General features: G+C 45.6%; 1 protein-coding gene across 1 annotated transcript; it reads left to right on the top strand.

Moving 5' to 3' along the window:
* The first annotated feature begins 48,774 nt into the window (after positions 1-48,774).
* Positions 48,775-71,076, top strand: LOC147665148 (C-C motif chemokine 5-like). Its single transcript, XM_086949730.1, has 2 exons — positions 48,775-48,941; positions 70,713-71,076. Exons 1-2 carry the CDS (start codon positions 48,775-48,777, stop codon positions 70,798-70,800), a joined length of 255 nt encoding a protein of 84 aa, XP_086805856.1. The 3' UTR covers positions 70,801-71,076.
* The last annotated feature ends 1,013 nt before the right edge of the window (positions 71,077-72,089 follow it).

Genomic DNA, 72,089 nt, shown 5'->3' with positions numbered 1-72,089 from the left:
CTATCCAATGCGCATGCGCGGGCAGCCACGCATGCGCATTTCTCACAAGAAATGCGCATGCGCGGCCGCCTGCGCATGCGCAATGGTTAGCCAACGGCGCTGTGAACGAGCAGAGGGAGCCCTGGGACGCCGCGGACAAGGTAAGTGTATTTTATTTATTTATTTCTGCCCATTTAATTAAAGAGGACGGGGGATGTGTTCAGTCACCGGACTTAATGGGTTTAGATATTAACCCTTTCGATGCTCATGACGAGCTTAATGTTTAATCATAGAAGAGGACGGGGGATGTGTTCAGTCACCGGACTTAATGGGTTTAGATATTAACCCTTTCGATGCTCTTGACGAGCTCAGCTCGTCATGATTCATAGTTGAGTTGAGCTGTGCTGATGACGAGCTGAGCTCGTCATGAATCATGCACTCAATAATTTTCCAGCACAGGGGGGGAAAACGCCTAGCAGCCAAGGTGTTAAAGTCATGCCAGGGGATCACTGCACATTCCCAATTAAGGGGTGAGGTGAACGATCGCATAGTTGTACCTGATAAATCCCTTGGTGAATTTGGGATTGCAAAAAGGACAAGTACAATTATGTACCTGATGTTTAAGTACTACTGACCAGGTCACCACAAATAGGTCATCAGAAATTAGAAATGCAGAAGTAACTGAGCAATCATGAACCTAACGTTTGAGTACTGAAGACCAGGGGATCTGGTCGTTGAGACCGTTTAGATGCGTCCCCAGTCTGTTTATCCAGCGTTGCTCTTTTTCAAAAAGGACACTGGCGGTGTTTCTCTCAGAGGTGATTTGCTCTATGATGGTCCAGTGGAGATCATTAGGGGTGTGATTAAGCTGGAGGAAGTGTTCACTCATCCTAGTGGTTATTTTTCGGCATCTGGTGTTGCTGCGATGTTCGCAGATGCGTTGTTTTATTTTGCGGGTGATCATTCCAGCATATCTTTTAGGACAGGGACATGTGATAAGATAAACCACGTTCGGGGAATTACAATTTGTATGTGTCCTCTGCGTCCATATTCTGTCTGGTTCCAGGGAGAGTTGTTTTGTGTGTGTCGTCAAATGAAATACACTGCAATTTGAACATGGGTAATGTCCAACAATCGGGGGAACAGGTCAGAGCTGTGGGCAGAGGGATTCTGCAGAACAGGGGACAGCAGAGAGCTGCTTTCTGTTGGGCTGCTCTACAACAAGGGCGCGTTTGTGGGGAAAGTACGCCTGCAGTGCAGGGACCCTCAAAGTTATAAAATGAGGGAATATGTCGGGCAGGGTGGGGTCTGTGCGACAGAGAGCTCTTCTGCCACAGACTAGAGGCGTGGGGTGGGCGTTGTATGGGACAGTGGGGCTGTGGGTCAGGGTTTTTTGAAAGTCAAGGAGGCCACAGAACCCTTCTTGTTGAATCGATCGTGTGCTTTACTCATGAAGGTCGTTTCCTATAAGGAATTAATGAACGTCATAAAGAGAAGCTGGGTTTTATGTTGCACTAATACAGCTGTTCTACGTTTTCTAAGCTCTGTAAGTAACGCGGCGGGATGCCTGGCTTTCACCTTGTGGATACCCTGCTGGGGATATCTCACAGGGGAATACCAGGACGGGTTCCCTAAGCAAGCGCCGGGAAACCCACTGCGGGTAGCTGTGCGCTATATAAGCTCAAATACATACATACATTTATTTAATGCGATTTTATATAGCGCGAACCTTACCCGGAGGTGTCAGAGCGCTTTACATAAGAACCAGTTGCAAAACATAAGGACTAAGGATTACATGTTTACATAAAAGATACAAACAGAAAAAATTGCAAATGTACAAGATGTAGAGTCACACAAGGAATAGATACAAACAGAAGGAAGAGATACGAATGGAAATACTCTAAGAGTCACATAGGAATGGTGGGGACTACAAAGGTCTATTGCATATGCTAGTGATTAGAGTTATCTCTATATACATAGGGAAGGGATACGAGTGGATATACTCTAAGAGTCACATAGGAATGGTAGAGAGTACAGAGGTCTACTTCATATACTAGTGATTAGAGTTATCTCTACATACATAGGGAAGGGATACGAATGGATATACTGTAAGAGTAACCAAAGGTGGTGATGGACGGAGCGTTGACAATACAAACACTCACCCCCAGTCAACTGATCTAGGTTTAATCCATCACCGTTCTTTAGCTCACTCCGCCACCCCAGTTCAGACATCCGGCTGACCCTGTGCCTCATGGTAACAGTCCAGCCCGAACTGCCAAGCCATGTCTTCCCTGGACCGGAATCAAGCTTCCCAGGACCGGTTTATGGCATTACAGCCGTCTTCAGCCGGGCTTGCTTGACTCCAGTGGCAAAGTGAGCAAGGGACTCACGTCTGAGCATACCCTGCCAACTTAGGGCGAACAAAGAAAAACCAAAGGTGGTGATGGACGGAGCGTTGACGATACAAACACTCACCCCCAGTCAACTGATCTGGGTTTAATCCATCACCGTTCTTTAGCTCACTCCGCCACCCCAATTCAGACATGGCCATATGCAAATCAGTCTGACCCTGTGCCTCATGGGAACAGTCCAGCCCGAACTGCCAAGCCATGTCTTCCCTGGACCGGAATCAAGCTTCCCAGGACCAGTTTCTGGCATTACAGCCGTCTTCAGCCGGGCTTAGAGAGTACAAAGGTCTACTGCATATACTAGTGATTAGCGTTATCTCTATATACATAGGTAATGGATAAGAATGGATATACTCTAAGAGTCATATAGGAATGGTAGAGAGTACAAAGGTCTACTGCATATACTAGTGATTAGAGTTATCTCTATATACAGAAAAGCAGAGTTCCATTAAGTGGGGTCGGAGGGGGATGCAGTCACAGCACCAAGGGAGGGTGGGAGGGATACAAGGGTATGGAGAAAAGGCAGATCAGAAAAGGGAAGAAACATTTGAGGATCGTCAAGGGGAAAAGGGTTAAAGGACTAGGGAATGGACTAGATGGCGGGTCAGAGTCCAGAGAAAAGCGGCCGAGATCAGCAGCAAAATGGCTGCCAGGACAAAAGAAAAAGTTAAGAAGTCCAGGAGATTCCGTGGCGAAGTTTCATTCATTCGAATGTGGCTGCAGTTGGTCTTTTTGCGCACCCTGAATTTGGCTGTGATGGGATTTGTGGCACAGGATGTGCTATTCGCTCAGGATAAAACAATTTGGTGAAGTGGAGAAGCCGGGATTAGATTGGCAGCAGTGCCCGCGGGGCCACAGCAGAGGCACGCTTGCAGCGGGGGCAAGTTTGGCAGCAGTGCCCGCGGCGGGGGCAGATCAGGTAGTCGGCAGTGCCGGAGATGGTGTCCACGCTACTCCTATGCATCCTGCCGCCAGCCCCGCAGCCCGACTCACACCGCTGGGACCCGGGCAGCAGTGGAGGCAGCAGCAGGAGGGGCCACGGCAGAGACACGCCTGCAGCAGTGCCCATGGCAGGGGCAGATGAGGTAGTCGGCAGTGCCGGAGATGGTGTCCACGCTGCTCCTATGCATCCTGCCACCATCCCCGCAGCCCGACTCACACCGCTCTGACCCGTTGGCAGCAGTGCCGGTGGCGAGTGCAGATCAGGTAGTCGGCAGTGCCAGAGATGGTGTCCACGCTGCACCTATGCATCCTGCCGCCTGCCCCGCAGCCCGACTCACACCGCTGGGACCCGTTGGCAGAAGTGCCCGTGGCGGGGGCAGATCAGGTAGTCGGCAGTGCCGGAGATGGTGTCCAGGTAGACGCTTTCGCACCCACCGCAGCTAAATATAAGATTAATATTCGTAACGCTCCGCATTTTCTCGTGTAGTTTCTTAATATTCCATCTTAAAACGATTCTTCTTGCTGCATGTAGAGGCAGGAACTATATCCCCCTTTCTGACCCCCGTCTCTTTTGTCACCTTCTGTGCACTGGGATGTTTGCTTCCTTCTCTTGCCTATGAAGACTGCTCATCCCCGATTATGAATTTGCTACTCGAACGCCTTTCCTCTTTCCCAGAAGAGCTGCTCGCGCGCGCTGCTGAGGAGAGACGTGCTCTTGCGAGCCGCGCCAAGTAAATAGAACTCAATTTGCTGCCTTTAGGCGCATGGGAGGCTGAGTCATCTTTCTGGGATTTTAAATCATGACCTGTCCTGCATTTAACTCACTGAGAAACAGTAGCGTAGCAATGGGAGGAGTGGTGGTCCACCCCGGGTGGCGACCTCCCACCCCCTCGCTCTTACCTACGGTCATCGTGGGGCAGCTAACATTGGAATCGCCAGCACCCACTGTGGTGTTGGGCCTTAGGCCCACATTACAGAAATACTAGACACAGACACCAGCTAACGTAGTGCAGTAACTGGCCTGGAGCATGTGCACCCGGGCCCTTTTATTAGCGGGATCACGTCACTCGTGACACCCGTGATGGATGGGTGTGGGGGTGCAGTGTGTCCTGCCCTCAAGGGAGTGGCTGGCAATACAACTTCTTGCGGGACACTAGAACGTGTCTCGCAGGACATTACATTCCTCCCCAACTTTATTGAGGAACAAACAAAGTGTTAGTCCAACTTGTGGGGATAAAACAAACAGTTAACTAGTTACCACAGGACCCATCAGTCTCTAGAGTCAGGTGGCAGGACGACAGCAGACCTGGGCTGGTGACTTTGCTTGCAGCAGAACCTTCTTGGCGGGCACCCGTAATTTAACCTGAGGGGCTCAGGACACGACCGCTGGCTTGGAGACGTCCGCTTCATACCGTCAGTTCGCTGACGATGACATGTCTTGCTGCCTTGCCAAGATTCCACTTTGCTGACGTCGGTGATGGTCTGTGGTGGGTTCTAAAAGTTCCTTGTAGTGGGCTGCGTTGTGAACATGGATGGAGTCCCAAGTGAGAATTCACAGAGGTGTTGCTGGGCCGACTGTCTCTGTTGAACTGCTTGGATGTGACCTGTAACCTGTCAGTGGGGCAGAGTCTCTTCTAGCTCTCCCGCCTGGGGAGGCCCATTGTCGGGGTTGCTGCAGGACTGTAGGAGGGCTGCTTGTGTGCTGTCTGGGGGCAGCTGCAGGACCGCTGAGGAGCCGTTACTTAGTCGCACGCACAACTCTCAAGGGTGGATGAGTCTTGGCTGAGACTTGCGCTTGCAGCCGCGGTTCCGGTGTAGACCAGGTTTACAGGTGGTCTCTGGTTTCTTTTGTCGACTGGTGTGGCGACGATGCAGGACTCCAGTCCGACGATCTTCTGGGAGTGGTGTTGTTTGATGCAGGTGCTGATGGCTGTTTCCAGCCAGGTGGTGACTCGGGATGACAGGTGGTGGTGACTTGCTGGGAGTGTTGGATGTCCAGAGGGACTTGGCAGCCATGTGCTTCCGCCTTGCTGAGGTGGAGTGTCTGTGGTGGCTTGACACATAGAGTGTGGGGATCCTCTCTTGCCTGGCTTGGGGCCACTGCCGACTCCATCTTGAGGCGGTGTGAGGACGGCCACTCTGTGCTGATCTTCACCCGTGGCATCTGCGGACAGGAGCAGGGATGCGCTTGGCTTAGAACGCCGATGCTTGGGGACGGACGGTCGCCTGGGAAAGCGTTAGGATGAGACGCGTTTAGCGCTTGCTGCGGCTTATGCTTGGTTCACCCACGAAGCTGTATCCAGGGACGTCAGTCCACCTTGGTGGCTGTCTGGTGTGTCAGGGTGTGCTTGTGGCTGGCTGTGAGTCCTCATATTTACAACAAGGGGTGGTGAGGGACAGAGTCTCTGAATTAAGCAGAAAGCTCTCACCCAGTCAAGAGATCAGGGCTAGATCCAACACCGTTTTTTAGCTCACTGCACCATCCCAGTTTCAGAACCTGACTGTATGCAAATTAGTCTGTTCCTGTCCCAGTGCATGATGGGAACAGGGCAAACCAAACTACAAAAGCCAATTCTTACACTGGGAAGGAAACAAGCTCCCGGGGACCGGTTTCTGGCATTACAGCCGTCTTCGGCCCGGTTTGCTTGAATCCTGATGGTGCAATGAGCAAGGGTCTCACATCTGAGAATACCCTTCCACGCTTAGGGTGGACAAAAATATTTACAACAAGGGGTGGTGAGGGACAGAGTCTCTGAATTAAGCAGAAAGCTCTCACCCAGTCAAGAGATCAGGGCTAGATCCAACACCGTTTTTTAGCTCACTGCACCATCCCAGTTTCAGAACCTGACTGTATGCAAATTAGTCTGTTCCTGTCCCAGTGCATGATGGGAACAGGGCAAACCAAACTACAAAAGCCAATCCTTACACTGGGAAGGAAACAAGCTCCCGGGGACCGGTTTCTGGCATTACAGCCGTCTTCGGCCCGGTTTGCTTGAATCCTGATGGTGCAATGAGCAAGGGTCTCACATCTGAGAATACCCTTCCACGCTTAGGGTGGACAAAAATATTTACAACAAGGGGTGGTGAGGGACAGAGTCTCTGAATTAAGCAGAAAGCTCTCACCCAGTCAAGAGATCAGGGCTAGATCCAACACCGTTTTTTAGCTCACTGCACCATCCCAGTTTCAGAACCTGACTGTATGCAAATTAGTCTGTTCCTGTCCCAGTGCATGATGGGAACAGGTCAAACCAAACTACAAAAGCCAATTCTTACACTGGGAAGGAAACAAGCTCCCGGGGACCGGTTTCTGGCATTACAGCCGTCTTCGGCCCGGTTTGCTTGAATCCTGATGGTGCAATGAGCAAGGGTCTCACATCTGAGAATACCCTTCCACGCTTAGGGTGGACAAAAATATTTACAACAAGGGGTGGTGAGGGACAGAGTCTCTGAATTAAGCAGAAAGCTCTCACCCAGTCAAGAGATCAGGGCTAGATCCAACACCGTTTTTTAGCTCACTGCACCATCCCAGTTTCAGAACCTGACTGTATGCAAATTAGTCTGTTCCTGTCCCAGTGCATGATGGGAACGGGGCAAACCAAACTACTGTGGAATTTTGATTTGCGATCTGAACATCATCTGCGCCAGCTTGTCACCTATGTACTACATGCACGGCAGCTATTCTAGGTCACCTATGTATTTCGTGCACAGCAGCCATTTTAGGTAACATGGTCTCCCTGTCCACGATCGATCGCCAGCACGTCCCTCTGACCCAGCAAGCATCCTCCGCGCACCCTGGCTCCCCCTCCCTCCTCCTCCTTACGAGCAGGACCCTTCTGCATGACCCTGTCCTTGGGAGTCACGCTAGCGCCTGACCAACACCTCCTCTCCTCCCATGAATGCCCCTCTGTTGACAAACCTCCCTCCTGCGCTGGATTGTCCACGCGGCATGAATACCACTCCATTGATAGCCCCTCACCCCGTGTCCGACTGTCCACACAGGTCCGAGGCCATTGCCTAAGCCGGGAGATATCATTTACTGCCCTTTATTGTATGAGGTCGCTCTCCTTCAAAGGGCCCTCTATTGATCCAGGCCTCCCCACCCCCTGTGATATGATCAGGCGCACACATCCTAAGACTCGACGGAACACTCAGCTGCGTGATGGTCCCCTCCTCTTATCAGCAGGTTGAGAACCTCTATTGTGAAGGTATATGGGGGTGGGATTGACACTAGGATTACGGAGATGTCTTCTCTTGTCTCACAAAGATCTGGTTGTATTAAAAGAAGGTCACATGCCATAGACCAGTGTATAAGAGGCCAGGCCTCCGAGAGGCTGTTAGAGCACCTCGACATGATACCTTGTTGTCTGATCTGATGTGTTCTGCTCCGTCGGAATAAACTTCTGTTTCCTGCCTTCTGGTCTCCGGCGCCTGCCTCATTGCTTGGTAAACTCGAATGGTACAAGGGCGGTTAGCGCCAGGCAAATCTTGAGAAAGGTCCTAGCCCTACCTTTTTCTACAAATTGGCGTCCCAAAGCGTGGGGCCCATCAGCGACACGTGGATCCAGTGGGAGAGGTCCCGATGACAGAGTGAACGACTGCAACGATCGGGAAGAGCTCGTGTCCGATAGACCCTCGTCTGACAGCCGATCATCCGACCTTCACTAGTTCTGAAAAGACCTCTCTCGAGTGATCTACGGTCCTGACTGGGAACCATCAGGAGTGCCGCGAACAACACGAAGGAGAGAGGACGATCGGGCGCTGGATCCAGAGGACAGGAAACCGTCCATGCGGTCCGGGTAAGGTCGTGTAAACACGACGAATTGAGGAAATTGTTTTTGTTTGGATAATACTAGTATTACGCTTTGTTGAAACCCTCTGGAGATTCACTGTCTGCAAACGGGGAAAAACAAACAGGCTCTCTCTTTGCAAGCAGTGAAGGATAGGTAACGCAGACTTTTGTCCCCATTGTAATCCGTCGTACCTATCTTCCTCCCCCACTGTTTCCCGAACTATCGTTCGTGGATTATTGTCTGGAGATTCTTTGTCTGCAAACAGGGAAGAACAAGGCCTCTCTTTGCAGGTAGAGAAAGAGTGGGTAACGATAATTTTTCGTGCCCACTTATTCTCCCCACTGGATTGTTTGATTGGCCGATTATTCGGTATTGGTTCTTTTGAGGTATTCACGGCCTCCAAACAACGTAGAATAGAAATATTCTGTCTAGTCTTTGTCCGCCGTGATAAGATAGGTAGTGCAGACTTTTGTCCCCGTTGTAATCCGTCATGCCTGTCTTCTCCCCACTGGTTGGTAGCCTGTTTAGCCCGGACCGCTTATTAGAGATGAACCATCCAGCTCCACTGGAGGGCACCCCTAATAAGGACATGTTCACTAAGTATGGACTAGTCGCTATAGCTTACACTAAACTATGGCATAAATATACGAAAAGGAACCTTGAAAGTCAGTGGCCACTGATAGGTTCCTTTGACGAAAATAAAATAAAAACATTAGAAATAGCGCTCCAGAAGAATAAGACCACGCCCACTATGCTCGACAGTATCGGCATGTGGCGCAAAGAAACGGAACAACGAAAGAAAAGAGAAGAAGCAAAAATAGGGAAAGAATTACGAAAGGCAGCCCACCTAGCCGCAAAGCAACTAGAAGAAGAAATAAAAGAAAGAAAGGAAACTATGCAAAACCAAGAATCAGGGTCGACAGGCCAATGTCCTGTTAGGACCCCCTCTGCGCTCTACCCTGAATTGCCCTCCAAACAACGAGCGAACGACGAGCTACTACTAGGTCCCCCAACCATCTACATGCCCCCTCCATATGCCCCCTGCCGACAAAGCTTTCACGCTCCGAGTGTGAGCGAAAGCGATCTCAGCGCTAGTGCACCAGCCCTCACGGCCTTTGCACCAGCCACATTAACAACCTCATCAGACGACCCCGAGTCTAGCAAACAATCATCGGCCAGATTAAATAGATTAAGCAAAGATGAGCGGGACGGGATCGACAAAATAGCAAAGACCTTGGTAGAACGAAGGGAGAGCGAAGAGTACACAATGAACATATATAATTCACATGCCGAAAGCCACAGACGGCATTTTATTTTGCGATTCAGCTACCACACCCTGAACGCGTATGAAGATAGGTATCAGAGCAAGGGTCCCGCTAAATTAACAACGCTGTATAGGAAAATTGATGTTGGAGATGGGACTGAACGTGAGGCGACGGAGCTCTTCATGCAAATGCTTGAGGTCTTCCGCCACCTCACAGAACAGAAACCAGAAGCCAAGGTTACGGTCCCTGAAACAACCTCGGCAGAAGTAGCCAATACTATGATGCCTATTAGAGAAGCGGCTCCTTACTGGATCCCGCCACGGGGTCAGGGAACGAGCGATGATATTAATAATGAAAATGCAAAAGGAAGGGTTGTGTACAATTGGGTTTACCAACCATGGGACCGACAAGATATCCTAACCTTCAAACAAACCCTGCCCGACTTAAGAAAGAACCCGACAGCATTTTATACCGAATTGGGTACAGCCTCGGGTTCGACAATAATGACTATAGCAGATATTGACTTGTTCTTTGGGCTATGTCTGCCAGCTGACGTGTGGAAGCAAATCCGGAAGGCTGACCACACGGATCTGTTTGGACATACCTGGGACCAACTCGGTAAACTAGACAGACAGCGAGAGCCAGGGAGTAAACCAGTGAAGGACATACTGGAACTCCCAGATAAAATAGTTCAGAAATTAAAAACACTGGTCCCGGAAAGAAAAGTAGACTGGTCGATAGTCACGGCCTGTCGACAGAAACCCCAGGAAGATGTGTCAGAATACTTCTCCCGATTTGAGACAGTGTTCTCCGACTACAGTGGCCAGGACATGACCACCGCAACCGGACAGCACCTGTTTGTGCAAAATTATGTAAAAGGACTAACTCAAGAAGTCTCCCAAAAACTACAGACAAGTGAGAGTAGTTGGGGGGCCTCCAAACCCGCAGCAATCCTTCAGATGGCTCAGTATTACGAGCACCAAAAGAATGAGAATGATAGGGCGTCCGAGAAAAAGAAGAAAGATTTGAAGGAAAGGGTAATGATAGCCCAGATACAGGGTATAGCGCTAGGACGGGAACATCAAAGGGGGAACTACCAATCAAACGCCCCCAGAGATCTACCTCCTAAGGATCACACCCCGACATCTCACACTGGACGGAGAGATATTAGCAATGACCAATGCGCCTTCTGCAAAGGGTTCGGCCATTGGAAAACCCAGTGCCCGGTTTTGCTAGAGATGAATAGAAATAGGGATTCCAGGGATGTGGCAGGTGGTCCGAGGAATAGAGTACAGGGACGAGGGAACTCCAACGACACTAACAATGACAGATCAGGAAGACTGAATACATTTGACCGTCCCCGACAGAATCAATATCAGCTATCCGAAGGTGAAAATGCCCCCGATTTTGCATAGGACTGCCAGGGGCAAGGGAGGGATCCAGTCGAGCTCTGTGTTGACCAGCAAGGTCCTTATGTCACCGCTAAGGTCTTGGGTACAGAGTCTCCATTCTTGGTAGACACTGGGGCGACACGTAGTGTGTTATCAAAACGACTGATTCCAAGGGCACCCTTGTCTGGCTCACACATAACGTCGATAGGTTTCGATGGGACGCCCTCCACTAACCCCCTGTCCGTACCTATTACCTTTGACCTAGAAAGCAACACTGCTGATGCGACATTTCTACTCTCCTCCAACTCCCCTGACGCCATTATGGGCATTGACTTACTGAAACATTTTCGAGCTACCATTAGGTGTTCCCCAGATGGAATACGAGTCATTCTGTACGACAACCCAGACATGCCCAGATCCCGTCCCCCACGACACATGTGCTGCAGAACTAACGCTGACCTGTCCCTGCTTGACACCCTGCCTCCGTACTTGTGGGCCAAAAATGACTCTGATGTGGGGCGAATGATGATTGACCCTATTCACATAACTGTACGACAGGACGCTATGCTCCCGAAACTCCCGCAATATCGGATATCCCCAGAGGGTGAGAAGGCACTGGTAGCGATCATTCAGTCTCTGGTAGATGCAGGAGTGGTTGAAGAAGTGGTTAGCAACGTCTGCAACAGCCCAATCCTACCTATTGTTAAGAAACAAGGTGAAGGAGATGAGAAAGCGTACCGCTTCATCATCGACTTACGAGAGATTAACAAAGTGGTTGTACCCCAATATCCTGTGGTCTCTGATATCACCACCATTCTGACCCTCATCCCGTCCACTGCCACCACCTTCTCTGTTGTCGACCTTAAAAACGCATTTTTCTCTATCCCCATCCATCCAGACAGCCGTTATCTTTTCGGCTTCACTTTAAAATCTCGCTCGTACCGATGTTGTAGAGCTCCCCAGGGGTACACTGAAAGTCCCAGCATTTACAGCCAGGCTCTCAAAAGACAGCTGGATGCCTTCCAGCTACCAGAGGGAGTGGTGTTGATCCAATATGTCGATGATATCCTTTTGGCGGCCGACACCACCCCGCTTGCAACGACAGCCACCGTCCAACTCCTACACTTCCTTGCAGAAAATGGCCATAAAGTCTCCAAAAAGAAACTACAGTTCTGCCAGCCACAAGTAACTTACCTAGGCCATCTTCTGTCCAAAGAAGGGAGGAAACTTACCCCTGACCGAATCCAAACTATCCTAGACACCCCCATCCCAAAAACGCAAAAGCAGGTCCGCTCTTTGGTTGGCCTAACCTCTTTTTGCAGACAGTGGTTGCCTAATTACAGCCTCATTGTGAAACCATTACTTGCCCTGCTGACCAAAGATGTCCCCTCCCCGCTTCCTTGGACCACTGAGTGTCAAGCCTCCTTTAAGGAATTACGGGATGCACTCTGCTCAGCACCTGTCCTCGGAACGCCGGATTACTCCAAACCCTTCTCCCTCTTCACCCACGAAAGGGAGGGATGCGCATTGTCTGTCCTGACTCAATCAATTGGCCCTAAGCAGCGCCCTTGTGCCTACTTCTCCGCCACTCTTGATCCTGTAGCCAGAGCCTTACCTGCCTGCCTCCGAGCGGTAGCTGCCGCTGCTGTCTCCATCCGTCAGAGCGAGGGAATTGTACTTTCCAACTCCCTCACTGTATTAGTGCCCCATGCAGTAGACACCCTTTTGAACCAAACAAAGACCCAACACCTGACTAGCGCACGACTGACAGGGTACGAGTTGACTCTGCTTGCGCCCCACATCACACTTAAGAGATGCACGACTTTGAATCCTGCCACATTGTTACCCCTGCCTGAAAACGACCCCGACGTTCCTCCCATACACGACTGTGTGACCCTCACAGACGAACAGACTAGGAGTAGGGTTGACCTCCGAGACACTGCTTTTCCTGACCCCGATGGAGAGCTATGGGTAGACGGCTCATGCATCAAACTCCCAGATGGCACCACTTCCACTGCCTATGCAGTCACGACAGCCCGAACAATAGTTGAGACAGCTTGCATCACACAACGATCTGCCCAGGCAGCAGAGCTGATAGCCCTCACCCGAGCATGCATCATAGCCGCAGGGACCACCGCGAACGTATATACGGACAGCCAGTATGCCTTCGGAGTGGTCCACCATTTTGGGCTCCTGTGGAGGGAGAGGGGATTCCTGACGTCCCACGGTACCCCAATCCTCCACGGAGATTTAGTGTCCGCTCTGATTGAGGCAGTTCTCCTCCCCAAACATTAGCGGTGATCAAATGTCAGGCACACAAAAGAGTGACAGACTTAGTCGGACAAGGGAATGCATTAGCCGACATCACTGCACGAACCACAGCTGAAAATAGGACAGTGACACGCATATATGTGACTAGGTCGCAAGCAGAAAAATGGAGTGACACAAGGGAAATGATCAGAGACATACAGTCGGCCAGCACCCCTCACGAATTGACTAAATGGGAAAGGGTGGGTTTGAAGGACGAAGAGGGTTGCTGGCGAACAAAAGATGCAAACAAATGGTTGCTGCCCGACTCATATCTGATTCCCACACTGACAATGGCTCACTCCCCCGCACACATAGGATCTGCACCCATGATCGAACTCATTTCCAAAGTCTGGCATAACGACAAAATCCCCGACTCAGCCAGACGCCTAGTTCAGCAGTGCCTCATCTGTCTGCAACACAACCCCGGGAAAGGGACTGTAGTACCCCGGGGAGGGTTCGGGACCCCCAATCACCCCTTTGAGGTCCTTCAGATGGATTACATCCAACTAGAGAGATGCCAAAACCTGAAGTATGTACTAGTCATTGTGTGTGCCTTCAGCAAATGGGTGGAAGCCTATCCAACCCGTGACAACACTGCCATGACTACTGCCAAAGTACTACTGAAGGAATTCTTCCCTCGCTATGGCCTTTGTCGGATTTTATGGAGCGACAATGGCCCCCATTTCATAGCTGAGGTTATCCAATTAATCCTAAAAGGGTTGGGGGTGAAGCAACGATTTCATGCGGTCTTCCACCCCCAATCCGCTGGTCTAGTGGAACGCCACAATGCCACCCTGAAGCTGAAACTGGCAAAAATAGTGGCCACCACTGGACTTAACTGGCCGGATGCCCTCCCACTGGCCTTGTTATCGATGCGCTCCACTCCCACCAAGCACCATTTGACCCCCTACGAGGTCGTGTTTGGGCGTCCGATGAATCTCTGGACTGCTCCCAAACCGACCTCCATTCATGACGTCCCGGACGTCCTACTATCTGATTATTTGTGCAAGTTAACTAAAACGTTGTCTGTCATCCATCAACAGGTGCAGCAGGCTATCCCCGATGCTTCCAGGGGCCCCGGCCATGACATCCAACCGGGAGATTTCGTGCTGATACGAAATTTCCAGCGAACCAAGAGTCTGGAACCTCGGTGGACGGGCCCCTGGCAAGTGCTGATCACCACCCGAACGGCACTCCGAGTGGAGGGGAAGAGGCACTGGCTGCACGCGCATCATTGCCGAAAAGTCTCTGCAAACCTGGCCACGACAGAAAACGTCAGCACCCAAGAAGAGCTCCTGAGCAAAGACCGACCGATATTGGACTGTTATCCCGATACTGGGGCACTCGAACTTGCAAAATTCTCCGATCCCACTGTGCCGTCCAGAGAAGGGTATTTCCTGCGTCGAAAGGGGGGAGTTTCGGCTAAGTAGGCCACGGACTAAGTTAAATCTCAGAACGGTGACCTAAACACAATCAAAGGTTGCCGGGAGAGAAGCTAAACGAAGTCTGTGGTTCTGCCCGCTACCGAGCTCCCTTGAAGATGATGGAAGCGCCAGATAAGAAGATGATGGAAGCAACAGGAAATACCCAGTATAGAAATCCAAAGACTGACAACTTGCACAAGTCAAAGACAATCGCACTCTTCATTGTCTTCCTCTTCTGCCTCCTCCTCATGACCTCCTTCTGGATTCTGGAGGAAAGCACACCGGCTCATGAGGCATTGCTACCTACTGTGCAGCCGACCCCCCTGAAAGAGCATCACCTAATCTCTCTGTCGCCTCAGCTCCGAGAAAGGCGCAGGGAATTCTGGAACAATTCCTTTGTGCAACTGTTGCACCAACACAACATTGCTGCCAATGCTACGAACTGTTGGATCTGCGGGTTGCTCCTGCATGCCACTGGACACTCTATTCCCTTCATCCCTTCACCCTTCTCAGTTCACGGCTCTTGCCTCGCCTGGCTGATCCTCATGCAAGAGAGCCACAAGGATAACGCCACCTCTGGCCGGACAGTGTCACACTTCTACTCTGGGTTCTGGCTGAACAGAACCGGAAAGACTCCTGCTGCTTTGTGCCCTGCGCTCGCAGGCGCCACCTTCATCACAGACATTCCAGCCAAAGAACGAGTCGAAGTACAGGTGCTCCACAATCCAGCCAGAACCACCTTCTCTCATCTGCAAAAACAAACTACCGCCACACTGACTGTGGCTCTGTCTGTTATTAATGTCACCGGCCTTGTGTGCCTAGAAGGCCAGGGAACGCAACAGGTGGGTCACAGCGCCTGCCGAATCACCAGAACATTGGACACAGCTGACCCCCCTTCCTTTGTTGCTTCTCCAAACATGTACTTTGTGTGTGGCACCAAAGCTTACACCTGGCTCCCGAGAGGTTGGAAGGGTACCTGTTACATTGCCTTCGTTCTCCCACCCACATATGTAGCCCCTGCCAACCATCACCGGCAGAGGCGTGCAGACGACCTTGGACAAACCGACTCCACCGCAGCACAGTTCCTAGATGCAGCAAAGGGACTTGTTCCTCTGTGGGGCCCAATGGCAAACAGCCGTGCTATCCGGCACCTGACCCAGGCAGTAGAAACAACGATCAACATCACTGCTGGTATCCTCGCCAACAACACTGCGGAACTTCAGGCGGTCCGTCTCGTGACCCTCCAAAATAGGCTTGTCCTAGACGTGGTCCTAGCCGACCGAGGAGGAGCGTGCCGCATCATCGGATCCAGCTGCTGCACATACGTGCCTGACAACTCGCCTTCAGTCTACAAAGCCATTGAACACCTCCACAGACTTTCCTCCGAGGTTCACCAAGAACAAGAAGGATGGTCGCTTGGGAACTGGTTTTGGGACACTTTGAAGAATTGGGGTTGGAAGTTGTTTTCCTTTGTGTTGATACCTGTTGTGATCTTATGTGGGTGTTGTTTAGGTATCCAATGTCTGCCACCTTTGTGCGGCCTTGTTTCTAACTGTATGTGCCCAAAGACTTTGGACTTCCGAAACGAGCACATGAGTCCCCTCTATGAAGTAGAAATACGTGACCTTATGGGGATAAATCCAAACTGACAAGTTGGCGAGATATGTTAAAAGGGAGGACTGTGGAATTTTGATTTGCGATCTGAACATCATCTGCGCCAGCTTGTCACCTATGTACTACATGCACGGCAGCTATTCTAGGTCACCTATGTATTTCGTGCACGGCAGCCATTTTAGGTAACATGGTCTCCCTGTCCACGATCGATCGCCAGCACGTCCCTCTGACCCAGCAAGCATCCTCCGCGCACCCTGGCTCCCCCTCCCTCCTCCTCCTTACGAGCAGGACCCTTCTGCATGACCCTGTCCTTGGGAGTCACGCTAGCGCCTGACCAACACCTCCTCTCCTCCCATGAATGCCCCTCTGTTGACAAACCTCCCTCCTGCGCTGGATTGTCCACGCGGCATGAATACCACTCCATTGATAGCCCCTCACCCCGTGTCCGACTGTCCACACAGGTCCGAGGCCATTGCCTAAGCCGGGAGATATCATTTACTGCCCTTTATTGTATGAGGTCGCTCTCTTTCAAAGGGCCCTCTATTGATCCAGGCCTCCCCACCCCCTGTGATATGATCAGGCGCACACATCCTAAGACTCGACGGAACACTCAGCTGCGTGATGGTCCCCTCCTCTTATCAGCAGGTTGAGAACCTCTATTGTGAAGGTATATGGGGGTGGGATTGACACTAGGATTACGGGGATGTCTTCTCTTGTCTCACAAAGATCTGATTGTATTAAAAGAAGGTCACATGCCATAGACCAGTGTATAAGAGGCCAGGCCTCCGAGAGGCTGTTAGAGCACCTCGACATGATACCTTGTTGTCTGATCTGATGTGTTCTGCTCCGTCGGAATAAACTTCTGTTTCCTGCCTTCTGGTCTCCGGCGCCTGCCTCATTGCTTGGTAAACTCGAATGGTACAAGGGCGGTTAGCGCCGGGCAAATCTTGAGAAAGGTCCTAGCCCTACCTTTTTCTACACTACAAAAGCCAATTCTTACACTGGGAAGGAAACAAGCTCCCGGGGACCGGTTTCTGGCATTACAGCCGTCTTCGGCCCGGTTTGCTTGAATCCTGATGGTGCAATGAGCAAGGGTCTCACATCTGAGAATACCCTTCCACGCTTAGGGTGGACAAAAATATTTACAACAAGGGGTGGTGAGGGACAGAGTCTCTGAATTAAGCAGAAAGCTCTCACCCAGTCAAGAGATCAGGGCTAGATCCAACACCGTTTTTTAGCTCACTGCACCATCCCAGTTTCAGAACCTGACTGTATGCAAATTAGTCTGTTCCTGTCCCAGTGCATGATGGGAACAGGGCAAACCAAACTACAAAAGCCAATTCTTACACTGGGAAGGAAACAAGCTCCCGGGGACCGGTTTCTGGCATTACAGCCGTCTTCGGCCCGGTTTGCTTGAATCCTGATGGTGCAATGAGCAAGGGTCTCACATCTGAGAATACCCTTCCACGCTTAGGGTGGACAAAAATATTTACAACAAGGGGTGGTGAGGGACAGAGTCTCTGAATTAAGCAGAAAGCTCTCACCCAGTCAAGAGATCAGGGCTAGATCCAACACCGTTTTTTAGCTCACTGCACCATCCCAGTTTCAGAACCTGACTGTATGCAAATTAGTCTGTTCCTGTCCCAGTGCATGATGGGAACAGGGCAAACCAAACTACAAAAGCCAATTCTTACACTGGGAAGGAAACAAGCTCCCGGGGACCGGTTTCTGGCATTACAGCCGTCTTCGGCCCGGTTTGCTTGAATCCTGATGGTGCAATGAGCAAGGGTCTCACATCTGAGAATACCCTTCCACGCTTAGGGTGGACAAAAATATTTACAACAAGGGGTGGTGAGGGACAGAGTCTCTGAATTAAGCAGAAAGCTCTCACCCAGTCAAGAGATCAGGGCTAGATCCAACACCGTTTTTTAGCTCACTGCACCATCCCAGTTTCAGAACCTGACTGTATGCAAATTAGTCTGTTCCTGTCCCAGTGCATGATGGGAACAGGGCAAACCAAACTACAAAAGCCAATTCTTACACTGGGAAGGAAACAAGCTCCCGGGGACCAGTTTCTGGCATTACAGCCGTCTTCGGCCCGGTTTGCTTGAATCCTGATGGTGCAATGAGCAAGGGTCTCACATCTGAGAATACCCTTCCACGCTTAGGGTGGACAAAAATATTTACAACAAGGGGTGGTGAGGGACAGAGTCTCTGAATTAAGCAGAAAGCTCTCACCCAGTCAAGAGATCAGGGCTAGATCCAACACCGTTTTTTAGCTCACTGCACCATCCCAGTTTCAGAACCTGACTGTATGCAAATTAGTCTGTTCCTGTCCCAGTGCATGATGGGAACAGGGCAAACCAAACTACAAAAGCCAATTCTTACACTGGGAAGGAAACAAGCTCCCGGGGACCGGTTTCTGGCATTACAGCCGTCTTCGGCCCGGTTTGCTTGAATCCTGATGGTGCAATGAGCAAGGGTCTCACATCTGAGAATACCCTTCCACGCTTAGGGTGGACAAAAATATTTACAACAAGGGGTGGTGAGGGACAGAGTCTCTGAATTAAGCAGAAAGCTCTCACCCAGTCAAGAGATCAGGGCTAGATCCAACACCGTTTTTTAGCTCACTGCACCATCCCAGTTTCAGAACCTGACTGTATGCAAATTAGTCTGTTCCTGTCCCAGTGCATGATGGGAACAGGGCAAACCAAACTACAAAAGCCAATTCTTACACTGGGAAGGAAACAAGCTCCCGGGGACCGGTTTCTGGCATTACAGCCGTCTTCGGCCCGGTTTGCTTGAATCCTGATGGTGCAATGAGCAAGGGTCTCACATCTGAGAATACCCTTCCACGCTTAGGGTGGACAAAAATATTTACAACAAGGGGTGGTGAGGGACAGAGTCTCTGAATTAAGCAGAAAGCTCTCACCCAGTCAAGAGATCAGGGCTAGATTCAACACCGTTTTTTAGCTCACTGCACCATCCCAGTTTCAGAACCTGACTGTATGCAAATTAGTCTGTTCCTGTCCCAGTGCATGATGGGAACAGGGCAAACCAAACTACAAAAGCCAATTCTTACACTGGGAAGGAAACAAGCTCCCGGGGACCGGTTTCTGGCATTACAGCCGTCTTCGGCCCGGTTTGCTAGAATCCTGATGGTTCTCACTGCTCCATCAGGATTCAAGCAAGCCGGGCCGAAGACGGCTGAAATGCCAGAAACCGGTCCCCGGTAGCTTGTCTCCTTTCTGGTAAAGAATTGGCTTGGTAGTTTAGTCTGCCCTGTTCCCATGATGCACTGGGCCAGGGACAGACTGATTTGCATATAGCCAGGTTCTGAGCTGGGATGGGGCAGTGAGATAAATAACGGTGATGGATCAAGCCCTGATCTTTGGACTGGGTAAGAGTGGTCTGCTCAATTCAGACACTCTGTTCATCACCACCCCCTTTTGTAAATCGATTTTGGCCACTATAGGTGTGGCAGGGTATACTCAGACATGAGTCCCTTTCTCACTGCTCCATCAGGATTCAAGCAAGCCGGGCCGAAGACGGCTGAAATGCCAGAAACCGGTCCCCGGTAGCTTGTCTCCTTTCTGGTAAAGAATTGGCTTGGTAGTTTAGTCTGCCCTGTTCCCATGATGCACTGGGCCAGGGACAGACTGATTTGCATATAGCCAGGTTCTGAGCTGGGATGGGGCAGTGAGATAAATAACGGTGATGGATCAAGCCCTGATCTTTGGACTGGGTAAGAGTGGTCTGCTCAATTCAGACACTCTGTTCATCACCACCCCCTTTTGTAAATCGATTTTGGCCACTATAGGTGTGGCAGGGTATACTCAGACATGAGTCCCTTTCTCACTGCTCCATCAGGATTCAAGCAAGCCGGGCCGAAGACGGCTGAAATGCCAGAAACCGGTCCCCGGTAGCTTGTCTCCTTTCTGGTAAAGAATTGGCTTGGTAGTTTAGTCTGCCCTGTTCCCATGATGCACTGGGCCAGGGACAGACTGATTTGCATATAGCCAGGTTCTGAGCTGGGATGGGGCAGTGAGATAAATAACGGTGATGGATCAAGCCCTGATCTTTGGACTGGGTAAGAGTGGTCTGCTCAATTCAGACACTCTGTTCATCACCACCCCCTTTTGTAAATCGATTTTGGCCACTATAGGTGTGGCAGGGTATACTCAGACATGAGTCCCTTTCTCACTGCTCCATCAGGATTCAAGCAAGCCGGGCCGAAGACGGCTGAAATGCCAGAAACCGGTCCCCGGTAGCTTGTCTCCTTTCTGGTAAAGAATTGGCTTGGTAGTTTAGTCTGCCCTGTTCCCATGATGCACTGGGCCAGGGACAGACTGATTTGCATATAGCCAGGTTCTGAGCTGGGATGGGGCAGTGAGATAAATAACGGTGATGGATCAAGCCCTGATCTTTGGACTGGGTAAGAGTGGTCTGCTCAATTCAGACACTCTGTTCATCACCACCCCCTTTTGTAAATCGGCTGTGAGTCCTCGGTCTTCTCCCTTTGTTGTTCTATTTAGCCCACCTGTGCTCATCCGGTTTTCGGGGTGACAGGGCTGTCACTCTCTTCTTTTCTTCGAGGGCGTTGCGCTTGGACCTCGAGGCGGCGCTGTCATGGCGCCGGCTTCTGCCTTTGCTCTGGACTACTCACTTTGTGACATGCTCCTTGCTTGCTAGGCGACGTGACGTCCGGTTTCGTGTCGCTGCTTGTTGGAGCGCATGGTGCTGTGGTGGCCTGCCACGAGGGGTGTGCGACTCCTCTCTTGCCGATCTTGGGTCGCGACTGACTCCGTCTTGAGGCAGTGTGAGGGAGGTCACCGTGGGTGGTCCTCGGCCTACTGAGGGGCTTCGCTGGGGCGGTGGAGACGTGGGTGCTCTCCCACCTGTGTTCAGCAGTGCTTCCTGTGGAGATTTCTCTGTCTCTCGGGCACCTGCCCGTGCTGTCAGGTTCACTGGTGCAGCCTCCTACGTGCCTCAGACTTTGCGTGGTCTTTCTTCTTCCTGGACGCTCTCTTCTGGCACTTGGTGTGCCTGTGGTGTGCCTTGCGGTCGGGCCTGTTCACCAGTAGGAGTGGGTGATGCGGCCTCTTCACAGGCGGTGGCGTTGGGCAGCCACGTGTGGTGCGTGCTCTGCACCAGTTTTACTTGCACTGTTGCAGGGGGCAGTTCCCCTGAGAAGTCGCTGTCTTGGCTGGTTGTCCACGCTTGCTAGTGGGGATTGTCTGTTGTGTTGCTGCTTCAGCTTGGTCAGCGCTTGCCTGGGCTGGAGAAGCTTTGGGTTTCCTGGGGGCCTTTGTGGATGTGCCACAGTCAGTTCTCCTTTGAAAGTCTAGGCAGCCCGTTGGGGTGGGGCAATGCACCCCGTCTTTGTGTGCTTTATTTGGGGCTCGGCGTCTTACAGGTCTTTGCTGCCCTTTGCTTCTTGGCATGTTCCTGTGCTGGGGTAGTCCTGGGCTCCTGGTATCTCTTTGCTAGGTGTGAGTTTAACATGCGTGCATTCATCGGGCTTCTTGGGCTGGCTGCATAGGGACAGAGATACTGTAGACCTCTCCTGTGCCCTTCTCTTGCATGGTGGCTGAGTGTAGTCAGCTCTGGTACTGGCTGTGTTTTGCAGCCTCAGTTTCCATTGAGCAAGGGCAGTGCAGAGTAGTAGATGTCCCCGTTTTCATCTGTTAGGTGGGGTTGTGCATTATTGAAGCATAGCTGGGAGACACGGCTGGCTTTCTTGACGCTCGGCCTGAGATGCTGCTCAAGTTACCTAGGTGCTCCGGCAGTGAGTGCAGTGAGGTCTATTGCCCCCCATGTGGCGCCATAATGCTTTACAGTGCTGCAACAGCCTTCCTGATGCTGCCGGTGGAGACCGTTGGGAGTGTAGTGGTGCGGGTGAGAGGCACTGGGCCTTTGTTGGGAGCCGGAGGCCACCGGCAGCCTTAGCGGGAGGCTCACTCACCGGCAGGTAGGGGCATGCGCCCACTAGGAGGCGCTGTAGAAGTGGTCCCTGATATATCCCAAGATGTCAGTTTCTCTTCAAATCGCTGGCCACACAGGGGTCTGTGCTGTGCGCTGGAGTTGCGGCTTCCTTTCCTCCTCGCCTGGCAGGGCATTGACCTCAGTGTATAGTGGCCACTGGCAGCACTAAGGAAGGAAAGGATCTACCCACTGGCAGGTGGGGATACTTGCTCCAAGCAGGTGGTGTTTTCTCCGAAGACCAGTCCCAGACAGGGTGGCTGCATGCAGGGCACTACTGTTAGCGGTGAACGGTGCAGCCGCTACATGGTGCCTCGTCCGCCTCACTTCGCCGGCCGCGCAGCTGCCTGAGGCTGCTTCCTAGATCACTCACACTTCAGTTGAGACGTAAGCTGCCGGTGAGGCCTCGGGGTGTGTCTGCAGCGGGCTTTGACGATGATCGGGTGCGCGCTTTACCCTCAGCTGACTGTACTGGTGCCATACAGCAGGCCGGCTCCTCTGCTCTGCTCCTCGCGCTTACCGCCTGGCAGGTGATTCCACCCGAGGTGCGTTCTGGGGCATAGCTGGGTTGGCTTAACTGCATGGCCGGAGCAGGTGTGGGTAGTTTCTCTGAGGCTGTCTTCCGTGGGCTGCAGCTCGCTCACATGGGCCGGTGGCAGACTCGCTCGCCTCGTTGTTGAAGTCTGGGTGCAATCTTGTCACATTGTGTCCTTTCTCCCTGTGCTTTCAGTGTAGGCACGGCGGGCGGGACAGCCTGTGACTGCCTCAGGGCATGGACGGGGGTACTTCGAGGGTCAGGGGCTCGGACACTTCTCGCACAGCACTGGCAGCTTCAATCCCTTTCCCGTCCGTCTGCTCTCTGGACCACTGACCTTCTGCTGTCGGGCTGGCCGGCGTTAGGGCTGCAGTGACAGCCGTGTGCAGGAGTCTGTCTGGATTTTCCCCGTGACGCTGGCTCATGCACAGGGTGGCCCCCTTCTTCCTCAGTACAGCGATTTGTTGTCGTGCTTCCAGACAGGCTACCTTGATCCTCCGGAGTCTAGGAGGCGGTGACCGGGTGACAACTGGGGCTCAGTCGTCTCCGCGGGGGAGGAACGATGAAGCAACACAGATGGCATGCGGGGTTAGCTGCCCGCCTCGTCGCCAATGTGGTGTTGGGCCTTAGGCCCACATTACAGAAACACTAGACACAGACACCAGCTAACGTAGTGCAGTAACTGGCCTCAAGCACGTGCACCCGGGCCCTTTTATTAGCGGGGTCACGTCACTCATGACACCCGTGATGGAGGGATGTGGGGGTGCAGTGTGTCCAGCCCTCAAGTGAGTGGCTGGCATTACAACTTCCTGCGGGACACTAGAACGTGTCTCGCAGGACATTACACCCACCACCCCCTTACCGGCGTCCACCGCTGCCGGGCGGCACGTCATGGCCTACTGAGATAGGTAGCCGATAACCTTGGTGTAAAAAGGTTGCCAGCGAGGGTCGACAGAGAGGGCGCTTCAATTATTACAGCGAACACCAGTTTCAACATGTCACTTATGGCACATGAAAAAGAGGCTGCCCGTCCGTGTCCCGTGTTGTGCGCAAAACCAAAATGTTCCACAGTCACATCCTAGACTAGAGGCTGAGTTAGGCAGTGGCTCATATGTAAAGATTCTAGTGGACGGTGAGCACTGGAGTTGTGGATGATGGAGTACAGCGCCACCTTTCGGCCAGAGGTATAACTACATGTGTTATAGAGAATGGCTTCATCTTCATATTAGAAGAGTTAAAAGTATGAAGTTGTAGGATTATAAAAGAGACCTTCACTTTATCTCAAAGAAAGTGTTTCAAGTTGGACGTTTTGGGATGATTGGTGCGTGTGTGTGTGTGTGGGAGGGGGTGGGCGACCTTTACCCGAGGTTTGTACTGGTGGGGTTACGAAAGGGGGCTCGAGGGAGAGTTCTGGGTTGGAGTTGTGGGGACGGAGTTAAAGAGGGTAAGTTGATTCGTTAGTTTTAGGACAGAGGGGCATATTAGCAACAAATAGCGATATTTATCGCTAAATGCGCTCAGCACATTTTTTTTATCGCCGTCTATCTCCGGATATTATCGCAGAGATAACATGCTATTAGCAACGTTTATCTCTAATGCGATAAAATATCCAGCGATAGCGCCTCAAATGTTGAATATCGTTGGAAATCTAGTGATATTCAGGCATTAACGCTAATGGGGACTTAACCTGAATATCCACCTCCCATTGGATATACAGGTTAAGTCATGATCTGAGCAGGCGTTAGGTTCTGGCGATAATCGTGCTTAGCGTGACTTTTTTAATCGCACAGCCTGCCTTGCTACTAGGCGATAGCTGTGTTAGCGACTGCTTTCAGTCGCTAACAGGTTGGGTACGCCCACTTTGCATGTCATGAGTGATAAATATCGCTGACATGCAAAGTGGGCCCCAGACCGGTTGCTATCACCTAAAAGCTGTCGCTAACTGCTGTTAGCGACAGCGTACTAATAGGGCGATAAAATTATCGTCGATTTAGCGGGAAAAAGTCCAGCTAAAGCGGCGATAGTGCCCTTGCTAATATGCCCCAGAGTTCAAAGTGTGGAGCTGTTTGTGTGTGCGCCTTTAGCTGGCAGGTAGAGTTCAGGGCGTGGAGTTGTAGTGTTTCAGACGAGACACATAGGTTTAACTCAGAGGGAGTTTTCTAGGTTTAGATTTGGGGGCTACCAAGAGGCGCTCACTCTTAGCTTGGGTGTAGACCTCCAGGGATTCGGATATGGGGATAAAGGACAGGATTGTGTGCCTTTTGTGGAAGGTTCTAGGCTTGTAGCTGTCAGTGTATAGACAGAAAGCGTCCCTTTAGCTCAGGGGATGTGCTCTAGACTTACCATTGCAGAGTTAACAAGCTCTAGCAAAGCCAACAGATCTGGTTTTCATCTGCAAATGCATGCAAACACAGGCAGGCACAATTGATGTTTGCATGCATTAGCACATTAAAGCCAAACCTGGCTTGTGCGCTTTGATGTATTTTTTGTGAACATTAAGCATAGTGACCAGGAATAAATCAAAGGACCGCTCTCCTATGGGCACCATGCCCCCACCGTCTCCCTTAGTCTCCCTCTATGGTATGGCAGATGCCACTCACCTCAGTGCACGCTGTGTGGATTAGGAACTCTCCAGGATACATGGAGCCGTGGAGGGGGCATCCAGCTGTAACATTGGTAGCATCACTCTTCCCCCTGCAAGATGGGCTGGGAGTTGAACAGGCTACAGTCTCAAGAGTGGGCAGCAAGCCTTAGACGCACACGAGGCATCGGAAAGGTCAGGCGGTGGATGGTTGTTGGAGCAGGGGTTGGGGCTTTCACTGTGGCACAGTGTGTGTGCAACATCAGAGGTTCTACCTCTGACTCCACGTTAGCACTGCACCAACCTCCATTCTCCTCTTGTGAGCGAGAACCTCCAGAGAGTGTTGGTGGACAGGGGGTCTGCAACTCAGCAGTTCCATCATGTATGCCCCAGAAGCAGAGGCTTAAGACCATCACCAGATAACACCACCCCAGCAGCCTCCTCAGCTGTCGCACTCCATGGCTGGACATTCATTCAAAATAAGTCAGAGTTATGTAGGCATGGCCGGACTGGGAACCCAAAGCAGCCCAGGCAAATTGTGTCAGACCGGCCCCCGTACGGTGCAAAGAGCACAGCGAGCGAGCCTGACCAAGAAACTGTGGGAAAAATTGGCAATACAAGGTACATTCTACAACACATTGTTTATTATAAATTCAAATGTATTTGTTTTTAATGCATAGTAAATTATAATCTTACTTTGCACCACGATACTGCAATCTTTCTTGGGGCTTCATCTCTCCCTAGGCCCTCTCACATGTATTTTATAGGTTTTATAGCACCTCTCATACCAGTGTAGGGTGTCAGAGCATTTTACATCACACACATATACAGGGACAATGAATCACACATGTTTGAAGCAGTGTATAGAAAATGTTACATAAAACAAAGGGGACTATAAGGTGTAGGATTCACATGTCATCCATACTGGTCAACATTGTTTTAAGAGTGTTTGGTCTGGGAAACCACAAACTCAGGATTCAGAAGTTAACACAGTGGTTAGGGTTGAGTTTACTGATAAGAATTTATTTCTACCCAAGTAAGCTCTTTTCAGCAAAATTAAGATAATGAGGGACTGGGAAAAAAAACAGTACAGGCTTATTTATGAGAGCCCATGTCACTTTTACATCACGTAAAGTGGTACATGTGTTACACATGGCTCTCATTTCAATGTATGAAGCCATGCAAAGTCGCCTTGTGTAGCTTTGAGTGGCCTCATAAATCATGAGTAAGGTGTTGCCAAGCAAATCGATGTGTCACCTTACTCTGAGCCCGGAGGCGTTCCATGACTGTTGCAGTGGGTTTTCCTATGCAAAACCCATGGAATTTGACGCTGTCCCAGATTTACAAAGTGATGTAAATATGCGGAAGGGCCAAATCCATACACCTCCCAAGGTGAGGTGTAATGAGGAGAAGTAAATGTATTCTCCTTGTTTTTTTCTCTTTCCATGTGTGCTGCATTCTTCAGCACAAAAAGAAAAAGGAAAAAGCCTCTTCGGATGGTTTCTGTGCAGGAAGGTGCAAAAAAACAATACTACATGCAACAGAGGCAACAGGGGCACCTTTGTACCATGATACAAGAGTGAATACGTTGGCACTAGGCTGCCGAAATGGCACCAGTGCAAGGAGAAAGGACAGGAATGCACCATATTGCTTAAATACAATGCATTTCTGCCATTTCACTTTGGCCCTATGCCAAAATCCCCTAAATAAGTCCCTACCTTTCTAACCTAGATTACAATTGTAACTTATGAACTACACAGTAACAAAAGGATCTAGGTGACAAAAGTGGTAAACCACTGAGTAATGCACATAAAATACTGTTCTGTGATCTGTATAATACACACTCTTTGCAGTAGGTATATTAACCCTCTGCGCTACCTTAGATGAGTCAAAACTGCCACTAGACAAAAGTCTGATCTCTCTCCAGAATGTACCTTATTCACCAGAATTATCTGGGCACATTTATTATTGCCTGAAAACTGTTGGATATACAAGGAACTCCGCAGTGCTATTAAAACTACTGCACTGCTACAAAATTAGCCCCCAATAACAAAAGTGCCTCCCACCCTTCCAGCCTCCCAGAGAAACGACCAATGCCCTGTACAGTTCCTGCCTTGTATGCATAGTTACGTGTAGGAGTAGAAGAATGTGTTTCAGGCCATACATTTTTTTTATCATATTGAATCAGATATTATCAGCCAGGTGCCACACATTTCATTTCAGTGTGGCCAACCCAGTGGCGGCTGCTATGAAACAGAGGTGGCAGGATGGGGAATTAAAAAAAAATTCACTTACCTGTATTGGGACGCCACCCCTCTTCTGTCCTCTGTCTCTTCCTGACTCCGAGTCCCAAAAGTACACAGGTTCCCAGAATCCCCTAGCCAATAACGAGGCAACAATCAACATGACAGCAGCATTGTGATTGGTCTGAGCATTTTGGTTCAGCAAGCAGGCAGGGACTGGGAGCCTGCGCATGATCTCCATCCAGCCTTGAAATACAGCTAGTGTGCATGACTGTTTGACCGGCCCAAGACGGACGGCCAAATCGTCATGCGCACTTAGAAAGTGCACCAACCACCCCTACCCATGGACATATTAGCCCGTCCACACCTAAAATGACACTCACTGAGCCAGTGCGGAAAAATAAAATTACAATAAAATGTTGTTATTATCATTATATTTGTCTTTTTTTGCCCTGCTCAGAAGCAGTGGGTCAGTGGCTCCTCCGCTTTAGCGGAGGAGCCACTGCTGGGCCAGCCCTTTTTTTCCCCTTCATTACAGCACACCACTAGCCAGTAATGTAACAAGGATGCCATGGGTCCCGGTGCAAGGAATCAAACTGCCCCCTCCAACTGCTGTTGGGATAGTAAAATACAGCAATTATCAGGATTCAATGCCCCCCCCTAGGGCTTTAGGCCTTGGTGCCTTTGCACCTTCTGCACAAATGGTAGCTTCAGCCTTGCCACCGGTGCTTGGATGATGAGGAACGGAAGAGACACAGCTAGTCAGCACCATCTGCCTCACGGAGAGGCATACCATGTCACTGCTTATGCTTGAAAAGATGCTGAGGTTGCACATCAGATGTGTACATTTCTCCACATGTAGCAGAGGTAGGCAAGCTGCTTCAATAGTAGGGCTCCGGGTTTTATGGTATTCATTTTTTTAACATTTCCATCTGAAATTATCCATATTTATTTTTGGCTATTTTATTGGCATTTATCCATATTTATTTTGTATTTTGAGAAAACATAGAGTCGTAAATGGTATATTTCCACAATTATTTAACTCTTAGATGTGCACTCATACATGGATGCCTAACGCGTTCTAGCAAATTAGATAGCCACACATAACAAAACACTACACCCACAGGTGTATATTACAGTTATACTACAAATATATGTTAACATATGCCTGTATTGAAGGTGATCTCATCCTATTTGTAACTTCCCAAGCTGTCTATCTGCCTTATTCATGAGTGACACAATTTAGTGAGCACTGAAAGGAAATGCATACCATACATGGGTCAAGAACAACATACTGGACAAAAGCTTTCCCCACTTAAGGCAACACAAGCCAAAATAAACCCCAAAACACTTACATAAAATACCACACGTTAAAAGTTAGAAAGGATTTATATTTTGATAGAATCATTTAATTTGTATTTTGTATTTTTATGTCGGTTTTTTTCTGCACTGAAAAAACACCTGATAAAGATTATAGATCAATATAGATAAAGATAAAGATTATTGTTCCCCTGATGCTACATGTTAGCATTTGATTTTGATGCTGAATGTGTTGCTTTCAGCAGGGAAAGCCTTACTGCCAAAATGGCCTCTCCTTTAACGATTAGCTCCTGAAACATTGCAATGAAACACCCTAGAATGTAGAATACCCAATAGCAGATGGTGAGATTGAAACACTCCTTTGGCCGAATCCAAAATGTGTCATAATTAATGTATTAGTGCATCTCCCATCCTGTCCTATCCCAGTTGGTATGTACCATGCCTTTGTAGTGTGAACATTCCAGAGCTGACTCCCGCTGACTGGAACCTGTTGTGGTGGAGAGATTAAATAAAGAATTTTCTCAGACCTTTCCAGTGTCATCCCACCTTGTAAGACTGACAATGGATTTACTGTCTGGGGAGAGTTCACCACCACCTCCAATTTCTTCTCCTGTGACAGCTGTACTCTACATGTGCAGTGACACCAGTGGTCGAAGTGGGGGGAAAAAAGTGGGGGAACTGTGGGTGGAGAATCAGAGGGCGGGAATAACCTGTGGACTGGGTCAGTGGGCGGAGTCAGAGGTGTAGTCAGAAAGAGCAAAACATCCCAGTTTTTACTATTTGTTTGGTATTTCACTGACCAGTTACAATTTATTACATTATTTAATTCAACCAATGGATAAACATGTTTATTAAAGGTTGAATACGAGTTATTCACATTAAAATGTATTCACCAAGTCAGATACGTTTCCAATCACAGAATGTCCCAAATACACTTAAAAGTGGAAGTACAAGCCATTTGTCTCCAAGCCACGCAGTTTCTGTCATTAGCACTTCTCCTACCTTTTTCCACAAGAGCAGTCCAACCATGAATGACAAAATATCCCAGTTTGCAAATCTTTTCCACCTAATTATGGCTCTGCCATATTTGCCACATAATACATCATCTACTACAATCTGATGATTTTAACTAATAAATTGTTTGTAGCTCAAATGGATCAGAAGTTACTAAAAATGTGACTTGTTTTGCTGCACAGTGGAGGGCCCTTTGCAAAGGTTGAATGGTAACCTTTCTCACTGCTGCATTTGACTGTTACACTGGTACTAATGAGGCAAAATATTTGCAGAGACTTTTAGTATGTTCAAAAATGTCAAAATAATAAAGTATCTGAAAATATACAGCATTACGCTGCAGCCTTTTTGTTTGCTGCATAATTTAGTCAACACAGTGGCATCATTTTGTTCATTCTTGCTGAATAATTCTATTGGCCCCAAAGCAGGAAGCACGTGTTACAAGTGCTTGTGCATGGAGCAGAGAGGCTGTGATGGTTGCGCACTTAGATTGGTGTGCGTGCAAATCCTACATTGCCAATCCCTGGTGAGATGCACTAGTACTGCTGAAACAAGGCCAATGGAGGTACCAATGGGTGAGGCAGATTGACTTCAAGGGTCCTGTGAACTCAGCGACAGAATCACTCCCCCACTAAACACCATACCACCCCACTGAGAGCAACTTGCACTGCCTTCAGCTATAACCCAATTGTGCTGCGCTATAAACCAAGAAGGCTAACGCTGCGCTCTCTCACTTTATAAATATGCCCAGTTTTTTAAAGAAAGGTAACAAAACAAAAGTGGCATTCACTGGCAAACTCTGTAAAGGGGCCCAATGTGTTCTGGTGTGAATAAAACCAATCTGGCCACTTTGCGACCACTCTGACTTGTTTTTTTTTATTTTTCCTATTTTTAACCTTTTTTCTCCCCACCCTGACACTGCACTTTGGAATAGAAAAATATCTGAAAAAAACATGTTGGCATGCTATGTCAGTATTTCTTCTCTGTTAGGTCTATTGATATGTAAATTGGTATTAGTAAGGCTATTGGTTCCCTTCATGTTCTAGTTCGGAACCTTGTTGAGCCTGTTTGAACGCTACCTGTCTTCGTGCTCCTGGGCCCTTGGTACCCGCAGTTTATCTTGAGCCTACAAATAAAGAACTACTAAATTCTTTATGAGAAGCGTCTTCAATACATTACAGACATTTGCAGCAAAAGGGCTTCTTTCTTTTTTAGATCCATTTCACAGGGGAACAAGTAAAGGAAAGAGAGGGTAAGAGCAGTTTTTGAAGTCATGGTTTTCAGCAACTGAGAAGATAGAAAGAGAGGCAATAAGGAGAAGACAGGAGAGAGATGGGGGCAGCTGCCAGCGGGAGCGATCAAGGAAGAAACAAAACCGAATCCTATTAGATTAAGTATTTAAGGCAGTGCCTCGAGGGCGATCATCCTCTCTGTCTCCCTTGACCTAGCCGCAGAGCGCCGGGACACCACCCACCCGGCATTGAAGTAAAGCGGAGCGCTGACAGTTAACAACGAAGGGGCATGCTCAACAAAGGCGGTTGAGCAACTGGATGGACCCCAGGACGGGGTAGGATTGAAGTGTGCCAATGGATGGACCCCAGGACGGGGTAGGATTGAAGTGTGCCAATCCGCGTGTCTTCTAAAATAAAAGTGCGCAGTCTTTCAAGATTTCTGAAAAGATATTTCTGTTGTTGCACGTGTTTTATTTGCCATCACCTTATTTTTCTAAGTCTACGGTGCCTTGTTAACCACTCGCCAGCATCAAACACAGAGCGCAAAGGATGCCCATGTGTGGTTCCCAGACAAGCGTGTGATTCCCAAATGACATCATATTACAGCTGGACATGGTTCGATGTTGGAGTCACACTTGTCCGCTGTGTTTATTTATTGCATTGCAACCCTCTGGGTCCCCGTGCAGTGCTTTATAAATGAGATCGGCTGCTCATCTGATGCATTCCATGCCCATGAAACTGCTGAGTCTCTTAACTGTTTATTACAGAGCAGTGTGTCCACAATATGGTGATGCCTATATTGTGAATGCCGTTCGAGCAGTTGTCGTGGGAAGCGCAGCGCATAATGCAGAGGTTGCTGCAGTCAGTGTGCTGAGTTTCTGGCTGCCACACTGCCTGCACGGCAGGTCATCTCACCAGTGAGGAGCAGTGATATTAGTGCAGGGAACTTCTCCCTCGATGTGAAAATATGTTGACTTCGAGCTGTTAACAATGTTGGACTGAGACCGCCTTTTCCTTTTAAGAAGAAAGTCAGTGGGCTGCTGTCTGTTTCTCAATGTAAGGCTTATATCTTGGTTGAATGGTCAGTTTGAAATGACTCTTGCTGCACTTCTTAGAAGTTGGCATTTTTTTCGTCCATGTACTTTTTTTTTCTTTTTGCTTTAACGCGTTGCACTTTCGCTGGACCTGGCTGCTGAATCGACTAAATGCACCCGCATCCGTAATCAGTGTTTTACCCCGAGGGTACGGTTTGAATCCTGGCGTGTCCTCTCACCTTTCAGTAAAATGGGTACCATTGAGTGGGATAACAACGAACAGCTGTTATATTATGCCAAGATGCTCCAGTGGGGTGAACATTACACGGGTTTTATTTAAAACCGAATGGACGTAATGAACTACCGAGTTGTAGTGAAGTAGTGTGGCTCACTGGTTAGAGGCGGCAGACCCGAGAGCAGAGAACGCCCGGGACCAGGGTTCGATTCCCGGCGCGGCAGGTTTCTGGACCAGGGTCAGCGGACTCGATAATTCTCTCGCCTTGGTGCCCACTCTGATCAGCGATCACACTCGGCAACTCTGGGCATTAGCTTGCCTCATCTTCACTAACGGCCCCACCAGACCGCCGGGGATGCCTGGTCTCAACCTGGACATACCCATTAAGGGACCATCTCTCAGGGAAGCCAGGAAGGGTTTCGCAGCGGTCGAAGCGCCTTGGGACCCTACGGGTAAGTAGTGCGCTATATAAATGCCAATACATTTACATTTATTTTCGAACTGTTGTAGGCATGCTACCGCATTTTAAGGTGTTATCAACCTTTGTTGATACTCGGATCTGTATGTTACTGCACTTTAAAACCCATAGCTCTGTCATCTTGAATAGTGGCATGAAAGTGACACGGTAAAGCAGTCTGTTACAGTTGATGCTTGTACTTGTGGTTTGCCCAGACCTGTTCTGGTTTCACGCCTTTTCTTGACATTTTTTCCGTGAAATGTATTGGGAAAGACAAAAGGTGTTTATCAACTGTGCCTGGGAGAGCTGCAATCTGAGCCTGCCACATCTCGCCGCATGCAATTTCCCAGATAGAAAAAATGCGTTAGCCTGAAATTCAACACTTCTCTTCAACCCCCTCCGTTTGTGTACATGTCTGTGCTGCCGTCTTACGGCTAGAGCAGCCAATTTAAATGGTAGCATCAGAACATGTGTTTTTTGAGAGATTTCCGGTGCCGAGATTTCTTTTTAGTGAAAAGGCGACAATATTTTTTTTGCAAATTGGTTAAAAGACAACCTGTCATGCTGCATTGTAAATGTCACATATAGACGGAGCAATTACTTGGACGTAACTGTATATAGACCTGTGCAGACGGGTAATAACATCGGTGGCACACGAAATTGCTACAATAAATTGATTTGTCCAAACCTTCCCTTCTATTCCAGAAGGCACCCTTAACATCAAGTACCTTTTTAATGCAGCGCTCTCTGCGTGCTTGTAATCGTATTGTTTGCCATATAGTTAGAGGTGCGTGCATCCTTAAGTCTTACATCCCCAGTCTCCTGGTGCTAAAGTTCTCGATATTTAACACATACACGCCTTACGTTTTCAGAACCCATGGCTGGTGTTTCCTGTGTCAAACAATCATTTTGTGATTTAACTGTGAGTCAGTCGGGAGCACCGACTTGTGAATTTCTCTCATCTCTACCTGATCTGTTTGATGAAGGATTTTAACATTTCGCCATATACTTTGAAGTATATGGCTACCTCCCCATGAGGCATGCATGGGTGACTATAATTACTGGTGCTGGATGGGTATGCTACTCTGTGATTTCAACTCTTGACCATTTTAATGGAGGTCCTAGTAAACCTGGTTCATGGTTCGGGAACCTCTGCTCACACAAGGTACTTCTGGGTTTCGAAGTGCAGGCTTAATACTCAGAACCATATGTTAGCGATCCAATGTTTAAGTGCTCTTCACAGAGGCTCAAGAACGTTTTGGGGTTGGTTGAGGAAGGGGTCATTACTAGATGTTTACTTGTCAGGTATTGCCTCGTCAGTTTTTGCAGTATCTTATCCATCATAAAATTACACAGTTTCTGTTAGCTGGTGACACTCAGGAACGATCTTTTGGCATGGTTACCTCATTGATTTTTGTAGTGGGCTTGCATTCATTAGTAGCATTTCACAGTGCCACGTAACATGTATTTTGCATCCACTGCCCCATCCTTTACAGTGATTGCTCTCAGTCACACATAGTGTAGTTAATAGCCACTGCAAAGAAATTGTGCACGAGTTGCTTTACACAAGGTGTTATTTTTAGCTTTTGAGTAGAGTAGTGAGTAGTGAGTGGAGTAGTGAGTAGAGTAGTGAGTGCAGAGTAGTGAGTGCAGAGTAGTAAGTAGTGAGTAGAGTAGTGAGTGCAGAGTAGTGAGTAGTGAGTGCAGAGTAGTGAGTAGAGTAGTGAGTAGAGTAGTGAGTAGAGTAGTGAGTAGAGTAGTGAGTAGTGAGTAGAGTAGTGAGTAGAGTAGTGAGTAGAGTAGTGAGTAGTGAGTAGAGTAGTGAGTAGAGTAGTGAATAGAGTAGTGAGTAGAGTAGTGAGTAGAGTAGTGAGTAGTGAGTAGAGTAGTGAGTAGAGTAGTGAGTAGAGTAGTGAGTAGAGTAGTGAGTAGTGAGTGCAGAGTAGTGAGTGCAGAGTAGTGAGTAGTGAGTGCAGAGTAGTGAGTAGAGTAGTGAGTAGAGTAGTGAGTAGAGTAGTGAGTAGTGAGTAGAGTAGTGAGTAGAGTAGTGAGTAGAGTAGTGAGTAGAGTAGTGAGTGCAGAGTAGTGAGTAGAGTAGTGAGTAGTGAGTGCAGAGTAGTGAGTAGTGAGTAGAGTAGTGAGTAGTGAGTAGAGTAGTGAGTAGTGAGTAGTGAGTAGAGTAGTGAGTAGAGTATAGTGAGTAGAGTAGTGAGTAGAGTAGTGAGTAGAGTAGTGAGTAGTGAGTAGAGTAGTGAGTAGAGTAGTGAGTAGTGAGTGCAGAGTAGTGAGTAGTGAGTAGAGTAGTGAGTAGTGAGTAGAGTAGTGAGTAGTGAGTAGAGTAGTGAATAGAGTAGTGAGTAGAGTAGTGAGTAGTGAGTAGAGTAGTGAGTAGTGAGTGCAGAGTAGTGAGTAGTGAGTAGAGTAGTGAGTAGTGAGTAGAGTAGTGAGTAGTGAGTAGTGAGTAGAGTAGTGAGTAGAGTAGTGAGTAGAGTAGTGAGTAGTGAGTAGTGAGTAGAGTAGTGAGTAGAGTAGTGAGTAGAGTAGTGAGTAGTGAGTGCAGAGTAGTGAGTGCAGAGTAGTGAGTGCAGAGTAGTTAGTGCAGAGTAGTGAGTAGAGTAGTGAGTAGAGTAGTGAGTAGTGAGTAGAGTAGTGAGTAGTGAGTAGAGTAGTGAGTAGTGAGTAGAGTAGTCAGTCAAAATATCTTTATTCGGCTTATTTAAAAACCATACAAAGAGGGGATAATAAAATACATTTCATACAGCATTTTCCATGATACACACAATATTATATACAAACAACAATATTTTAAGATTGTGATAAATGGTTAAAAAAGATTTAAAAAAAAAGGTTATTTGGCATAAATAGCTAATTCTGACAGAGGGATTTCGCCCTTGAAGCCGCTACCAGAAATTTAGCAACACAAAAAGTAATGTGGGGATTAGGTAGTAATTGTAAGAAGAGCAGGGCCGGTCTCACCTGTGTGAAGCCAGCTTCTTTAAGGATTGGCAGCAAGAATTTTTTCCTTGGCTCTAGATACAACCCGCAAAACATAACAAAATGCATTGTATCTTGTACAGAAAACTGGTCACAGCTACAGGGCGGCGCTAATTCAGGCCTCTTCCAGTTATTAAAAGAACCTAGATAAAAATGCAACAAATTGAATCTAAATTTAATTAGGAGGAACCTATGGAAGGGGATAGTGACATAACCAAGGTAAGGTGCTAGTGATGGCGAGCTGGTCAACAAACAATGATCTCTTACTGTCGGTTTTGATAATTCACATTCTTCACGGCATGCATCTTTCCTTCCCATGAAAGCCTTTTTTACAAGGTCAAGATCTTGGAGCCTAATGTTCTCTGGTGTGTTAAAAAGCTCCGGACGGCCTAGTTCTAAAAAAGCCCTGGCCAAATAGGCCAACCAAGGAATCTTATTGGATTTGTCAAGGGATATAACATCAGACATGATCTTATGATTAAGTGGGAGTTCTTCATTCATCCACATTTTTAACCAAAGAATCAAAGGGGCCATACTCAGCTTATCAGCAAGAAACTGTAAACCAACCTCTTTGTGAATAGAATACGTTGGGGTCGACTGGGGAACAGAGAGTAGGGTTCTAATAAATCTGTTCTCAGTTCTCTGGATTGGTTCCACATTTGCATATCCCCACAATGCGGAACCATATAACGCAATGGCCACAGGTTTACTAATGTAAATTTTTAGTATGGCTTCCATAGGCCTGGCCCCAAGCCTACCAGCAAAGCTCAGAAGTGCTGATGATGATCGAATAACGGCCAACCTCTTAGCTCTGACCTGTGGACCCCAAGTCCCTTTCTGGTCAAACAGAATACCTAAATATGGAAATGTGGATACCCTAGAGACCATGTCCCCCCTGCATGTAAATGTTTTGCTTCTCTTCCTACGGCACTCTAGTCCTACCACCATTGTGTGTGACTTGGCTACATTTATTTTAAGATCTAGCTGTTTCATAAACGAACCAAAGGCGTTCAATAGGCGCTGTAGACCAACTCCCGTGCGGGCGATCAGCACAGCGTCATCCGCATATAGGAGCGCTGGAATTTTTGTAGCTCCTACACGCGGGACATCGGCTTCCTGCCCCCCTAGGTATGCGCCCAGGCCATTGATATAAATGGAAAAAAGCAAGGGAGCTAAAATACAGCCCTGCCGCACACCCCTTAGTGATCTAAAGCGGTCAGTGCTCCTACCCTCATTAGTCACTCGTATACTTGAGAAAAGTTCTTGATGCAGGGAAGCCATGAAGGCGACCAATGCCTCGTCAATACCCATCTCCCGCAGAGTAGACCATAGCTTCGTCCTATTAACTAGGTCGAACGCCGAGGAGAGGTCCATGAATGCAAGATACATGGACCCCTCCTTGGCTACAGTGTATTTGGAGATGAGCAGATGTAAATTGACACACTGTTCTATAGTCCCCTTTCTTTCCCTAAATCCATATTGGATTTCAGACAATCCACCACAGCCCTCAACATTTTCCCTCAACCTGGATAAAAGAACTCTACCTAAAATTTTTACCGACGAATCCAGGAGGGATATAAGCCTGTAACAACCTGGATCATCCCGCTGGCCTTTTTTAAAAATAGGAACTATAGTGGAAGTATTCCAGGATGCAGGTACAGGGTTCCCATTAACTGCGTTGAACACATTCGTCAAGACCTCAGCCCACAATTTTGGGGAATACATAAAAAAGTCGGCAGGCACGCCGTCAGGGCCAGGTGCCTTGTGCTTTGTAGTAGACGTAATGGCTTTTTCCACCTCATCTCGGTTAAAAATGATAGGGCGGATAACTGGGCCTGTCAACAGGGTATCTCTAGTTGCATCAACAGTGTCCCCATAGACATTTTTAAAATGAGCTAGCCATTTTTCGTCAGGAATAACACAGTCCATGGGATCGTTCTTATCATCTGAGAAAAAGGGCTGTTTAATGATGTCCCAGAATTTTTTACTGTCCTTCAGGACTGCCGCTGAAAGGAGGCCCTCCCATGCTTCTTGTTTAATGGTATCCTTTCGCTTTTTGATTGCTAATTTATAAGTTTTCCTGAGTCTGGTGATCTCATCTTTTGCCCTGGGGGTGTTTTTTAGGGCTTCCAGTAATAATCTATGTGCCTTTGAGCAAGCTGAGTCGAACCAGCGCTTGTTTCCTATGTTTCCTTTTTTTGTCTTAACTAAAAGGTCCTGTGACACGTGCCCACATATTTCCTCGAACGCCTCTACAATTTCTTGATCCTGTGCGCAAGGATTATTGCAAACCTCGACCAGCCCCTTAATCTTAGAGAAGTTTTCGGCATAAAATTTTTCCGGGACCACCTTTGCCCATTTCAAGCGTCTACCTTGATCAGTAGTCCTCAAAAGATGGGCAGTTACATTCGATGGTCGTGGGCCCATATTACCTCCCCAAGCCACTTCTAATTTTACCGGATTATGGTCACTAAAATGTGATTGAATAGTATGATAGACAATAACCCGATTAAGAATGACTGGGGATACGAATATATAGTCTATGATTGTACCATGAGGGATGCCAGTGAAGGTCGGCAATCTAGAGCCACCGTCTGGTTCAAATAAATCAAAGTTTGCAAGAAAGTCCTCCAGCTCCTCTCCCTCAGTAGAATGTTCAAAGTGGGATCCTTCAGGTCCTTCATCCCCTTCAATGCTACTTCTCCTACAATTTAGGTTGCACGGATGAATATTAAAATCACCTAATAAAATATAATCTGTAGCAAACGTATTATTCTGACTGACCAAATTTGAATTTAAAATTTTATCTAGATCAGTAATGTTGCGGCCTCTGTAGTCACTATTCCCTGAATTATAAAAGTTTATATAAATAGTCCTACTAGAGTTTTTAATCACTCTTTCCACCAACAAAATATTGGGAGAGTCGGTACTAATCTGCCTAAAACTACCCTTTAAATCTAGAGAGAACAAAAATAAGAGGCCTCCCTTGGCCCTCCCCATGCGACTATGAACAGCTGATTTGGTAAAGCTAATGAACCCATCCCACCACTGATTGTCAGAAGTGTCCCACGTTTCCTGAAGTGCGATTATGTGGTGACCTAGAACAAAACTTAACCAGGATTTATCCTGGCATTTACAGTTTAGCCCTGCTATGTTCCAGCTTATTAGTCTGCAGGAGTCTATAGATGTCTTGGTTTCCGGATGCCGCGCCAATGCCACTTCTGGCTCTCGCGGAGTTTGGGTTACATCATTAAATCCCGCGGTCAGTAGGTTATATTGGTTAGTACTGCCCTGGCCCTGGGTCGGGCTATTATCAGACAAGGGTGACAAGGATGTTGGGAGGTCATGCCCAAATGAAATTCTTACTTCATGCCCTGACTGAGGAGTGGGCTCGTTGACTACTGAGCCATTGGTACGTGGGCTGATCTGGGCCAGTTCTTGGACTGTGGCCTCATCCCCCTGGTTTATAACCTCTGTATGTCAGTCGCAGTCATTTAGGCCTGACAAAACTCCATATCTATTCCCATTTCCAAGTCCCCAATCAAAGGGAGTAGGCACCTGACCCCAACCATTTGTTGCTAAATTCCACATAGGCTGGGGAGTATTGGGTCGCATCAAGAGGTGATCATTACCCTGCCTGGTCATACACCCAAATCCCTGGCCTCTATTATCAAAGCCCGGGGTATTTGCACCCCACCTATTGATATTGGGCCAAAATAACCCTGGAGTTCTGGCCATTGGCCCGTTAGGAAAGTTATGATGCCCTAGCCCATAACTGGTCATAGGGTGAAAACTATCATTATTAGGTCTAGGTCTAGTTTCCCCACCCCAGTGAGCAACTCTGGCATTCCTTCTGGGCCTGAGAATATTAGCAGAAGTCGCCATCTGTGTCTCATTATAAAAGAATTTCAGAGTGAGTGGGATTATAGATCCGGTTCTGCGTTGAGGTGGGAGGATATTGGCGAGAATGTTAGGGAGTACTTCTGCGCTAGCAAAATTTAGTATTACGCAGTCCCCTTTAAACTTCTTGATCTTGTTCCCAATCCAAGATACCCTCCTTGTCCTAACAATTTCCCCTGCAAGCTGGTCAGCACCCTGGTCTGCCATGCGCATATTATTGGTAAGCCAGTATAAAGCTTTATCTTTTAACCCTTGCGCAGATTCTTTTTGGTTCTGGGATAAGACAGGGACATTCGCCAATACCAAGACTAATGGTGAAGCTTCCATAATAAAATGGGAAGAATCGTCCCCTAAATGCAATGGGGCTGGCGCCGCAGATTGCGAAGTAGGGGGCTCTCTTCGTACAACCTGGGTGGGTACCGGTAGCAGTAGTTGGCTATCCGGGATGGGCTGTTGTTGAGCTTCCATAGGTACTATTTCAGCACCCGGGTCCTCTTCCACAGTAACTACTGGTTTAATGACTTGGGTGGCTAGATTCTCCAAGTCATTGACCAACTTACTTTGCAGCCCACCCATTTTTTTAACTTCTGATGTTAATTTATCTATCTTCCCAATAAGTGGCTTATAGTGAGTAGAGTAGTGAGTAGTGAGTAGTGAGTAGTGAGTAGTGAGTAGAGTAGTGAGTGCAGAGTAGTGAGTGCAGAGTAGTGAGTAGAGTAGTGAGTAGTGAGTAGAGTAGTGAGTAGTGAGTAGAGTAGTGAGTAGAGTAGTGAGTAGTGAGTAGTGAGTAGAGTAGTGAGTAGTGAGTGCAGAGTAGTGAGTGCAGAGTAGTGAGTAGAGTAGTGAGTAGTGAGTAGAGTAGTGAGTAGTGAGTAGAGTAGTGAGTAGAGTAGTGAGTAGTGAGTAGAGTAGTGAGTAGAGTAGTGAGTAGTGAGTGCAGAGTAGTGAGTGCAGAGTAGTGAGTAGTGAGTGCAGAGTAGTGAGTAGAGTAGTGAGTAGAGTAGTGAGTAGAGTAGTGAGTAGAGTAGTGAGTAGTGAGTAGAGTAGTGAGTAGAGTAGTGAGTAGAGTAGTGAGTGCAGAGTAGTGAGTAGAGTAGTGAATAGAGTAGTGAGTAGAGTAGTGAGTAGAGTAGTGAGTAGAGTAGTGAGTAGTGAGTAGAGTAGTGAGTAGAGTAGTGAGTAGAGTAGTGAGTAGTGAGTGCAGAGTAGTGAGTGCAGAGTAGTGAGTAGTGAGTGCAGAGTAGTGAGTAGAGTAGTGAGTAGAGTAGTGAGTAGTGAGTAGAGTAGTGAGTAGAGTAGTGAGTAGAGTAGTGAGTAGAGTAGTGAGTGCAGAGTAGTGAGTAGAGTAGTGAGTAGAGTAGTGAGTAGAATAGTGAGTAGTGAGTAGAGTAGTGAGTAGTGAGTGCAGAGTAGTGAGTAGTGAGTAGAGTAGTGAGTAGTGAGTAGAGTAGTGAGTAGAGTATAGTGAGTACAGTAGTGAGTAGAGTAGTGAGTAGTGAGTAGAGTAGTGAGTAGAGTAGTGAGTAGTGAGTGCAGAGTAGTGAGTAGTGAGTAGAGTAGTGAGTAGTGAGTAGAGTAGTGAGTAGTGAGTAGAGTAGTGAGTAGAGTAGTGAGTAGTGAGTAGTGAGTAGTGAGTAGAGTAGTGAGTGCAGAGTAGTGAGTGCAGAGTAGTGAGTGCAGAGTAGTGAGTAGTGAGTAGAGTAGTGAGTAGTGAGTAGAGTAGTGAGTAGAGTAGTGAGTAGTGAGTAGTGAGTAGAGTAGTGAGTAGTGAGTGCAGAGTAGTGAGTGCAGAGTAGTGAGTGCAGAGTAGTGAGTGCAGAGTAGTGAGTGCAGAGTAGTGAGTAGAGTAGTGAGTAGAGTAGTGAGTAGTGAGTAGAGTAGTGAGTAGTGAGTAGAGTAGTGAGTAGAGTAGTGAGTAGTGAGTAGTGAGTAGTGAGTAGAGTAGTGAGTGCAGAGTAGTGAGTGCAGAGTAGTGAGTGCAGAGTAGTGAGTAGAGTAGTGAGTAGTGAGTAGAGTAGTGAGTAGTGAGTAGAGTAGTGAGTAGAGTAGTGAGTAGTGAGTAGTGAGTAGTGAGTAGAGTAGTGAGTAGTGAGTGCAGAGTAGTGAGTGCAGAGTAGTGAGTAGAGCAGTGAGTAGTGAGTAGAGTAGTGAGTAGTGAGTAGAGTAGTGAGTAGAGTAGTGAGTAGTGAGTAGTGAGTAGTGAGTAGAGTAGTGAGTAGTGAGTAGAGTAGTGAGTAGTGAGTAGAGTAGTGAGTAGTGAGTAGTTAGTAGTGAGTAGAGTAGTGAGTAGTGAGTAGAGTAGTGAGTAGTGAGTAGAGTAGTGAGTAGTGAGTAGTGAGTGCGGAGTAGTGAGTGCAGAGTAGTGAGTGCAGAGTAGTGAGTGCAGAGTAGTGAGTAGTGAGTAGAGTAGTGATTAGTGAGTAGAGTAGTGAGTAGAGTAGTGAGTAGTGAGTAGAGTAGTGAGTAGAGTAGTGAGTAGAGTAGTGAGTAGTGAGTGCAGAGTAGTGAGTAGTGAGTAGTGAGTAGTGAGTAGAGTAGTGAGTAGTGAGTAGAGTAGTGAGTAGTGAGTAGTGAGTGCAGAGTAGTGAGTAGAGTAGTGAGTAGAGTAGTGAGTAGGACATCACAGGCAGCAGCTGTGCAAGCTTCTTACACTCACAAGGAGACCACAGGCAGCTGAGGTGCAATCTTCTCCCACTCACAAGAACGACATCACAGGCAGCAGCAGTGCAAGCTTCTTACACTCACAAGGAGACCACAGGCAGCAGAGGTGCAAGCTTCTCACACTCACAAGAAGGACATCACAGGCAGTAACGGTGCAATATTCTCACACTCACAAGGAGATCACTGGCAGTACACATCACATGAACACACTCCATAACACATAGCAACAATACATTGGCATTTACAATGCCATTACCTCAAACTCAAATAAATCCGAGCACGATTGCATTTCTAATGCTTGTTATTTTTGGAGTCTTATAGGGACACAAAGCAGCAAACAGAGCCCATGCAGGCATGGTGCATTTTTTACTTCGAATGCCGGGAAACTCCTGGGGGGAAGGCAGACATGAGGGGGGCGTTGTTTATGTGTTTTGTACTGTAAATATTTTAAGTAATCGTACTATCAATAAAGAATCAAAATTGTTTTAATTCACACGTCCCAGAAGCTGCTTTTAATTTAATTTTTTTGTTTGTTTTCTATTGTTTTGTAACTTGCTGCCTTCCGTCAGCTAATATACCCCTAGCTGTCCTGCAAATAACCTGCCATGTTACTAACAACTACGGTTTAAAAACCGAAGCTCTGCCCAGTAAAACAATTCTGCTTCCCACAAGAGTTACAAACATTCAAGTGCTCAGCGCACAAGCACGTAGTTTAAAGAAGTTTCAATAGCGTGCTGAACATCTCCATCTCTGTTTGTGCAACATTAACTTAATTGAAACACAAGACGCGTGAAGACCTAAAGTATGTACTTACAGAGTTCTACATTTTTTAGGCACTATTTACTCACATGAATTTTTCACAGCCTCTCTAAGCAGCCACAAAAAGTCAATAAAACTTTCCGATAACGTCATATTTGAGAAGGAATGTTTGGATTTTATTAATAGACTAATATTTGCAGCTCTCTGGAAGTTATTTCAACATGCCATATAAAGTAGGTGATGGAAGCTTATGTGGAAAACAAAGAATAGAAAACAAATGAAAATCATAAAACAGGGATGAAGCACAAATGCTTTCAAACACTGCGTAGAATTCAGAGCTGTAATGAAATTGTATGTGTTGCACAGTTGTGGAATGCCAACAGTCTCTGTTAAAGCCCAACGCCATCCCATAAACTATTATTTTTTGGTAAATGTCTAATAATTGCCCTTTTCTCAACTACATAATACATAATACCTTAGTGGTTGGTTTATAACAGTGTATGCACTACTAAGGGCCCTATTACATGTTTTTTTAATTGTGGCCTTCCGCCCCCTTCCTTTAACATGTATTAGTGTTTCTTGGTTCCAACTTTCACGTTACTGGCAAGCCAAGCTTGTTGTAAGACTTTATTTAGCCATTGAAGCTCGCCTTCTGTCTCTGCCTCACTAACGCTGCCAAGTAAGCCCTACCACGCCTTCTCCTCAGCCCATCTGGAAGCATTTACAGTCCTGTGTGCTTTCACTGTCAAATGCTGCTAATTCACACTCAATCACTGCATACCCCTTTGCTGCAAAATAACATGGCTTGCTTGAACACAGTGTCTGTGAGGCTTTGAACTAGTTAGGCACATACCTCCTTTTACAACCGTCTCCTTGCTTACCACTGGTAAGTTTTATTTAAGTAAAATTTAGGTAGCGCTTTCTGCTCTTAATGTGGTGCTGAAGCGCTTTGCCAGCGGATCACATTGTTACTCGCTTGCTGATTCTTTCATTCAAAAAGGTATGTGTTGCTATTATAAGGCACAATAGGTGCAATAGCCAGCAACGTGGATACTATACTAAGCAAATATATACTGTAAATTATGGCAAAAAAACTGCTTACACATGGAAAGAAATGTTTTGCACTTACACACCACATTGTGGGTTCTTACAACAAAAACATGATCTTATTATATAATGTCTATTGTAATATTTATGCTTTGTACATTTGTTGTTTCCTCACTGTGTTATGTCTGTGGACCAAAATTCTTCCCTCTCTTCTACAGGCACATTGTCATTTACAACACCAATAGCCAAACTCTCGCTAATGCGAGCCCTTTTGCATTGCAAATGCTTGTTTAAATGAAGTGGGCGAACCTAGTCTACTATGGAAACAGTGGATCAGTTTCCTGGAATCTTACCTCATAGTTATTGGTGGGGAAAACTTCTCTCCATTATGTAAATTACATACCTTACTCCACAACTCAGGTATTGAAGGTTGCAAAACATACAACATTTCAGTGTCTCCTCACAAAGAAGGAGGAAATGATTGCGATGAAAATGTTTATCAAGTTCTAATATACAAATTGGAAAAGCATTTTAGTAAAAAAATAAAAGTTGTGTTAGAAAGACACAAATTGTTTTCTCGAATACAAGGGAAAAGTGAAAAAGTTACATCGTACATTGATGCTTTGAAATACCTAGCCAATACTTCCCTCACCAGGGATCAATTAGTCAGGTGCATCAATACTCCCAAGATCCAAGAGAGACTTTTAGTGGTGAATCCGGATCTTAAAGAAGTCATTGACATTGCTGTAAGCATTGAACATACTGCTGATTGCATGACAGAAATGAAAGAAGGATGTGACAGTCATACGGAGATTAATGTCATAAGTAAACAAGATGCAGGGAAAGATTCCAAGAACAAAAATCTGTACCAAATAACATATGGTATCAAGTTCAAATGCTATAGATGTGAAAGCCCTCATCATTCAGCCCATAATATTTCTTGATAAGCCAGAACAGTTGTATGCCACAAATGTGGTAAAAGGGGTCATTTGGCAAGGGTTTGCAGGGAGCAACATCCTAAACCTGTTTTAGCTACTGAACAAGACAAGTTTCCTGAAACCAAACTAGTTTTCCAGTTACAGAGTGGTAATGAGGTAATGGGTTTCCCATCCTGTAGAATCACATTAGACAATAAACCTTTTACTGTGTTACCAGACATATGCTTCCCATACACCTTGGTGGATGTAAATCTTTTTTCAAAATATTCTCTTACTTGCATAAGGATTTACAAACACCATACATCAAGCCGGGTGGTTGCAATGGAGACCCTATACCATTGTTGGGTATGCCAACCATGGAAATTGGTTTCAAGGGATGGAATAGCGTGGGTAAAATCTATGTCACACAGAAGGGATCTAACTGTGGGTTGGGGACATCAAAAGGAACTTGGAAGCATATTAGACCCTAACAGTCCTGATCGAGTTCATTTAATTGATCCCTCTGTGGGTGTAAAGTATGTCTGCAGCGATTTTCTGGATGTTTTCTCTGACGAGCTGGGTTTGTTAAAAAGGTACCAACATTGCATTAAACTCAAATCTAAAGCTAAACCCGTAGCACATAAAGTAAGGCCCATTCCTCAAATGATGTATGCACTATTAAAAGTTAATTAGATTGATTTTTAGCTTCTGGTGTAATTGAACTGATTGAAAGCTCACAGTGGTTGGCTCCAATAGTTCTTGCAGCTAAGCATTCAGCAAGGACATAAGACTTTGTATTGATCCAAGACACTCAATGCATACATATGGGTAGGCAAACATCCCTTGCCACGCATCCATGAAGTACTTACTTTAATTAAGGGTGCAAGTTGTTTTAGTGGCCTGGATCTCACCACATCATTTACTAACTAGGTTAAGCTACATCCTAACTCATGCCACCACACCTCCTTTTAGGCTCCTCTAGGGGTGTTGCAGTTTTTATGTATGCCTATTGGGTTGGCATCTGCTAGGCCGCTTTTCAGAGGATCAAGCAGCATGTGTTAAGAGACATTCCTGGGACACTATGTTTTCAGGATGACATTCTCATTTATGGCAAGGATGTGGAGAAGCACAATGTGATGCTTAGAAGGGTGTTGACTAATCTAGAGAAGGTAGGGCTCACCTTGAAGAAAGAACATTTTAGCAATGGGGTAGGATCCGTAGAGTACCTATGACACACCATATCACAAGACGGCATAAAACCCAAGTTGAATTTAATGGAAGCCATTCAAAAAGTGACAGCCCCAGCCAGTGTTGAAGACCATAAATCCATTTGGGACTGTCGGAACATTATTCTAAATTTGTACGGAATTATGCCAGCATTCTTGTACCATTGCAGATGTTACTAAAATCCAAGGTCCCTATCATTTGGAATAAAGAGTCATGATGTCTTTATGTCCGTGAAGGTCAGTATAGTAGCTGCCCCTTCCCTGGATAGATTTAACCCTACTAAGCCCACGGTTTTGAGCACAGATGCAAGCAACAAGGAATTAGCTGCTTGTTCTGACACAATGCGTGGATGGTAATAAACAAATTGTTGCTTTTGTCTCTAGGGTACTAAAAGGGGCTGAGAAGAACTATTCTGTTGTTGAAAAAGAGGCTCTTGCTTGTTTCTGGGCAGTAAGGCATTTCATATTTTTACTGTGGGGTATACCGCTAACTATAAAAACTGACCACAAGCCCTTAATGTATGCCTTCACAAAAAGGGTTCTGACAGAACCACACCCAGGATTGTGAGGTGGATTTTGGGGCTATAAGCGTACAAATTAATGGTAAAATACTTACCTGGAGCACAGGATGTGGTGGCAGGTCTTTTGGCCCGCTCGCCTACAAAAGTTGGCGAGGATACCTACATAGAGGAAGAAAAAGATGTCAGACTTAAATTGATGAGTTTGAATAAGAAAGAATGGGATGAATGTGTAACATCTGACATTAAATGGTTTCATTGAAGGAATACATAAGAAATTGTTGGCCAGATACCAATAAGTGATGTACCAGAGTTAATGTCTAAATACTGGGATGTGAGGTTAGAGTTAAGTACACAGGATGGTACAGTGCGTAGGGGAGAGAAAATAGTTCCTCCTGAGAAGGTAAGGGAGAAGATAGTAGAGTTGGCACATGTGGGACATATTCTCACCAAAAGCAAAATACGCCTAGTTTACTGGTGGCCAGGTATGAACACCATGGTTGAGACCAAGGTTAGAGAGTGTATGGAGTGCAGGATGAGCCATAAAACTCACCAAACCAGGAAGTCTACATTGACATCTATGGATGTCCCGGATAGCTCTTGGTCCAAATAAGCACTTGATATAATTGGCCCCAGTAATCTTAAAGTGTTGAACGAGCATTTAATTCTGGTATTAGTGGATTATCACACTTGTTGGGTGGTTTTCAGATGTGTACATCAACTCAATACCAATACTCTCATCCAGTTCCTAGAAGGGGCATTCTTTGAAGAAGGTATTCCTGAGATCTTGGTGACAGATAATGGGGTACAGTTCATATCTGAATCTTTAAAAGACTGCATTGTATTGCCCTCATGCAAATGGTTTAGTGGTAAGAATGAATCACATGATTAAAGAGTGTTTACAAAGGCGGAATCGATGGGTACTGCTGCCATGGCTACCCTACAAGACACCTTGTGGGCATATCATCCACCCCAAATTGTGATACGGGGATCTCTCCTTTCACATCATTGAAGGGCAGTGCTCCTAAGACCAAGTTGTCTGCTTCTTGGTTGATGAAAAGTAGTGTGTGCTTGGTTGACCGAAGTGAAATCTCCAGGAGGGTTTCTGAACACCAGGATAAATACAAAAGCAGGTATGACTAGACCAAGCATGTGAACCCCATTGAGTTTTATGAAGGGGAATGGGTCCGCAGAATGGCCAGGGTAGGCATAACATTGTTCATCTTGAAAATGGTCAAACCTGGGGTAGCGACAAAATTGTTTCACAAAGGCCCGCTCCTTTGCCGGTGTGCGCCCTGCTCCAGAAAAGGTATTGGTGGACTCCATGCCTTGTGTTCCGAGGAGATCTCAGAGAAATGAATCCTCTCCAGTGTGGCATAATGATTATAGCGTTAAGTGTTTTTTGTGCCAGAGTATTTCTCCTCCTGTGTGGCATAGGCTTTAAGTGTGATGTGATTTTATTAGTCTTATTGCTATTTGCCTTTTCTCCCTCCCCTTTCGCACTGTTCTTCCCTGTTTCCCTTCCTGTTTTTCTTCACTGCTTAATGGTCATCCCATACGAAGGAGGTGTGTTATAATTAATGTATTGGTACATTCCATCTCCGCTCTTGTCCTATCCCAGTTGGTATGTACCATGTCTTTGTAGTGTTAACATTCCACAGCCTACACAGGCTGACCTGAACATGTGGTGGTGGAGAGATGAAATAATGAATCTTCTCGTACCAGTCCAGTGTCATCTCGCCTTTTAACAGAATGACACTGTCTTAAAGCAATGGCTGAAGGGAGCTGACCCAAGCCACCAAAGACTGCCCTTGCTTATCAAAAGGTTATACATGTTTATTGTGCACGCACTAAGGTGTTTGACTGCCCCAGACATAAAAAGAGGAAAAGCTCATTTAGCTCATAGGTAGGGTTCTACTGCATGGAGATGGCTGCAGGTCTAAGTCTGATCACCTGGTTAGAGAGAGTTCCCTGTAGACTCATCCTACATGCACCTGGGATGAGCTCAGCACTGCCACCTCCAGGTAGTGATGCTGTCTCCTTTTTTCTTGTAGTTGGATCTGACACAACGCCATGTTGCTTCTCCTATGCCAAGAACCAGATTCCTCGGACCCATGTGAGAGAGTACTTCTACACTAGCAGCCGCTGCTCCCAACCTGCCATCGTGTAAGTATTTTGTTACAGTCAAGTGTTAGGGTGCGTGCCTCATGGGCACAGCTGTTAACACCTGTATCTATGGACATCATTTAAGGGTAGCAAGGGGTAGCCATGGGCAGAGGCTGCTATTACTTGCTAGCACTTTGGTACTGTTGACACTGCCTGTGCTACCACTAGGCCTTAGAGTTATGAAGGCACCAGCAGGATAGTAAGCATTCTTTACTTTCTCAAATGTTCATCCCTTGGCCTTCCTCTGTACCCTCAGAAGCAAATAAGAGTCTTTTAAGCAATTAAAGGCAGGACAAGTGGTCAACTCTGTGATGTCATCAGGAATGAAAAGGTACATATTATGCAGGAATGAAAGGGTACATAATATGCAGGAATGAAAGGGTGCAATTTCACCACCCTTGGCACCAGTGTCTATAGATGAACCCAAAGTTTGCTGCATCAGTGCATGCGTGCAGTGAATCTAGATCACTTGATAGTGTGAAAACATTGCCCAATGAACTATGTGGTATACATCAAGGTGGAATTGGGTGAAATGCATGCATCTGGTAGAGGTCATGGGGGTCCAGCAGTGTAATAACAGAGGCCTATGTTGTGGTCAGGGTAGAGGTACATTTGCTGAGTGATGGGATCACCAACCACTAGAACGGTTGTTGCAGTTGCAGGTCAGGTGCACACTGCAGTGGCAGAGCACACTGTTTGGATACTATTTAACTCAAATACATTCTCAACACTTCAGCCCTACTTTGCTTGTCACTCTCTATTATACACAGGTAGCTTTTCTCAAAGACAACCCCTTTCCAGAAACAACTATGCAATTTCTCTGCACAATCTGGAAGCAGAGATTTTCTCTCCTTGATTAATCACTTCCAGGACCAGGTCCTTTTGCAGTGTGTCTGCATTCATCTGAATCATGCATTCCTCATTATTCCCCATGGTCCTCATAATTAATAATAATAATAATAATAATTCCTTTATTTAGATATAAAACATATCTTTAAAAGGTCGCACAAATCACATTATATACAATTTTATGAGGTAAAAGAATGATTAAAAGAGAAGCAAACAATAAAATGTGGCTTAAAGCATGCCAGTTAAAACGTTACAAATTGAGGATTAGCCCTTCCAGTCTTTGCAAGTTCTATTAGAATGCATATTTGGATTTAGCGATGAGCAGAGACCTCAGCAGTGTCCATTTTATCTAGGTTACGGTATACTTGCTGAATAAATTTGGCCAAATTTATGCTTAAAATAATATTATCTAAAGACAAAGCAGCAGTAATGGCATGCCTACAGGACCGAACCCCCAGCCTGTTCCATTCTGGCTTAAGCAGACGCCTGCGTTGAGAATTAAATGTAGGGCAGAGGCAAACCACGTGCAAAATTGTTTCATTTGCTAACCCGCATCCTCTTCATTATTTGGGCCTGATGAATGTCCACACCAGAGAGTCAGAGAGTTCCTATCATGCCCCTTATGCAGCCTGTCTGCCCTCCTATGAGCAAAGGAGCACCTCTCACAATACTACCAACAACGCACTCTAGGGTCAGGGTGTAATGTAGTGTTCCTGCTACCCTCAAAGGTCCCCCAAGACAAAAAGTCCCAAAGCCCTCAACAGAGCATTAGTGCCCCCTGAGCGAGGAAGCTTCTTTCACTGATAAACCATATCCAAGAACATAATCAACTGCAGTGTTTCTGTACACCTCCCACTACCAACCACTCCAAATACAAACAAATGCAGTGTAACGGCACATCTCAGAGCCAGGGAGATTCACTACTAACCAAACCCCAAAATAAAACCTAATTCAGGGTCGGCAAACTTTAGAGGCAAGAGGAATCTATCGCTAAGAAACCATCCCAGCACCAGAGATTGAGGCAGTGCATCAAACAAACTCAAGCCAAAGAGATGGGAAGCAAATGTATCACTAATAATTCATCCACAGCAATAGAGCCTTGGTAAATGTGTCTGCATACCTCAGAGATAATGAGCAGCGCCCACTTTCAAATTATTCTACAATAACAGCGTACATGAGCGTGACGTCAGAGGCCGTTAGCTTACATCTGCATGACACTGTGATGCAGTGCTTAATTTGTAAAAAAAAAATAAGTGCCAAGGCGCTCATCAGGAGGCCACCGCAGCTTGCGCCACACATTGCCCCTGCCATGCTGCCAATTATAGTAACCACACAACTTCTAACCATCACCTACAGGTGTGACAATTTGGGCTTTTACAGGCCCCCAAAGCTATAAGAATAGCCTGGGTCTCAGGCAATAGTCATTTTAAATGGACATTCAATCAATAATGAACTGTTGTTGTGTTATTTCTTAATCATCCGGACAGCCCACCTTATGGCAGACTGTCACAAATGCCAGTGTTGACAATTAAGTGCCAGTGCTGAGCATCGGAAACCACTGGCTCAAATTAAGCACAGCTGTGATGTCCCTCTTTCTGAAACCCATCCCATCGTCTTCAACCTTTACATGGAGTCCATTTGGATTCTACTCGATGATAACTGTATCAGTATTAACCAATACACTGATTACACAAAACTCAGATTGCAAGTCTCATTTGCTCCAAACATTCAAAGCGTCAAACACTGTCTGCACTATTTGGTATTATGGTAAGAAATTGAACCACATCGATGAGAACAATGTATATATGAAAGACATCCCATTATGTAAATGACAATCTCTGCTGAATTAATGTAGCTTTGGGAGCCAATTTTCAAGATCCTGAGTGAATTGATATTTTACAAGTTGTGACTTATTATTGGATATAATGATGAATTGAATATAAAGAGGTTTTTTCCTTAATACCAAGAATCTTGAGATGTGAGTATTAGTATCGTTGTCCTTAACAAAGTAGAAGAGTGCGGCGTCTTTTGTGAATTGCTACAAAATAAATATATATATATATATATATATATATATATATATATATATATATATATATATATATATATATATATATATATATATATATATATATATATATATATATATATATATATATATATATATATATATATATATATATATATATATATACTAGCAGCTTGCTGCCGGCCAGTAGTATATTGTTTTTGATTCACAGTGCACTGCTGATGCACTTAAGAGTGAGTAGTGTGTGAACTCGAGTTTCCATACTTTATTTTTCCTTGCAGTATTATGTAGCGCGAACTCGACAACATGGCATGAGCACAATTTACATTACAGAAGATTATATTTATTTGTGGTAGGCATGGGGAGACAAAGCGATTTGCCTGCAATCACAGGATGTTGAGCTGATGCCGAGATTCGAACGTAGCTCCCCAGCTCTAAAGTTCGCAATTCTAGAACTTCTTGCGGGAGGTGTGTCTAAAAGTGTATGTCGGTGCTGGCCATCAATGAGAGAGACCTGTGCATTTTTCAAATGGGTGGTGAAAAAATATGAGTATGTTGCAGGAGATGTGGGCCGCGTGCCACCAATGTACTTATCGGGGGAAGGATAGTCCCTTTCTTGCTATTTCCGTGGAGGCGGGCCTTGTGTCCGGATGTGCGTGGCACGAGGCCTGTGCGCAACAGAAGTGGAAAATCTCCAGTTTGCGCTTCAGGCGTCACCGGAAGTTAAGGCAAGATTAGATTTCCTGCACAATGGCCCCTGTTTGCGCTTCTTCCAGCCCTTGGGAATAGCGCCCTGCCTGACCTCCATACAGTAAAGCAGGTGCACGTCACTGGGAGCGTGGGGCAAGCACACCCGGAGCTGGAATGTACAGAACCTGGGAAGAAAAAACAATGAAATATTGGGCACAACGCTCACTTTATTTTTCATAATCCCGCGCCCCGCACACAACCACGCCACCAGCACACACCCACAGCACACGATATGAGACATGGCTTGAAGGGCAGAACGTACCACACGCCCCCAGCGTTTGTCATGCCCCCAGCACACGCCCACAGCACAACGCAGACACGCCGACAAGGGACTACTTTGCTGGCACGGTTCTTTTGCCTTTTAAATGTATATGGTGGGCGTCTGCATAGCCTATGTTCTTCTGCTGCAACTGCCCTTTCCAAAGCTGTATTGGGTGTTGTGATTGGTGCTGTGGTTCCTGAGATTACCCGTCTCAAAGGTTTTGGCTCTCTCTTTATTATATTAGTATAGATATATATATAGAGGACCGACGGTTCAACCTACGCCCCTGAACAAAAGTGAACTACGCCAAACCGCCAAGAGGAAAAGGCAAAGGAGTAAAAGGCGCAAAGGTGCAGAACAAAGAGCAATAAACAATGCACAAGTACAATCTGATAGTGTCCCGGATTTGATACAACCCAAAACATCGGTGATTAATTTGACTAGCATGAATTTGTCGACTGAGGAAGAAGAAATCCTTAATCTAGGATTATCATTCTGCCCGACTGCGGAATTTAATTACGTCCAGACTAGGATAGACATTTTCAAATTTACAAGACTCTTGAAACTGAAAAAAACATTTCTCTATGAACCTATGTTCAGCAAACAAGGCTTCTAATCAAGGAACCAGTGAGGCTTCACTAGGTGAATTGAATGTACAGGACATGGATCTCATGCTCGACATCCAACCATCTGGCGTTGTGTATGAAACTAATGAAAGCAGTGAGAGTTTTGAAAGACACATAAACGATGAGCCATCAGAATTGATGAACCAAGCAGATGAGGTGGCAAGAACTGAAGGTCTGGTCATCAATGCAAGTGATCCCACAAGCTTCAGACCTAGATCTCGGTATATTCCGTATACTGCACGAGACACTATTGATGTATTCAATGATCTAGTAGTGAATGACTTGAAAAATTTTGAGAAATGTACAAGTGTGTGTAATAAACGATTCAACAAGCAGGAAAAAGACCAGGCTGCCCTTATTAATAAGATCAAGCAGGAAGATATGTGCATAGTACGTGATGTAGATAAGGGCGGCAACCTAGTTCTCTGGGATAGGCAGAAATACCTTTTTGAAGCCTATAAACAGCTTAACAATAGATCTTGTTATTCAAGGATTAAACCAGAAACTATGATTAATAGTCACACACAGTACAACTCTGAACTTGATAATTGGTATGGCCAACAATTGATCACGCATGATGAGTATACATTTCTTAGAATAGTTAATCCGGTCACCCCGGTTTTCTATTTGCTACCCAAGGTCCACAAGGACCTGTGTAATCACCCAGGCAGACCTATTATCTCTGCGATAGGTAGTGGACTAGAAAACACCTCAAAGTTCATTGATTCTTTTTTGAATCCACTAGTTGCACTGCTTCCTTCATACATATTGGACACTGGGGCATTTTTGAAATCCATCTACGATATCCCCTGGGAAGATGATATGGTCTTGGTGACAATTGACGTCACCACCCTGTATAGGAGCATTAAACACAGCGATGTTCTTAATGCAGTAAGACACTTCCTGGGGACTAGACCAATCAAACTATGGGCCCACACTCAAATGCTCTTGTCAATGGTTTCAACTTGCTTGAAAAACAATTATTTCATCTTCAATGACGAACTATTCCATCAGACGTGTGGCACTGCGATGGGCACCTGCTTCGCCCCCAGCTATGCTAATTTGCATATGGGCTGGTGGGAGGAGCAGGTGGTCCGGAAGCAGTGTCAGGAGGAATGGGACAACAACATCCTCCATTGGAGTCGTTTTATTGACGACTTGTTTGTTGTCTGGAGGGGCACAATATCTGACTTGAATGTATTTTTGGCTAAAATACAGAAAAACAGTTTAAATTTAAAGTTTACTAGTACCGTGAGTACAGAGTCTGTAAATTTTCTAGACCTAACAGTCTATATAAAAGATAATAAATTACAGACAAAACTTTATAGGAAAGAAACATCTGGAAACACTGTGCTTCATGCCAGTAGTTTCCATCCCACTAATTTGGTGAACAGTATCCCCTATGGGGAGGGCCTGAGGGTACTAAGAAACTGCAGTGATCCCACAGAAAGAGACTGTGCATTGGATACCCTTAAATCTAGATTTAAACAGCGTGGGTATAGTGATAACTGTTTGAACACCTCGTTTGTAAAAGTCAGACAAAAGACTAGAGAAGATGTCCTCTTCAAACATAGAGAGAAGATGAAGATTATGGCTGAGAACAAATGCAGGCTGATCACCAACTATAATAAACTGCATGGTTCAGTGAGAAAAATACTGGCACGACATTGGCATGTCATTAAAAATGACCCAATTTTAGGTCCATCATTAACCAGTAGACCCCTCATAACATTCCGTAAAGCGAAGTCATTTAAGCAAATGTTAGTAAAAACCACGTTGACCAAAATTAAGAAAAAGAGCAAGAAGAGTAACTGGATTGCTAGAAAAGATGGATTCCTGAAATGCAGTAAATGCAAAGCGTGTGAACATGGGAAGAATATGAGTACATACAAACCGGGTCTCTCCAATAGGATCAAAAAGATAAAGGGACAATATGACTGCAAGACAGATTATGCCATCTATGTCTTGAAATGTAAATGTAACCTGCAATATGTGGGGAGCACGATTAAGCCTGTCCATCAATGGGTGTTACAACATCTGAGGGTGATAAAAAATGCAGATCGATCCTATCCGGTCGCCCGGCATTTTGAAAGATTTCATGACAAAGATGCAAGCAGTCTGTCCTACTATGTGATTGATTCAATACCTGTTAATGAGAGAGGGGGGGACAGGATTAAGAAGCTACGCAAGCTTGAATCATGGTACATTGTAGAATTAAATTCTAAAAGCCCATATGGATTAAATATTGAAGAGGATCTGTATACGCACCTATGAATTTAAATCAGTATTAAAGTGATGAATTATTTCTATATCTCTGCTTCCTAGGGGGTGCTAGCCATTTCTTAATTTTAAAGTTTTTTGTTATATCACAGTTTATAATTTTGCTTTTTTCACTTTAAGATGAACTGAATGTCTCGCCCACTGGGGCAATACTGAAAAGTCTACTAAACTCTGTTTGTTGCTGTTATTCCACACTATAGTATTGAGAATGCTATTTAGCGTTAAGTGAAATGGGAGAATTAAATTTTATTCCTTGGGAAGATAAAAACATCTATGCTATTTAAGCATGTATATGCACATTTATATGATATTGTAATGAGTATATGGAAAAGGTTAAATGCCATTATAGCCCACTTGGGCTTGATTTCTTTCACGGTTAGGTTACAATTAACCTTTTTCACAGAATATTGTGCCTTAATGATGGACGCGACTATTTGCGTCCTACATATAATAATCTCTGTTGGAATTATAAAATACTCTTCAATTAGCTAGTAATGGTCTTGCAATCAATCACCAAACTAGCGTTCTTAATGAAAATGAATTTTGTTTGTATTGTGGAACTTTAACATCAAGAACATTGCTAACGAGTCTGTTGTTCAGTTCTATGGTTTTTTACGGGCCATGTGATGAGTCCACATGACACCATTGCACTTTAAATGTTGTTTGTCATTTAAAAACTTTATTCGTGATCAAGCCTGCTGGGTTAGGCGAAACGCGTTGAAAAGCGGCGATAAAAGAAAATAAAAAAGTTTCACCACATTTGATGTTGTCTCCTCTTCGTATCCCGTGTTGAGGCTGAGTTTGGAATATATATATATATATATATATATATATATATATATATATATATATATATATATATATGTATATTCTTTTTTTTCCTTCAGTAAAAAATACAAAGGTTGCAGGGATGTTATTGTTAGGCTGACATTTCACTCGTACATAACCAGAGAAGTTTAGCAGTTAATGTTAGCTGAGCTAACTATAAATTGCGCCCCGCAAAGCACTGCTTTTGACGTCATATATTACGTCACTCATGACATGGTCAGTGACATCACTGATATCTCAAATGACATCACTGATAACATCATCCAGTGACTTGAGTGTTTTTAAAATGTTTTAAATATATATAACATGGTGTATTGATGAATCAGTGGCTGTATGAGTGCCTCTATGGATGACTTAGTGGTTGCATGACTGACTGTAAAAGTGAGTGATTAGGTGTCTCAGTGAATGTATGGGTGAGTGACTAGGTTTTGAGAATGTCTGTATCTGTCTGTCAGATGGTGTCTGAGTGGCTGTATGGGTTGCTGAGTGGGTATGTGAGTGGCTTAATCAATGATTGACTGGGTGTCTGAGTACCTTTATGGGTGCATGAGTGTCTGTGTGGTTGGGTGAGAGGGTGTGTGACTGCTTGCATGGATGAGCGAGTGGGTGAGTCCGTGGCTGTATGGGTTAGTGAGTGTGTAAGTGAGGGGCTGTATAAGTGACTGAGTGTGTGCATGGGTGTGTCAGTGAGTGAATGAATGTGTCAGTGGTATATGGGGGATTAACTGGACATGTGAAAGGTAGTATAGGTGAGTGTTGGAGTATAAGAGTGACTGTATGTGTGAGTGAGGGATTGTGATAGTGGCTGTATGCGTGATTGTGCACTTGCATCATTGACTGTATAGGTGAGTTAGTATGTGTTAGTATCTGTATGAATAAGTGACTTAGTGTGTATAACTGTAAAGGTGAGTAAATGGCTGTGTGAGTGCCTTTCTAGGTTAGTGAGTAGTTGTGTGAGTAGCTCTATGACTGACTGACAGTTTCTGAGTGGCTGTATGAGTGGATATATCAGTGGTTGTATTAGTGAGCGAGTTGGTGTATGAGTGTCTGTATGGCTGACTGAGTGGGTGTATGTGTAGACCTATGAATCAGTAACTGGGCGTGTAAGTACTGATATGGGTGTATCAATGGTTTCAAGAATGGTAGTGTGGAGGTTGGAGTGGGTGTAATAAAGGTTACATGGGGGTGTGAGTGGATGCATCAGAGATTCTATGGATGATGTCATCACTGATGTTGTTTGAGATGTCATCAGTGATGTCACTGACCATGTCATAAGTGATGTAATATGTGAAGCGATAAGCAGTGCTTTGCGGCGGAGCGAGTTATAGCTAGCTCAGCCGGCTATAACTGCTGAATTTCTCTGGTTTTGTATGAGTAAAATGCCAGCCTAACTATAACGTCCTTGTAACTTTTGTTTTTTTCACTGAATTTCTAAGATTTTTTTAAATTCTATTTCCTAACTATATTTTCCTTATAACCATTGTTTTTATCAGTGAATTTTTAAGGTTTTTTAAATGCTAAATGCTCACTATAACATCCCTGTAACCTTTGACTTTTACAGTAAAGTTGTAAGGTTTTTCAAATTCTATTTCCCAACTATAACATCCATGTAACCTATGATTTTTTCATTGAACTTTTAAGGTTTTTAAATTGTATTTTTTATCTAAAATGGCTCTATAAAAGGAACTTTTATAAGCCTGTATTTTCTTCAGTGGATTAATAAGCGTTGTTTTTTTATTTACATTCACTATATTCATGACATCGCTATACCCATGGTGACGTCGCAAAAACGGAATACAAAAGCAGACATTTAATGTCCACCAACACATCAAAATATAATATGTAAAAAAATCCATCTGTTTAATTCTGAACTAGGGAGCACTCCTGTTTTGCAATTATCTTTAAACTTTGCTAAATGGTGCTGCGGTTCTGAGGGGTTGTCAGTCCCTGAGGTATGAAATGCTGGTTATGTTGGGTGCGTTGGCCCAACGAACCGTGCACTATCCACTTGGTGCTATGCACCTAAACAGGTTGTATTTTCTTAACAAACAATGGATTCTCTGTTTTGTTTAATTGCTTCTATTTATTTTTAGATATTTTTATCTTGTTTTCATCTATATATTACCACATTATAACATTGTATTTCTATGAATTATATTTCATTCATAAAACCAAAACATTAGTATTACATTTCATGTTACATTCAACAATATTATGTGCTGTACAATTTCTGTAAAATGCCCGGTGCCCAATGCATTTCGGCACTACCAAGGTGCCTTCATCAGGGGAGAATCTGTAAAAAATAAATAAAAATAACCTTGTAATTTCACATTTAAGATGCCCATGGGTGGTGTTATGTATGTGCCCTGTGTGTTGTCATACCTGTTCTCGTGTTGCTCAATTCTTAAATCCTGTGTGAACATTTTTTAAAATTTATTTAATCTCTCAGCCGAACCCAGTATGACAATGCGTCTTGAAAATAAACCAAGTCTGAATTGCAAACATGAGCTTATCACAAATCTCGAGTCTTCAAAATTACCCTAAACGACAAACAAGGAATATATTCAGTTTCCTCCTCACTACTCATAAACGTTTCCATATAGCTAGAAGTCACTCCTGTATATAGACAGGCATACCTGTTATTCCAGCACTGTTCTGTTTCTGCAAAACATAATGAAAAAATCGCGTATGCTCTATCAGTACTCCAATATTCTGAACAGTAAGTTATATTTCCTGTCAATTCCACTCCCGCATACCTGTTGAATGCGTCCGTGTGATGTTCACTACGAAACATAAAGAAACAGAATCGCCGTCAATACTCCAACCCATCGCGAATTGCTATTCCTCATCTACATAATTCTCGATACATCCGAAGACCCCTTACCTTGTATCCAAACAATTCTCTCCGTATCAAAACGACCTGCTCTCCAATCAAAGAATGTTTCAACCATTACTGATCGTTCCGCGTCTCATAACAAACTCCTGCGCGCCTGAACATCAAAACATAAACAACGGACTAGTGCGCTATCATTGATCGTAACTCAGACGCCATCTTTCAATGGGTTATCTTTGGCGTAAATGCTGTTCGTGTCACCTGCGCTCATTTCTCAAACCACGTCCTGCCTAATATCTTTAGTTTGATATATGTTATAAATGTCACATTGCAGTGACCCGGCAATTCTCATGTTATTGCCAACATAAGTTCCAACTTAAACGCTACCTTCATGCTTCGGACGCCATATTACTAGAAGTTATTATCTCGATCATACCGTACGCTAACCCACCATATTATACAAACCCTCGTGTTGGCTGATGTACTGTGTATTATGTTAATGTGTTCACTCAATGATAGATTTTATGTGATACCTTCGAGTTTGTGTTCAAAAGAATGTATTATGGACAATGATGGTGCGTATTGTAAATTGTACAATATAAACCAATGTATACAAATGCACAGTAAGTTCTAATAGGGTGCTCTTGTATCTTAATTACATTTCTTAATATACATTGTGATTAAACCTAAAAAACTCTTTACTACTTATGTTAGTGCTATATTGTGATAAAGGAAATTGAACTTATGCAATTGCTTGGGTTTTTGATATTCGTAGTTTTTCAGTTTATATGCGCTGACCCATAAGGGCTCTGGTTTTAATATCTGCAACGAGATGCTTTATCTGCTCATAGGAAGCAAGATAGATCATATTTATCGTTAAGACCAATAGGAGCCATCGCGTGTAAATTTTTAATCCAAAATAGTTCTCTTTGCAACAATCTTTGGTGGTTATTGATTCCTGCCTTTAGGGGTACTTGTTCAATGATAAAGAACCGCAATTGAGAGATTGTGTGACCTGTGTCTCTCCAGTGAACTGCTAAAGGTGACGTTAGGTTTAAGTTGCGTATTCTGCTCTTATGCTCCGTGATGCGAGTCTTAATCTTACGTTCCGTTTTGCCCATGTAGAGCTTGCCACATGGGCACTTGATTCCATACACTACGTTTGCTGTATTGCAGTCACTGGTGTGTCTCAAATCTATAACTTTTCCTGTAGTGGGATGACCGATGGTGTTCCCCATTATCACATTATTGCAATTTGTGCAATTTAGACATTTCCTCATTCCTTTGTGAGATAATGTGAGCGATATCGGTGGTCTCGGCTTCAATCTTTCACGCAAACTTTGCCCCCTTGTGTTTGCGTGTACTGGTAAGTCTTTGAATAATCCTTTGAAATCTGGTTCATTCATTAAAAGTTCCCATCTGGTGTTAATTATCTTTTTGATTTCTATTGAAACAAATTTTGAAATGCACCGCTCAAGAAATTGAATCTACACCATATATAACTGATACAGTCTGTGATCAGAAATGTTCCAAATGAGAAAACGCTGAGTCCGTAATTGCAAAAAAGTGTTCAGAGTTCTTTTAATATTCCAATTGAGAAACCAGCCAACGCGTTTCGTTCCGTCAAGCGGAACTTCTTCAGGGCGTAATGGTAGTTGACAGTCGTGGATATTTTCTGTGCCTGGATATCGGAATGAAGTAAAAATCTATTCCCTCTGTATGGGTGGTGACGAATACAGTGGATTTCAGGATGTGTGTTGGAAATATGGTATTTACCTTATAACTTCAAAAAGGATATACTTCTTGAAAAGACGCTCATATTTCTTCATCCAGATTTCTGATGTGCTGCATAATTCATTATAGGGTATTGACCTTCAATAATGTGATGTGCACATTTTGCACCATCATGTGATCAAACTCGTAGATCCTTGGTTGGCTCCAAAAGCGCAGTTACTTTAAGGTAGTTACCTGTCAGGGTCCAATTCGATACCCCCAGTTGGCGTCTCTACAGTCCGCGCGCCAAATCTTTTCCGGCAAGTGTTAGATAGATTTTGGTGATATATGGATTGGTGATTTTGGGTGTATAAGTGGTCCACTGTCCACATTGTCTTGTAGAAAATCTTTTTGATTTCTCTCGATTGGGTCGTGTATTTTGTTACAAAAACCATTTTTTCTTGGGTGCTTCTCTGCTTGGGCTTCAGTAAATCCGTTCTGTCTAGTGCCAGTACATTTGATATACTCTCATCAAGTTCCTTCCGTGGATATCCTCTTGCTTCATATTTGGTTGCCTGTTGATGAATTGTTTTTGTTGCCTCTTGGTTATCAGAACATATTCTTTTAATCCTTATGAATTGGGACTTTGGAAGGTTTTTAATTAGACTCCTAGGATGAAAACTTGTGTATCCTAGTGCATTATTCTTGTCCGTTGGTTTAGTGTATAGTTGTGTGGAAAAACTTGTTGAGTCTTTAGTCATTCTCACATCCAAAAAATCTGTTGTTTGTGAATCAATCTTGTGCGTGAATTTAATCCTGGGGTTAATTGCATTCATCATAAGAATTAACCTTTCTAGGTGCTCTTGAGTGCTATCCCAGATTAAAAAAATATCGTCTATAAAACGACAGTACATTTTCACATGTTTCCAGTCTTCCGTGTTCATGATGTTCTCTGCTTCAAACTGAGCCATAAATATATTAGCATAGGCTGGTGCTCCCGCAAATCCCATAGATGTACCAGTCAACTGGGCATAATGATGTTCCCGCCAGATGAAGTAACTATTGTGTAAACAGAACTTGAGTAGTTGTAACAAGAACACCTTGTTTGTTGGTAATTCTCCCATTTTCAAAAGAGCCCATTCAGTTGATTCAAGGCCTGCTTCGTGAGGAATCGACGTATAAAGAGCCACTACGTCTATAGTACATAAAATCCACTCAGGTTGAAAACCTTGTTCTGTCCATGTCAGTTTGTTCAAGAAGTCCTTGGTGTCACGTATATATGATACCCAATTTTGAATGAATTGCTGTAAAAAGTGGTCAAGAAATCGGCCGAGGGGATCAAATAATGACCCGCACCCCGACACGATCGGTCTGAAAGGTGGATTTGTTAGATGTTTATGCACCTTTGGAATCATGTAAAGCTTAGGCGTTCTAGGGTATTTAGTCGTCAAATATGCTCTTACTCTTTGGTCAATCCAGTTGTTATCTTCTGCTATTTGTAGTAAGTCATCCAACATTTTTTGTAATTTTGTAATAGGATCAGATGGTAGCCTTAGATATGTTTATTTATTTATTTATTTATTTAAATGCTTATAGAGCACCAGAATCGAACCCAAGGGTTATCTCCGCGCTATGGCTGCAAGCACAGGTGACTGAATAGCAACAGTACTGGTGAACTGATGATGCGTAGTGAGGAGGTGGAAGGCTTATAAAGCAGTGAACAGATTGGTCTTTAGTGCTTTCCTGAATGTAAGGTGGTGGGAGATCTGTCTGAGGCTAAGGGGCAGATTGTTCCACAGAGTTGGCCCCACTGAGGAGAGGGCGCGGCCACCTTGTCTGGTCTTTTTAATGAAAGGAGAATTAAGCAGGAGCTGGTTGCTGGACCGTAGATCACGTTCCGGTCTGTAAGGATGAAATAGTTGGGCTAGGTAGCTGGGGCCATTTCCAAAAAGGCATCTGTGGACAGTACAACAGATCTTGAATTTGATCCGTTGGCGTACCGGGAGCCAATGAAGTTCTCTCAACAGGGGTCCAGAAGGAGTTCTAGGGGGGGCGTTCAGAATCAATCTGGCCGCCGTGTTCTGGACCACCTGCAGCCTATTGATGGCCTCCTCATTGGCTAGTATCAGGAGCCCATTGCAATAGTCAAGACGACTTATTACAAGGGTCTGTACCAGTGTCTTCCTATAGATGTCAGGTAAAAGAGGGAAGATACGTCTGAGTAAGCCAATGGTATGGAAACAGGCTCCAGCAATCACGTTCGCGTGATCCTTTAGGGTTAGGTTTTGATCCAGTTTCACTCCTAGGTTTTTTATAGTAGACTTTGGGGAGGGTACTGGTCCCAGGTCTTGGGGCCACCAGTCGGGAGACCAGAGCATGCTAGCTTTACCGAAAAGCATCACCTCTGTCTTCCCGACGTTGCACTGGAGGTAGTTGGAGGCCATCCAGTTAGAGATGGCCCTCATGCCTTCCGCAAAGTTTTCCCTAACATTAGCATTGAGGGCATGGAAAGGGAAGAGGAGTTGGGTGTCGTCGGCATACGACACTGGTGTGAATCCGTACTTCCTCACAATCTCAGCAAGGGGGGCCACATACACATTGAACAATGTGGGGCTTAGGCATGAGCCCTGTGGCACCCCTTTGGTGAGCTCCCTAGTGATGGAATGATAGGGGCCCAAGCTGACAGATTGAGTGCGCCCAGATAGGAAACTCTCCAGCCATGCAAGCGCCTGGCCTCTAATGCCCACTCCTTGTAGTCTGTTCAACAGGATCTTATGTGACACAGTATCAAAAGCTGCAGACAGGTCTAACAGCACCAGAATCATTGATCCTCCTCTATCCTGTGACATCTTGATGTTGTCGGTCACGGAGAGGAGAGCAGATTCGGTGCTGTAGTTGGGCCTGAACCCAGATTGAGATTGGTCCAGGCCCCCTGTCGCTTCTATGAAGCTGGAAATCTGAGAGTTAGCAAATTTCTCAGCCAACTTAGTCAGGAGGGGCAGCAGAGAAATAGGGCGAAGGTTGGAGAGTTCCGTCCAGGGGGAGGTGGTGTTTTTGCGTATCGGATTCACAACTGCCTCTTTCCACTGTTGCGGGAGTTTACCCTCTGTGAAAGAGAGATTGAGGATCTTCATGATGATAGGACATAGTAAGCTGCTCAGGTTATTAGTTACTCTGGCAGGAAGAAGATCACGAGGGGAACCAGATTTCACATTACTCAGAAGGGTAAGTATATCACTTTCTGTGACTTCTGGGAAGACTTCAAGGGTCTCGGTAGGAGTTTCTTTGCACAGAGTGCTAGGGACTTCCAAATTGTTAGGATGTTTGATAAGAATTTTATTGTAAATGGTGTCTATTTTGTCCTCAAAGAATGTGGAGATGTTGTTACACAACTCTTGTGTGAAAGTGTCAGAACTTTCACAGGCCGGGGGGTTGGCGAAGGTCCTAAGAATTTTATACAGTTCCTTAGTTGAGTTGGCCGCTCCATCAAGCTGAGACAACAGGCAGGTTTTCCTTGCCTTTTTAATGTTTTTATGGTAGAAGGATAAAGCCTGCTGATAAAGTTCTTTGCTGGCAAGAGAGTGATTTCTCCTCCAGTGTTTTTCCAGCTTCCTACATTTTTGTTTCTCCAGTTTTAATGATTCAGAATACCATGGTTCTTTATTGGTGATCAGAGGTTTTTTGACAGTCTTTTGAGGGGCTAGCAAGTTAGTGATATCCAGAAGGGTATTATTTAATTTGGATAGAGCCACTTCAACATTGTCAGAGTCGGAGATTGTTGGCTCTCTCCAGAGTTGTTTAAAGGAGTCCAGAGTAATTTTATGCCACGACCTTTTGGTAATACTCAGATTAGCGCAGCGGTCCGGGGGTTTCTCAAGTAGTGAAAAGGAGAATTCTAGCAGGCTATGATCCGACCAACTGATGGCTTTGGGAGGGTGGCAATGTATTAAAGGGTGATTGGTGAATATTAGGTCCAATGTATGGCCCTTTCTATGAGTGGGGCCACAATTTCTTAAATGAAGACCTAGGAGAGCAAGGTCAGCTAGGAGGAGTTTAGTGTCAGGGTCGTCTGCAACATCTACATGAAAATTGAAATCACCGAGTAAGATAAAGTTTTCTTTTGCTCTTAGGTGAGGGGCTAGTATCTCGGTCAAAGCAAGTGAGAAACCGGCATTGGAGCCCGGGGGTCGATATACCAGGGCACCTTTCCAGTGTTCCTTAGCTCTGATATTGATGTTGAAAATCATTATTTCCATGGTGGGCAAAATAACTTGCTCCTGGACCGTGACATGGAGATTTTCTTTGAATATGATGGCTGTCCCTCCACCTGTTTTTATAGGACGATCCTGTCTTAGGATTTTGTAACCTTGAGGGATCCCCAGAGTGATTGAAGGGACCGTATGGGGCTTCAGCCAGGTTTCCGTGAGGAAACATATTTCGGGCTTATGGCTTTGAATAGTGTCCCATAACTCGACATAATGTCGGGGAAGGGACCGGACATTTAGAAGGAAGCTTTTCCAACCTGTAACTTGAGTGATTGTACTGCTAGGGATTTCCTGGTCAGATACATGTTGATCAACTTTTAATTCATAGAAGTGTGCATCCATTACCACTAGAGCTCCCCCTTTATCCGCTGGTTGAATCATAATCTCCGTGTTGTTGGACAAGTTTTGCAAGGTGATTCTTTCTTTTTTCGTCAAATTGTTGTGCTTAGGTTTGTTGTAGTCCAATTTTTGTAAATCTTTCCTAACCATTACTTCAAAGGTATCTAACATTTTGTGTGAAATGGGAGGTTGAAACACACTTTTTGGTTTGAATTTCTCAAGCTGACCTTTCGTAGCTGTAATCTGCTCTGTTGGTTCCACTATATTGGTGAAATAGTGTCGTAGCCTGAGTGTCCTCATAAACCGGAAGAAAGCCCCCTCTATTTCCATTTCATTAGTTTGTGTGGTTGGTACATATGTTAGTCCTTTGTTTAATACCGTGAGTTGTTGATTCGTTAGTTTAGTGGAGGATATGTTGATAATCAAATCACTTTCAGTCCGCTCCGTAAGGCCTTTCCTGCCTCTTCCTCTCCTTGTTTTGCTCTTTCTGTTGCTGTTGTTAACTGCTGCGTGGGTGGTCGGTCTTGATCTTGTACCAGTGACAAAAAAGGTGCACTTGCACTACTTGTGGGTTGTTCCGCTATTTCTAGTGTGACTGATGTGCCCTCGGTGGAGACACGCACTGGTCCCCGTCGTATAGATGTTTCCTTTTCCGTGACTACACTCTCTTCTGATGAATGTGTTGTTAATGTTGATTTTTTAGGGATGAATTGTCGTCGGGCATAGATGTCGGCCCAGGTATAAACTTCATTTAGCTTGTAATCTATGGTATCCCGTTTATACTTGCGCAATTTTCCCTCTTGTAGTTCCTTTTCATACTTGTCCAGTTTCTGGTTGATGCCTTCTAAGTTGATTTTCCATGTGTCTGCCTCCAGTCTTAATTCTAGTTCTGTTTTTAAATTGAAGATTTCCTCCTCAAGTTCTTGAATAGTCTTCGCTAATTCCTCGATGATGAGCAGAATAAGATCTAATGAGCACTTGTTCAAAATGCTGTACCATTTTTCCATGAACTTTGCGTTCAGATTGAAGCGAAATAACATGGGCTTAATCGCTAGTCGCAATCCTCTTGGTATTCTCTTCGCTCTATGATATTGGATCAATGTTGTTGCGTGCATCCTTTGGTTTAACTGTCGTCGCGTCAAGTATTCTAATTGTTTCAGCTGTTGGCTGATTGAACCTCCATGGGCATCCATGTTCCTCACTTCCTTAATTAAAGAATATATTTCGTCTGCTTGTTCAGTGGTGTAAGCCATGACTGTAGCCCTGTTCTCTGTTATCCCAGTAATGTTATCACATTGCATCTTGATTTAGTTGTTGAGTGCCTCCCTAAGGTTTGACAATGAGTTATTATCTGTTTAATTCTGAACTAGGGAGCACTCCTGTTTTGCAATTATCTTTAAACTTTGCTAAATGGTGCTGCGGTTCTGAGGGGTTATCAGTCCCTGAGGTATGAAACGCTGGTTATGTTGGGTGCGTTGGCCCAACGAACCGTGCAAATCCATCTGAGCATTACCCTACACATATTACTATATACATACTTCCTTCAAAACATGTTTAAACTCATGGTGTTGTACTAAGTTTCTTTAAAATCCATCTTTCAGACGTATTTTCCATTTTTGCTTTTATTCGGGATGTTGCAATGGCGTTGTTCACTGCCACGATCGTTAACCGCCACGATCGCGCCTTTTCCATAAAGTGTAAAGCACATATATCCACACATACTGCAGTATTTTACACACTAGGGTTTTCTTACAGTATTCTCTAAAGTCCTGTTTTAGCAGAGAGTTTCTATAAAGACATCCCTAAAACCTATTTTATCTTTTCGCAGTGACTTCAGAGACCGCAATGACATTGGTAATTGCGATCCCTACTGATACTTCGCGAGAATTGGAAAAAAAAGCAGACATTCAATAACCACCAACACATCTAAAAATAATATATAAAAAATCCATTCTGAACATTGCCCTACACATATTACTATATACATACTTCTCAAAGCATGTTTAAATTCATATTTTTGTACTTAGTTGCTTTAAAATCCCATCTTGCAAACCTATTTTCCGTTATCGCGGTTATTCGGGACGTCGTGATGACGCTGTTAACCATATTCCATAAAGTGAAAACACATATATGCACACATATTACAGTATTTTACACAATAGGGGTTTATTACTACACTTCAAACTCATGTTTTTCTAGTGTATTTCTAGAACAACCATCTCTAAAACCTATTTTCCGTTTTTGCGATAAGAAAGCAAAAGCAGGAATTCAATAGCCATCACCACATTAAAAAATTATAACTATATAATTAATACTAACCATCACAGTAGATAACTCACTATATAAATAACTCTATAAAAACATTTATCAAAATCTCAATATCTCTATAACAATGTACACTAATGATTCACTGATACATTTTTTATATTTTCCCCAATGTTCGCGATAACGTTGATAGTTGCAATGGCCCTGTGATGATACACAGGGGCCGTATTGACTGTAGCGGCATCACAGTGAATATCACACACGATTAAAAAAATCTATTTTGGACACATAACTTGTGTCACTAACACCCCCATTTCTCAGGCATGGAGTAAGAGTATCTCTATTCTGATCCCTTATGTTAGCTTTTTCAGAACTTTTCAGTCCCGGGAATTGTTCCCGATAGATAAATGGTGTTCAGGTTGTGTCCAGCCAATCAGAGCATTCCTGTTGGCATGTGCATTTGCAATTCATCGCGAAACCACTGCAAAATATCCACGGCCAGAGACATCACTATAATTTTAAACTTACATTTCTCAACAACTACAGAACAGATTTACACCAAATAAACAAAAGGTACTCCCTTGCACCAACATCTACCTCCCTGTCCAATTTTGTGTAAGTCCGTTCAGTGGTTCAGGCTGTAGGTGTGGCGAAAGGTTTCTATGGCGATTAACATTACAAACGCAACCTTATCTCGCACCAAAATTCTCTTTCCCCACTGCACGGATCATCCCCAAACTTTCTATAAGAATAGAACCCACGTTGACACTTTTTGGGGAAATTTCATGAAGATCGGTCCAACAACGCCAAAGTTATAGCCATGTCAAAAAAAAACTCTCCCATGGAAACTATTTCCAGTTGGTAATATATGTATATATATGCACAGTTTCATCCCCCAGACAGCCAACCCCTCACTGCACACAACCTTCAGCCGTGCACTGTGAGCGGTTGGCCTCAAGCCTTGACCCTGGTGACCCAGGGGAGGAGAGCAAGCACTCCCCTCCATGGGCTGATTTCAGCGTCAGAGACCCCATCCCCTGGGGCCCAGGGACCTATTCAGGGGGAGGTATGCATGTGACATGCCTCCGGGGTCAATTTCGGCCCGGGAAACCCATCCTCCAGGGGCGGTGTTATTGTTGGGGAATGAGCCTTGTAACCCTCCTCCCCAGGGGCCCCTTGCCCCCGCGGGACCGAGCATGATTATAAGGGGGGTGGACACGGACCTCCTTCCCTTGCCAATTGTGACCACAGGGACTCCATCCCTCGGGTTTGACTTTATCATTAGGAGGAGGGGGCACGCAGCCCCCCTCCCCGGGTCGATTTTGGTCTTGGGACCCATCTCCCAGGTCCCAACTTTAAAATTTGGGTGCAGGGGCATGCGGCCCCCCTCTCCGGGCTGATTTTGGCACCAGGGATCCTATCTTCAGGTGCCCAGTATTGAAATTATCAGGAGGGGGCACACAGCTCCCTCCTGCAGTCGATCAATTTCAACCCTGGGTACCCCAACCCCTGGGTTGAAATTAGTTGGGGGAAGATATGCAGCCCCCATCCCATAGCCATTTCGACCACAGGAACCCCATCCACGGGGCCCAGCATAGTAACATTGCAGGCCGGTGGGGACCCCCATACGTCCCCTGATGACCCAGCCCACTCCCCACATCCAGCTGGAGCTGTCATTGCTCTCACCCAGAGAAATCAGCCAATAATGCTTCTCCCTCTGGGCAGGAGTCATTTTTAGATCTATTTCCCTGCTCACTTCACTGAAGGGAGGGAAGCAGATCTCAAGTTCGCTGTGTGGGCGGGAGCATTTTTCAAGCTCCTACCCACTGAGAGGGGACTTAGTATATGGTCCCACTTGGCGGAAAATTTGAAAATGTTCCCCCAAAGTGAGACCAACCACAGGTTTCCCTGCGCACGCCAGTGCGGGCAGGAAAACTGCTATGTCCTGAGGTAGGAACCACGGGACATAGCTGCTGAGCCAGACCCAGGGGCGGGCTCCATGGGATCCCCTTCCCTATAAAACATGTGGCCGGGCCCTGGAGAATAGGGCTCCTGGGCCTCAAATGTGCCTGGGCAGTGGAGCTACGTGCCTCATCCCCTTTCCACACTCGGCTGGGCCCACAGAGATGGGCTGATTTTTGCCGCGTCTGTCCTTCACACAAAAAATAGTGCTGGGCCCGATGGATGGGATCCCCGAGACAAAAATTGGCCTGGGGAGGGGGGGCACCCACACCCCTTCTCCCCAAATATATAAACATCTGTTCACGTCGGAACCTGGCCCACCCAGGGGGCTAAAAAAAACGAGAGTGGGATACCACACTTCTTTATTTAAAATGTATTCGCCACAAATTCCCAACAATATTTTTTTGGGGGGAGGGAGTATTTGACCCTAGGCCTAGGAGTTCAGGGTATTCCAACCCTACCCCCTTGTGCCCTTTTTGTGTCTGAACAATTTCGAGCTATTGAAGTCATCCATCCGACCAGTGTCCCCCTCCACCAGGAGCCCAATGCAGGGTGTCTGCATACATTAGCGGGAGGGAGGGTCTCGGAGTCACAGACCATTCCTGCCCCAGAGCTGCATGTGCTCCCCCGTATCTCAGAGGTTTACCCCCAGTAAGGGTGTGCGTAATCTAGAATTGCAACATATGATGATGATATCCTGCAAGATGATGGCCCTCATCAACAGACACTCATTCTCTACCTCTTTTTTCTTTCTCTCTCGTTCTCGACAGTTTTATCACAAGGAAGAAACGACAGATTTGCAGTGACCCCGAGATACAGTGGGTGAAGGACTACGTCAACTACCTGGAAATGAACTGAGAGGATCTGGAGCACGTGCCATGCTGAGGATGGGATCAACACGTCACACAGCAAGGATCCACTGGAGATCATCCTCCTGCATGGGGGTCACCAGCTTCTTTCCCTTTCCTTGTTCAGCCTTCTTGAACAGAAGCTTTGTTGCAAATTTGCAAACTCTCCAGTTAGCTTATCGTGTGGGCTTTGCATTGGCTGCACAGCCGAATATCTGACCTGGTTCAGGGAGTGAAACGGAGGCTTCAGGAATAAAGAGTGGTGCCTCAGACAAGGCACAGCTGAGTCCCGTGTCATAACCCTTTTTGTCGCCATTTACTAACAGAGTCTACCTTGATGGGCCGATCACTCTGATTGGCAGGCCCTATCATTAGCTAAAGTCAAGCAGTGCTGTTACTACATTGTGAGGTCTTCAAAGCTAATGCTTCAATAGTTGAGTGATTTCTGCCTATCTTGGTAGAAGAGGGACGTTCTCCACAGCAGAATACTATAGAAAATGGTGCGTGGTGACCGCTTCGGGGCATTTGTTGGCTTGCCAGCTGTCAAAGCCTTTGTTTGCGTCAGAGTGGATGGAATACTTGCCTTGTTATGGTCGCTGTTCTGCTCGGGTCTAGGGAAGGTTTTGCTTGTTGTTTGGGTGAGAGGAAATACCATAGTGGGCTGCATTGTTTCTGAAGAAAAGGTAGGAACTTCAGCTTACTGGAGTAAAGGTGACACCTGCCCCACAGGGGCTAATATTGCATCTGAGGGACATATGTAAAAGCCCCTATCTCCCCGGAAACGTTTCTTTTTGTGATATTTCCGTGGCGATAGGGGCTTTGCCTTATTTACAAGGCAGCGTTAAGCCACTTAATGTGGCTTAATATTGCCATGTAAATAAGCCCCCCGTTAACGCTATGCTTAGCGTGAAAGTGATGGGCAGTGGGTGTTGTGGTTGGAGTTCCACCGCAACATCCATTCATTTTGACGCTGTTCCCTATTTACAAGGGCAATGTAAATAGGAGGCAGCGCCAACATTAAGACCAGGGAAAACATGGTATTAAGTTGGCGAAACAAGGAGAAATGCTTTATTTCTCCTCATTTTTGCTTTTCCCTGTGTGCAGCCTTGTGCAGCACACATGGAAAAAGCAAAACACCTTGGATTGTTTATGAGTAGGAAGATGACCCTTCCTGCACATAAACAATCCTTAAATAAAATTACATTTTGTAACTTACATGGCTGCTCCATTAAGCGGATCACTGACATAATATCGAGGGACAAAATATAGAGTACTAAAAATATCGATGCCTAAATATCG

This window comes from Lissotriton vulgaris, unplaced genomic scaffold (assembly GCF_964263255.1).
Source record: "Lissotriton vulgaris unplaced genomic scaffold, aLisVul1.2 SCAFFOLD_2496, whole genome shotgun sequence".
Classification (NCBI taxonomy): Eukaryota; Metazoa; Chordata; class Amphibia; order Caudata; family Salamandridae; genus Lissotriton; species Lissotriton vulgaris.
This window is presented reverse-complemented; position numbering and strand designations above follow the sequence as displayed.

Coding starts and splice junctions, on each gene's coding strand:
- LOC147665148 (XM_086949730.1), top strand. CDS start 48,775: ATGAGCTCAGCACTGCCACCTCCAGGTAGTGATGCTGTCTCCTTTTTT. Junction 48,942..70,712: donor TGCTCCCAACCTGCCATCGT/GTAAGTATTTTG, acceptor CGTTCTCGACAG/TTTTATCACAAGGAAGAAAC.